This window comes from Simochromis diagramma, unplaced genomic scaffold, assembly GCF_900408965.1.
Source record: "Simochromis diagramma unplaced genomic scaffold, fSimDia1.1 OVJJ01000123.1, whole genome shotgun sequence".
Classification (NCBI taxonomy): Eukaryota; Metazoa; Chordata; class Actinopteri; order Cichliformes; family Cichlidae; genus Simochromis; species Simochromis diagramma.
In genome coordinates, this window is record NW_024386778.1 from 2,980,566 (window position 1) to 3,052,487 (window position 71,922).

General features: G+C 41.1%; 3 protein-coding genes across 6 annotated transcripts in view; 1 reads left to right on the plus strand and 2 right to left on the minus strand.

Moving 5' to 3' along the window:
* Positions 1-1,019: 1,019 nt before the first annotated feature.
* ckma (creatine kinase, muscle a) lies at positions 1,020-4,496 on the plus strand. Its single transcript, XM_040011991.1, has 8 exons — positions 1,020-1,152; positions 2,355-2,562; positions 2,686-2,840; positions 3,006-3,138; positions 3,231-3,402; positions 3,513-3,636; positions 3,730-3,919; positions 4,004-4,496. The coding sequence occupies exons 2-8, from the start codon at positions 2,370-2,372 to the stop codon at positions 4,180-4,182; spliced, it is 1,146 nt and encodes a 381-aa protein (XP_039867925.1). The 5' UTR covers positions 1,020-1,152; positions 2,355-2,369; the 3' UTR covers positions 4,183-4,496.
* Positions 4,497-8,322: 3,826 nt separating this feature from the next.
* On the minus strand, positions 8,323-38,741 carry mark4a (MAP/microtubule affinity-regulating kinase 4a). 4 transcript variants are annotated; one of them, XM_040011978.1, is made up of 18 exons: positions 38,081-38,738; positions 35,570-35,767; positions 34,130-34,183; positions 30,447-30,495; positions 30,132-30,197; positions 23,186-23,256; positions 23,036-23,092; positions 22,367-22,603; positions 18,699-18,818; positions 18,517-18,616; positions 18,304-18,413; positions 17,427-17,613; positions 16,955-17,166; positions 16,147-16,250; positions 13,222-13,506; positions 11,164-11,246; positions 10,547-10,591; positions 10,266-10,447 (listed from the first exon to the last, which is right to left on the minus strand). In XM_040011978.1, exons 1-18 carry the CDS (start codon positions 38,132-38,134, stop codon positions 10,383-10,385), a joined length of 2,097 nt encoding a protein of 698 aa, XP_039867912.1. In that variant the 5' UTR covers positions 38,135-38,738; the 3' UTR covers positions 10,266-10,382. The 4 variants fall into 4 exon arrangements, with proteins under 4 accessions (XP_039867896.1, XP_039867889.1, XP_039867912.1 ...); XM_040011970.1 differs by having other exon boundaries at positions 16,955-17,181; XM_040011962.1 differs by lacking the exon at positions 11,164-11,246 and having other exon boundaries at positions 8,323-10,447; positions 38,081-38,741.
* A 25,657-nt stretch (positions 38,742-64,398) lies between these two features.
* The window catches only part of exoc3l2a (exocyst complex component 3-like 2a), a 13,000-nt gene continuing 5,476 nt past the window's right edge, over positions 64,399-71,922 (minus strand). Inside the window, exons 4-13 of the mRNA XM_040012004.1 lie at positions 70,951-71,698; positions 70,749-70,863; positions 70,554-70,664; positions 70,374-70,474; positions 70,142-70,252; positions 69,912-70,047; positions 68,594-68,716; positions 68,335-68,490; positions 66,861-66,982; positions 64,399-65,762 (exon numbers count right to left, since the gene is read on the minus strand). Coding sequence (XP_039867938.1) covers positions 65,447-65,762; positions 66,861-66,982; positions 68,335-68,490; positions 68,594-68,716; positions 69,912-70,047; positions 70,142-70,252; positions 70,374-70,474; positions 70,554-70,664; positions 70,749-70,863; positions 70,951-71,698 — 2,039 coding nt within the window. The 3' untranslated portion in view covers positions 64,399-65,446. The remainder of the gene's footprint in view (positions 65,763-66,860; positions 66,983-68,334; positions 68,491-68,593; positions 68,717-69,911; positions 70,048-70,141; positions 70,253-70,373; positions 70,475-70,553; positions 70,665-70,748; positions 70,864-70,950; positions 71,699-71,922) is intronic.

The window sequence follows — 71,922 nt, forward strand, 5'->3', positions numbered from 1 at the left end:
ATAAAAGCAGGTGTTACTCTGTCATGGACATCAATGCATGGGCTCAGGAACAGTTCCATACATTGGAACACAGTTCATCATGCCATCCACAAATCAGGGAAAAGTTTTGTATTTTTTTCTACATGATAAAGAAATACTGTGTTGCACATAAACTGCACGAAATAAAAGTGTAGAATTACAGAAAATGTTCTGTTAGCTCATTGTGCACACAGTCCTATACTGCGAACCCACCGTATAAATCATACATTTCTACAGTAGTTATTGAAAAGGGAAAAAATGGGAACATTCTGTAATTGAATTTTTTTATCTATTACTTAATTACTTTGGTTAGTATGAATGGCCATGGAGGAGGATCTTCATCGGCAGGAAAAGATACAGGAGTTGTTAAAATACAGTGAAAAGTTTATCAATTGTGTTCTCCTTCACATTTTCCAAAGCCACACTGCGGGCCAATTACAGTCTTTGGGGGGCCTGTTCTGGCCCCCAGGCATTATGTTTGACACCCCTGGTGTAGATCAAAGAAGTGCAATGATCGAAACCTGACCAATCACTCTGTTTGATTCAGTGTGTTTATGCCTTCCATAGCATAAACCAGCTTCGGTGGGTGGTGGGACATTGCTCACCATTAAGATGCGAGGAGCATTTCTAGATAACAGCCATTTGATAAGTGAAGAAAATACCAACTCTTTCTAACCTTCACACCTACAGTAAGGAACCCTGACCTCCAAAGTGTGCTTGACAAAAGTGAAACTCAGCTTATTTCAGTGGCCTTTCCCCATTACCACCCCAGCCTCACTCATGTGACCTCCTCCTCCCCTTTCACATGCTCCCACACTCCAACTACAGCTATGTATGGGCCAAGGGTTGGTGGGGGGCTGTGCGGAGGCTGACGGGGGTGAGGTTACAGCTGCAGCACCCGTCTTGAATGACTGAGCTGTAAATGTGTCTCTTTCATAAACTGTGCAGTATCAGTGCAGAGGCTCTGGCCAATGAGGCTGCAGTAGGCACTAAAATGGCCAAGCCAATGGCTAGTGTCTGTGTGGTATATAAAGAGGGGCCAGAGACCTCCAGAGTTGGGTGACCCCTATTTTGGCTGTGGTGAACAGGATCTGATCCCAAGGACTGTTACCTCTGTACTTGTCTGGTGTGCAGGTAAAGAAATGATTAGTTTTGTGGGGTTAAAGAAGAGCAGACGTGGAGATATGGATTGGGAGAACAAGCCAAGCATTTAAAATAGCACAAACAATTAGTTCTGGCTACTTTTTCTTTTAATGAAAAGCTGTGGACATGAAGTCCATGATGAAATCAAAGGATAATTGTGCAACAAATCTGGTACGTTTGCATCCATATGATGCATTAAAAAAAGAGCTAATTTCATTGAATTGTTCTCCGTTAAGATTAAGCTTAAGCTTAAAGATCATGCTTTAACAGACAGGCTGTGGTTCCAGTGATAACTTGTGTCACTCCACTCTTTATTCTTGCTCTCTGCATATGATTTTCTTTTGGACAGTGATTTATGTGGACAGGTGCTTCGCAGTTTGATACATGTAGGAGAGACAGACTGAAGTCCCCCATGTCTCATCTGCGACTTTTGCTGTTTCAAAGTTACACTTTTGGAGCTTTTTGGCTGTAAACTAATCAGAAAATTGTCACATTGAAAGGGATTACTGATTTAAAGAACGGCTAATTTTGTAAATCAGTTTGGGACTGAGGTGCAGATCATATTTCATGTGATGTAACGAGTGCGTCATTGCATGCATCATGTACGTACTCGTGTTGAACAGCTTATCAGGTAATGAGAGTAAGAAGAGTATGTCCATATATATTGTTGGATCGCAGTAGCTGGACAAGTGTGCTGCTAATCAGGCTTCTTTCAGCATTGTGACAATTATACTGTTGCAATAATCCTGTACAGTGACACAAAGACCTTGTAGTGCTTTCAGTGAAAACATGCCTGTGCTGGAACTGACCAGTCAAGTTTTCATTTATGTTCATTTATGTGTCAATGTGCAATCAGGACAGTTGTGATTGTACGTATAAAGCTTTGCTTGTAGATACTGAGGACATAAAGGGTACACATTCAGATGCACTTGTGCTAAAAATACCCAGCCAACAGGCACTCCTCCCTGTACTCTGTTTCAAAGTGACATCTGAGCTGCTGGAAATTGAGTGACACTTGTTACCAAGATTCCTCTGCCGACACCGCTTAAAACTTGCAGCTGTCACACAGAATATCCCGTATCTCCAAATGCTGCAGAAATTTTGTGACTATTTTGATCACCTCCACAATCTCCAGATGAAACAGTTTATTATCGTTCCAAGATTTAGTCAAAGGCTTTTCCCTCATTTTGCAGTGTTAGAAAGCAATCATGCCTTTCGGAAACACCCACAACAACTTCAAGCTCAACTACAAAGTTGAGGAGGAGTTCCCAGATCTGTCCAAGCACAACAACCATATGGCCAAGGTTCTGACCAAGGAGATATATGGCAAGCTGAGGGACAAACAGACACCCAGTGGATACACTCTGGATGATGTCATCCAGACTGGTGTAGACAACCCTGGTGAGATATGTTTCATATCAGATAAAGAAATCTGTTTCATTCGTGATTAACATTAGCCATAAAAACTAATTCTTTCATTTCTGTTCCCCCTCCGAACACATACTTCTTACTTACACTCTTCAGGTCACCCCTTCATCATGACTGTTGGCTGTGTTGCTGGTGATGAGGAGTCCTATGAGGTCTTCAAGGATCTGCTTGACCCTGTCATCTCCGACCGTCATGGTGGATACAAGCCCACTGACAAGCACAAGACTGACCTCAACCATGAGAACCTGAAGGTACCGCAGATTTCATGGAGGAGAAGTACTTTAACAAAAGACTTACTGCACAAGTCTTCAGATGTCGAACTGATTTAATGGTTTAGCACATCTGTGCATTGCTCCAGGAACTCTGTTATTTATTTATCTTTTTTCACCTGGGACTCAAAGTTTATTTGTCTTTAGGGTGGTGACGACTTGGACCCCAACTACGTTCTGTCTAGCCGTGTTCGTACTGGTCGCAGCATCAAGGGATTCACCCTGCCCCCCCACAACAGCCGTGGAGAGCGCAGAATTATTGAGAGGCTGTCCATTGAGGGTAAGTATTCAAAGGAAAAGGACTGCGTCTTTGAATTTAAGCGTCCAGTGTCAGTATGGACAATATTATCCCTGCTTTGCTCCTAACTGCAGCTCTGAACAGCCTGGATGGTGAGTTCAAGGGAAAGTACTACCCCCTGAAGACCATGACTGATGCTGAGCAGGAGCAGCTGATCGCTGATCACTTCCTGTTTGACAAGCCCGTGTCTCCCCTGCTGACCTGCGCTGGTATGGCCCGTGACTGGCCTGATGGCAGAGGCATCTGGTGAGCACTGTCATTAAGTGTTAGTAGGCTGAATGTGAAACATTTTCCTTAGAAATCTTTTGTCTGCATTATCTGTGTGTTCCCCTAAATGTGAAACTATATCTGCTCAGGCACAATGAAAACAAGACCTTCTTGGTCTGGGTGAATGAGGAGGATCATCTTCGTGTCATCTCCATGCAGAAGGGTGGCAACATGAGGGAGGTGTTCAGGCGTTTCTGCGTTGGCCTGCAGAAGGTATGCAGATATAACAGGCCTCGGAAAGCCGGGATGAAATGAAAACAATTGTTCAGGATGTTTCCACGACTCTTCTTCTTTCAAACCTGCCAGATTGAGGAGATCTTCAAGAAGCACGACCGTGGCTTCATGTGGAATGAGCATCTCGGATACATCCTGACCTGCCCCTCCAACCTGGGCACTGGCCTGCGTGGTGGCGTCCATGTCAAACTGTCCAAGCTGAGCACACATCCCAAGTTTGAGGAGATCCTCACCAGGCTGCGTCTGCAGAAGCGTGGCACAGGTAAACACTCATATGTTTGTGGACCAGCTTGAACAGCCCAGTGAAATCTCCACTGCGACTCTGACTTTTGCCCTTTCTCTTTAGGTGGTGTGGACACTGCCTCTGTGGGTGGTGTGTTTGACATCTCCAACGCCGACCGTCTGGGCTCCTCTGAAGTGGAGCAGGTCCAACTGGTGGTTGACGGTGTCAAGCTGATGGTTGAGATGGAGAAGAAGCTGGAGAAGGGAGAGAGCATTGACAGCATGATCCCAGCCCAGAAGTAGAGAGGGACAATCTTCCGTTTTTCTCGTGACCGTTCATGTGTAATCGAGCCAACTGATGGACACGCAGAGGAAACAGCCGCTCAACTAGAGACTCTTGACTCTGAAAACTTCTTTCTCTTCTTTCTTGCTTTTTCTTTTCTCTGTCCTCTTTTTTTTTTTTTAAGTTCTCCCGTGTTGGTTGGTAACATCCTGGGATCAGCCTCCACTGAGCTGGGCTTGCCTGGCGAATGTGGCATCACCTACTTTTTGTTATAAAAAGTAAAGATTATTGAAGCTGCTCATACTGCTCAATAATAAAGTGCCCTGTAAAACAACTAAACGAGTCGTTTTTGTCTTGTTGCAGTATAATCGACAGACGTTTTGGAAAGTAGTAGCTTTGAAAACAAGATGGCAAAATGATGGAAAAAATTGCCAACATCAGTGAATTTTATTCATCTTCAGCTCCATGTTCTCCTTACGCATCACACCCACTCATTTCAGGTTACAGTTTGCTTCTGATGGGAGGAATTAAACAGTGGAAGAGAGTAAAATTACTCATACAGGTCAAACTGTGTGTGTTCTTAAGTCTCTTTTGCATGTAACATTAACTGTATCCAAAATCAGTTTTGAAATGACAGTGAATGTTAAATACTGAGCCCCTCGGGTTTCTAATACTGTCATCATCCACCATTTAAACCATTTAGACCAGTGATACACCTTTTCCGAGCAGGTATACAAGCATTTACCCAAACACTCATGTCACCAAAACCTCTTTTTGAGAATTCTTCACAGTAGAATCCCCCTGATTCATCCATCTTATACTATGAGTGAGTTGTTTAACCATAAGTTATTTGCTTTTCTCTTTTTTTTCAACCCATTTAGTTCAAAAGTTCCAGCTGAAATGCTCAGCAAACAACCTGAAACGTTTCTATGGCTTGAATGCAGACAGGGACTTGGAAATTCAAGTTAAAACTGCACAATTTATTCCAACTGTAGCTGTCCTCGTGCAGGATCTAAATCATTTTTCTTATGTACGAGGTGCACTCAAAGACTTCACAGACTCCTGTTGTGCAGCATGGTACGGTCATGTGTACGTAAAAGATGTCAAGTAGGACTTTAAGAGACGTGATTCCACATTTTGTCACTCTATCAACATGAAAACCTGTGATAGACAAAGTTCTGTAGATAGGATTTTGCACTTTGTACCATGGAGCTGAGGCAGTATATGGGCATCTTTGACCCAACATTCAGACCCAGGATCTAGCATGAATTTGTCCCTCAGTGTCATATTATTGTTGGGTTTTTACCTCACAACATAAAGAGGCGAATTTGTTGTGATCTGGTGCTATATAAATAAAATCAAACTGAACTGAGTATTTCCAATGTAGAGTTCTATAGTAGCAGCCTACTACAGAACAATCAGCTCAAATGCACGTGCAAGTGTTTGGACCATACCAGCACAATCGTTGCTCACCGCCTGCTCTGCTACACAGAGCTGCGTCTCTGCGACCTTGTCTTCTTCGCCGCAACAAGTCTTGTAATTCTTTGACTGCACCTCATACTCTACGCTGTGGTATGTTTTACGGCATATCCAAAGACTTCTATAAACTCAAGATGCCCTCTTGAATGAGTGCTGAAGCTATCCTGTTGCAACAAGGTGGAGTGAAGTTACTGTGTCTCACATGAGCCCTTCTGTTACTTTTTGTGAAGGGGGGTGGGGGATATTCTGGCATTTCATTTAGCAACTCATATCTGAAAAGTGACTGTGTGTGTCTGCATTTCACAAAGCTTCCAGTCCAAGGTGTGCATCACATTTCATTTTTTCCAGTATAACCCAAACTCTGAACTCATGCAAGATTGCAGCTTGGTTTTGTTCCCCATTATCACTGACAGAAACTGCTTTAATCTAGAATTACTTCCCTTGCTCTAGCTATAAATAAACCTTGAGCTCTAAGATATATACTATATTCATATATTTTATATACAGCCATCAACTGACTGATATAAATCCTGTTTTTTTTAATGATATTATTCTAAAAAATAAATAAAGTACCTGTGCAAATATCCACAAATCGAAGTGTTTCACATTTAAGACATTGGCGCCTTCCAGTGGCTAGTTCTGGGTATTACCTATACAGGTACACTGGAAGGAGCTGATTCAAGTCAAAGCAAAGTGCATTGAGGTCTATATTACCTAATGCTAATATACACCACAATGAAAAACGTCCAGGGAGAGGACAAGGACAGACTCCTGATGTCCACTCTGGTGTCTGCTTCTCACCCTGAGGGGGAGGGCAGGTCAACATCGACTTCCCCTGCTGGGCTACGTGAAACAGCAAACACCATACTGGACTGAAAATGTAGAACAATGTGAGAGAGTGGATGATGGCTGACCATTTCCCTGCAATAAAGAAAGACGAATGCTCGACCGGATAAAGTTGGCGGTACGTATGGAGGCGGCGAACAGAAGGTCAGCGATCCCTGTAAAATGTAGGGGTGGGAATGGAATGGGGTGGGGCTGGGTGGTGGGGGTAGGTCACCATGAGCAAAGCCACAACTGAGAGACAGTATTAACAGTAAATCAGCAGCCAAACAATATGATCTCTGTAGCCTACGCAAATATCACAGTACATTATTCACTAAAAACAGGGAGGGAGAATAGAAAGCTCTCGCACTTTTCTCTCTCTCTTTTTTTTGTTTTTTACTTTTTTACATTAAATGTGTATTGTATGAAGGCGCTGGGGGTAGTTCACTTTAAAGGCAACTGGACTAACAAGAAGAAAACACTGTCCACACTGCCTTCGTCGTGCCTTTCCGAATACAGAGCGCTCCCCCCTCCCCTGATCCCCACGGTCATCAGTAATGGACAGAGCAGTTAATACACGTACCACAAGAAAAAGAAAAGAAAAAAGAAAAAGGGCGGGCGTTAGAGGAGTGCACGCCGCCTCTGTGTGTGTGACGGCGAGTGTGTAATCCGCTTGGCCGATCCACTTTTTGGCGTTTCCCACCGACAGAACTGAGGCGACGACTAAAGTGAGATCACGACTGAGGTGAGATCGCACGGCACAGAATAGAAGCGGCAGAAGAGCTGCCCTGCACTGAAAATACACCAGAAATACTGAATCTCTCTAAGTCTGTGGTGGGGTGAGTGACGGCCCACCTCTGCTAATGACAACTGACTTATTACAAGGCTGCTAAAGAAAAGTGAAGGTTGGTGAAATCTAAATGACTCGGTTGGGGGTCGGTCACAAATACTGAAGGACGTTGATTTTAGCCAATTTTAGCTCCTGTATTTATTATAGAGGGTCATTAAGGACAACTTACTGCACCGAATTATCATATGTAATAATTTAAGAGCGTTATCCCAGCAAACATACTGAAATATAAATGATGGACATAGCCAGAGTGAAATCAGCAAATGGTTTTTAGCTTTGCATTCTGAAGCCTCAATGGTAGCTTTGTGGCAGCTGCCTTAATAGAATCTTTTTGCCCACACATTATTGCAGTGGACTGCATACAGGTCATACAGACTAACACATGGATGCAGCCTCTGTGGCTGACCTATTGGTTTTTGGATTATTCGGGCAATTCTATATTATTTGCCAGATTATTTCATTATAAATTATCCAAAAGGCAGCACGGTGGCATGGTGGTTAGCACTGTTGCCACACAGCAAGAAGGTCCTGAGTTCAATTCCAACATCAGGCCGGGGTCTTTCTGTGTGGAGCTTGCGTGTTCTCCCCGTGTTTGCGTGGATTCCTTCCGGGTACTCCGGCTTCCTCCCACCGTCCAAAGACATGCAGCTTGCGGGGATAGGTTAATTGGATAATCCAAATTGTGACTAGGTGTGAATGTGTGAATGAAAGTGAGTGCGAATCGTTGTCTGTGTGTTGGCCCTGCGACAGACTGGCGACCTGTCCAGGGTGTACCCCGCCTCTCGCCCTATGACAGCTGGGATAGGCTCCAGCGCCCCCCGCGACCCTGAAAAGGATAAGCGGAAGCAAATGGATGGATGGATTATCCAAAAGGTACCAATACCACAAACATAGTTCAAAGATCCAGTTCAGTAGCTCATATTAACAAAGATTGGCAGACACCAATGAGCTACAGTTGCAATCTGTTAACACATCTGTAAAGGGACTGTAAGGCCAACACTGTTTCTGTACCACAGTGCAAGCATGCTATTAAGTGCTGTGAAGAAGATGAGAGTCTATGGAGATTGATTCACATTTTGGAGCCTGCCTCAAGTGGCCACTAGAAGAACTGCAGTGTTTGGCACTTGAACTTTTTTTCATTACTGGAGGTTATAACTTGGTTACTACTGGTAATGGGAAAAGAGCACCATCTGTCTTCCCTTTTTTCAACCCATGTGATTGACAGCTTAATTTTGACAGTAACTGATAGTCTTTTGACTTAAGCATAACGTAGTTTGAGTCATAATTTAGGTGTCATAAATTGGTTTAGATTTAGTTTTGACTGGTAACAGTTGCTCCACACCATTTCCAAAGGATTTTTTTCTTTGACATCAAATGCAAAATGTGTCCACATGTCTGATCTTCTCTTCTTTCCAAGCGCTGGATATTTTGATTCTCACATAAGAAACAGGGAGCATGACAGCTAGCTGTGACGTAGTTGTACCATTTCACAGTGGCAGATCATATATGCGCATCTAACCTTTCTACACTTCTACACAACTTCATTAGTTCTGATTGGATCTCATCTCTCCAGGATGTTTTCATACCAGTTTTATCTGTGGATGAAAGTGCATTTCATCACACTTTTTGTCCTCCTGCATTAGCTTTTATTTAGTTATCACCTTGTTTATGTCTGAAAAAGCATTTTGTTGATGACTCTCTGTGATAAATGATCAGCTGATCAGGATAAGAAATGTTTCCCTCGTGGTGAGAATGTTTTGTCCGCTCTTTGTAATCAGCACATTTTTCCCTTTGGAACTATTTTTTAATGTTGGATGTTTAGAATGAGCACTGATCTAACTCACCACTGAAATGTTTGCTGGGATAATAAAAGGAGGAAATCAGCTGGACTGATTTAGCGTTAAAGAAGGCTGAAAAATGGAGCTTGACCTTACAGTTACTACTGACCGACATTAGCTAAATTTGAAGCGTCTGCTCTCGTCACTCAGAGAAACTAATGTGACTGAGAGGCCATAACTCCGTGCTGCACTCAAGCTTCTGACTGGCTGTTTCAACGGCCCGTCAACCCCATCCCCTGACCTTAATCCGGCGTGTTTGTCACTGCTGTATTTACCCGACTCAAAGCAACGTAACACTGCGGCTGCTCGTGTGATTGCTGAGTTGGACCATTTCCTTGTTTGTGCATGTTACTATTTCAGCAGGATAACTATCGGTGAGGGGGGAATATTAAAAATTAAAAAAACAAAACAGTAACACAATGTAAAGGTGACATATAAAAAAAAAGTGTTAAAAAAAGGATGGCTGAGGATGTCAGAGAGACAGGAGGTGATTTTCTGCAGTGGTGAAAGTGACAGTGAGTAAAAACAATGACCAGAACAATAAATAACAAAATAAAGAGTCATTATGGCTAGGAGTAGCAATAAAAAATATTCAACTTATTCCATCTGATCCAGGTCCAGTGGGAGCAGTAGCTCAGGGAAGGGAAAGCTGAGCTGTGTTGGGTAGGGTGGAGAGAGAAGGGGGCAGGGGGTAGGAGGGTGGATGTTTTAGTCTGTATGACTTTACGGATCAGGTGTGTGTCTATCAGTGTGTGTGTGTGTGTGTGTGTGTGTGCATGTGTGCGTGCAGGGGGGAGGTTAGTCTTGAAAGAGACAGAAGGAGACATCTTTTCTTTCGGGTCCAGCCCCTCACCTCTTCTCTGTTTTTTTGTTTTCCTTTTTTGATTTCCTTTGCGCACACACATCAACAACACTCACACGGAACCACGCACTCGTATGCAAACGCACCCTCTCGATCAAAGTTCAAGGTCCTTAGAGATTTGGGTGGCAATGTCCCGAAAAGCTAGCGGCGCCCCCCAGAGTCGCGTGTAGCGCACCCCGTTAGAAGTCTCAGAGGTGCCTGTGGAAAGATGGCACACCTCGGCCTCGAAAGCCACGCGGCCCCCTGCCACGCCATGGGTGCAGGAGAGCAGAAAGGGGCCGGCATGGTGGACCTGGCAGCCACATCCGAGAGCTGCCTCCCGCAGAGCCAATACCACCTCCGCAGGGTCCCGCCGCCCGCCGCCTCTCAGATCCCAGCCACGTCCGACGGCCCGGGGCTCGGACGCTTTTTGATACCCAGGTAGATGGCAACTGAGGAGAGGGAGGAAAGAACAGGAAGAAAAAGGTCAGACATCTGACATGCTCTCTGTTTCTAAACGCTATCGACACAGGCAGAACTTATGTACTTACCTTGTGACCGCAAATCTCCTGATTCCCTCAGATTCATTTGTGACCCTGTTGGACAAACAGGCAACGTAAGAGGTAATCCACCAGAGCACAACGAGCCTCATGATGAGACGGCATTAACAAGTGGATATTAAATGTGGAACTGAGCAAGCATCAGCAACAACAAGCATGTGATGTTGCAAAACAACTTGTCCTCACAAAGGCACTCCTCACTCACTCACGACTTCTAAAGCATGCAGATATAAACAGTTTCCTTTAGCTTCTGTGTTACAATGCTTTCATTTTACTTACTTTCATTTACTCAACTTCACATGGAGAAAACATTAAATGATTTTTACCCCACCAACCACAAACTGGAAACACTATTCCTACAGGTATACACAGGATGCTAGTGGATAGTCTTTATAGACGATGACACTGATTCTTCCTTGATTGCAACCATGCTTGAAAACAAGTGTGTGGGACCTGGACAGAATGAAGATCATTCACGAGGCATGCAGACCAGCAGTATGAAAAAACATCAGGCATTTCTGAACTTGAGCAAATTCCAGTGTGAGCAGGCAGACAGGAAATGGGCGGCACAGGCAGACAAGAAAGAAGAGCGAGACATGGAAACTTACTAACTGTTTTTGATCCTTGTGGAAGAGTACAACCCGAGACTGATTTGTTTGAGCCCTGGCGCTTGGACGGGTCAAGATTGACCCTGATGCCATGACACGGAGAAAAGAGAACGAGATAAAGATGGAGAAAAAAGAGGGAGTAAAGGGTAAGAGCAGGGGATTTGGGGGAGGAGTAAGAGAGAGTATAAGTGAATCACAGGAAAGCAAGTGGTGGAAAAAGAGTGCAGCGCTGCAGCTGATTGGCAAGGATGAAGCTGAGGTTTGATAAGATTAGACATGTGTGATTATGATGACTGGGAGGGAGAGGGGATAATCCGGGGCCGCAGCAGGGCTTGCTGAAAGGCCTGGGTGGATAAAATGTTTTGATAAGCATGGATCCATCCCAGGCTGTGCTCAAGATGAAACACAGAACTTTACATCAACTCTACATGACTTTGTTTCATGCATTTGACGTCCTTGGTTTGAGTTCATAAGAATCTTACACCAACTGGAACAGCAAAGAAAGCCATAAACAAAAATCAAAAAACAAAAACATGTGAGAGACACTTGTGTCCTTTTTTCAATAACCATATAAGAATATGGAAATTGAATAAAAGCTATGTACATGTAGCAAGGGCTACACTATGAGGTAGTGTAACAGATTCATTATTAAGACTGTTTCCTACTGTGCTCAAAATTAATAAGATCAAGTAAAATGGATGTCTCATGTCAAGCTCTGTAGTGAGCCAGCACAGAGGTTTTATCCTTTTTTATCCTTTTGACTTCAGTCACGAGTGAGAAGCAGCAGTCCAAGACAAACGGCAGCAGCCGTCTTGAGAAGTGAAATTTCCCAACAAGTACTCTCCCCCAACGTCACATTAGCACAACATAATACCAACATAGCGTTAGCTTAGCATACAAACACGTGTATATTGGGGGTGTCCAAATTCATAGGCTGCATCCTCCCGAGGGCCCGGCCTTCACGGTCTAAGTGGGCCGGGTCCTCCGAAGGCCAGGTAGGCGGAAGTGAGCAGCTGTGAAACTGGACGGTCTAGCCTTCAGTTTTGCGTCATCGCTGCCTCGGTGGAGTTTAATAAACTTGGCCGTCTGCTCCTTGCTATCTAAAATATAACAGGACTCTGGTGTAAATTCTCGATCTTCTCACACTTCTGTTTAATCAGTTTTCCCTTTGAAATTTATTCAGCTGTAATCTCAGCCAAACCGATTTACTCATGAACAAATAAAACACTGAAAGCCAAACAATAACACCCTTCAACTCTGGGGAAAAGGAGCACGCATTTGGAGGAGTCTATGAATTTGGACAGCCTTCGTCGCGTTGCTGTGACGTAATCGGCCTACAAATGCCGCCTCAGGAGGATGCAGCCTATGAATATGGACACCCCTATTATCTTCTTAATAAGTAGTAACTGCTAATGTTGTAGCAAGTGGTTTCCACAAATGTATGATGCAGGGAGAAGCTGTGAGTCTGCTTCTGTTAAAAGTAAAAAAAACCCAAAAAAAACAGCTCCAGCTTTCTTAAAAAGACTACAGCTTTTGTAGAGTATAGCTTATGTCAGTGGTTAAGGATACAGGTAACAGAACTACACTCACATACTACAAGCTACTGTGTTCAAAGCCTAACCAATGAAAATTTCAAGTCATTCAGGAAACGACCAGCTGGTTGATTTTACTTGAATTTGTAATATTTAAAAAACTTGAAGGCGTTTGGAGGTGAACTGGAGCACAGCTTTTATAACGTGCTTCTAGTCTTTATGCTAAGGTAAGCTAATGTCTCATAGCTCATTTATATTGAAGGAATACATATGCCATGCTATTAAATGTTCTCATCTCGAGCCATTACTTTAAACAATATCATTCTATTGATTATTTATTGTCCTATCACTTGTAGAAGAGGTGGCTTGTACAAAGAGCAGTTTTCCCAGGCTGTAAATACTTTCCTGGTTAAATCAAAGAAGTTTTGATTTCATCGCCTAATGAAGACCTACAAAGCTACAGAAACTGTCATGTTTCTTGTATTCAGCAGTACCACTATACAGATCACACGTAGTGCAAGTCTACCTGCGAGTGAGTTTCGAGGTCAGCTTGGTGAAGAGGTTGGAGGTGGCCCTGGTGCGGGCATGGGTCAATGGGCTGGCGTCGTGGTGCGACAGAGTGGGTGAAGTGGGCGGGGCCGAGTAGACCGGGGGACCACGATCCCTCAGCTGTCCCCCGTGAAAGGTGCTGCGGATTGTGGAGCCTCGAGTCAGGCGGCATCGGTCTGAGGAGGAAGAGGACCCTGTAGCTCCAGCTGCAGAAATGCTGAGCGTGGAGGGAGACGCTGCCGGCATGCGGTGGCCCAGGGAACTGGAGCGAGGAAGAAAAATAAACAGGATTTAGTCTTTAGTCTTATTGACTTATAATTTTTGATAATCTGGCCTTTGAGTCTGACGTCATTAGCCGTTTCCGGGTCCAAACTCCGCCTCTAGTCCCAAAATCAAACAAACACTGACAAACTGTCTAAATTCATCTTTAATAAAATGATCAGTGTAGCTTCTTCACAAGGTGTAACAATTAAGTTTAACATCCAGGCATCCATGAAAGCAGGATTTATGGAGTTTAACGGCGTTGGGAGTTAGCTCGCTAGTTCCCATCTAAAGACGACATAACATGTTCTGACTCAGGGATTTCTGAAAAAATTACACAATTAGAAAGTACAGCAGTGATGTTTGTAGGGTTACTGAGGGGGGACTAGCTGGTATATAATGATGTGCTACGTAGTGGCTAGCTACACGGCTATGGTTAGCATAACATAAACACATTAGCACAGTGAAGCTGGAGGATGAACGCTAACTTTTTTCCACTTGATAAAAGTTAACGTGAGGGTTCCTGATGGTTAGGGACAAACGCAATCGCATGGCAGGATGCTGTAAACGCACCAAACTCCAGTCAGGAGAACAACTGAGATAATCCATCCACAACATAAGGTTAGTCATTAATACAGTGGCTTGCAAAAGTATTCGGCCCCCTTGAACTTTTCCACATTTTGTCAAATTACAGCCACAAACATGAATCAATTTTATTGGAATTCCACGTGAAAGACCAACACAAAGTGGTGTACACGTAAGAAGTAAAACGAAAATCATACATGATTCCAAACATTTTTTTTTACAAATAAATAACTGAAAAGTGGGGTGTGCGTAATTATTCAGCCCCCTTTGGTCTGAGTGCAGTCAGTTGCCCATAGACATTGCTTGATGAGTGCTAATAACTAAATAGAGTGCACCTATCGCTTACGGATATTTGCCATGTTAATGCGGTTATGGCGTTAAGGTCATTTTAAAGAGATTAACGCTGACAGCACTAATTGTAAGGTTTTAAAAACTGAGCTTTAAAACATGCTGTTAATGAATAGTGGTAAAAAAAAAATCACAGTTAATTTTGCAAATTGGCCACATTATCAACAAGACAACCACGTCATTGTTAAAAGGATGTCGTATTCTTTTCAGAACGTACCAATATGTTGGCATCTTCAACTCCGTCTCCACCATCTCCAAACCATACATCACAGCAGGTCATTACCATCTTCTAAACCTTTTTACTCTTGCTGCTGTCCCACCACACACCTCACTGTCCTCATACATGTCCTGCACCACCCACATACTTTTCTGCCACTCCTGAGTTCCTCATGCTGTACCACAGTTCCTCTCTTGGCACCCTATCACATGCTTTCTCTAGATCCACAAAGACACAGTGAAGCTCATTCTGACCTTCTCTATACTATATCCCAAACCAAACATCCCATCTGTAGTGCTCACTGTTCGTCACATGTCTTCTTAACCTAGCTTCAACAACCATAGTTTCATGGTCGACCTTTTCCCTCTACAGTTATTACAGCTCTGTACATGACCCTTGTTCTAAAAAAAGCATACCAGCACACACTTCATTCCTCGAGGATCCTTTCACTCAGACTGTGTTAAACAATCTGGTCAAAAACTCGAGTGCCCTCTCTGCTAGACGTTTTCATATCTCCGCAGGTATGTTGGTTAGACTGATCCCCTTTTCATTTTTCATCCCCTTCAAGCTGCCCTCCTTGCTAACCCCCTTCATTTCTTATTTCACTAATTTTCCTCCATCTGTGCTCCTCTCTCTCCCATTTTCTACATACATCAGCTCCTCAATATACTCTTTCCATCTTCTCAACACACTCTTGTCACTTGTTAGCCCATTTCCATCTCTATCCTTAATTCCAGCTCTGTCTCACTGCATAGCCGATTGATACAAGTCTTTTTCTCCTTCCTTAGTGTCCAGCCTCGCATGCAGCTAACTATAAGCCTCATCCTTTGCCACCTCTCTCTTTGCCTCTCAGTGCTCCTGTCTACTTTCTTCTTCTTCCTGGCTACCTACTTTTTCTTTGCTAACCTCTTCTTTTAAATATTGTCCTGTACTTCATCCTGAACCATCTCAATCCTTCTTGAACTCTGCGAAACGCTCTTCCTTCATCAACTTCCACCACTTAATCCTTGCCTCTGCCTTTACGCACTTCCTCTTCTTGGCCAAAGCGATCCTATAGACCTCCATCCTGACACAGATACAGTATCAGCCAGCTCTCTCCCTTTACATTTACAGCCCTCTCACCTCCACATTCCTGCCTTCTTTTTTCCTATTGCTGCCTACCAACATGCCTTCCACCTCTCCTCTTCCTTTGTCTTTGGTCAACAACACCACATTGACTGATAGCCTACTGATTTGGTATGGTAATCTCTTGCTTTAGGATCTGCATATTTGATTCAGCTAAGATTTTATGCTGGATACCCTCCCTGACATAACCCTCACCAGGACACTGACTTGTGGTGCCCTGTGACTCAGTTCGTAAATATTATCAGAACAAAGGACTAAAAGCCCCAATCCAATCCATCTTCCTTTGAAGGTTAATGATACCAAATATCCGCTACCTGCTTAAAGTCTCTGTGAATCTGTACGACTACTGACGACACAAAGTGGTACCTGTTGTCTTTGCCGTTCTGCAGAAGAGAGTGTCTATCAGTTCCTGAACGGTCGGTGCACACATATGTATTCCGGCGTGTCATGGCGCTTCCGGGGATGTTATTCTATCCGAGGAGAAGAGTAATTTCAGAACACATACTAGCTTAGAGAGTTGTTGAGGAAATTAAACTGTGATTCATACAGTGAAGCTGTACTGTAATGCAAATCCATGATCTGTACTGAACTTTGACATTTTACAAAGATATCTGTTGGAGCTACATTGGAAGCAGACAGGACTACGGCTGAGTGAATATAAAACACCTAGAATGCATTTTTTAAATGTTACAATATTTATTACAATTTACAGACCTCCAACAAACCATTTTAACCTTTTAACAACATGAAAACAAGATCTGTATCTAAAAATCTACTTTAAAAAAAGGTAGACAAAATATATATATATATATATATATATATATATATATATATTTTTTTTTTTTTTTTTAAGGAAAAAAAAGCCATAGCTTCGCGATTATGTAAATAATTATTTTAGGCCTTTCCTTATTTTCCATTATATACACATGTATACATATATATACATATAGACATATATATGTCCTTCTGACTATGCAAGCACAAGGTTTGTGTTTTTTTTAACTTGTCTAAGAAGCTATACAACCTTAATGACTACTTATGTGAGTGCTAACAGTAGTAAAACTATACTTGCTGAGGAGTAGTGAAGACCAATTTTCCGATTCTTGCAGTAAAACCTATGCTCTTGGTTCGATGCCCAGCTTTCTGCTTCTTGAAGAGTAAATGTGTCACTTACCGTGGTGGCAGTCATGTCTTTGCGACGGTCTGGGATTTCAGACTTGTTGGGGTTGTTGGCACTGCTAACCATTGGACTAGAGGGAGGCAGGCTGCGGCTCCCCATCACACTGCAGCTAGCCTTGCGTGGAGGCATCCTTCCCTCCCGCAGTTCTCGGTCGCCCGTGCTGGTTGGGCTCCGCTTGGGGTGCATGACGGGCATGGAGGGCCCGCCTTTGTTGTGGAGGACAGCAGAGCACAGACACATAGGAATTCATATAAGGAATATTCTGTGGATGACTGGGTGAAAGCAGAGCTGTCACAACAGTGCTTACAGACCTAAATAAGACCCTCATTTGAATAACTGCCAATTAGAAAACCTTCCTTGTCATATCAGCCGAGACCCAATGACAGGTTGTGGTCACTGGACAAGGAGGAAGTTCGTGGTTCCAGATTTCATCACAGCTCAGAAAGAGTTTAGAAAAGAGACTCACAGAAGTCACTGTGTCGTCGCTGCCTGTGGTAGGTGGAGGCACTACGCTGAGTCTTGCTATGTGACGAAGAGGTGGAGGAGGAGGAGGAGCCAGTGGCTGAGGAGTGCTTGTTGGTCCCGTTGGTGATAGGGCTGGGTCGTACCCTCGCCAGGGACAGGCTACTAGCAGTGCGGGCGTCACTGCCGTCCTATAATGTCCCAGTGATATTGGACAGAATGATATTAGAAAGTGTGACAGTGCAGAGGGTTTGAAGAGATAAGGAGATGGTATGTAGTGATTTCAGACACAAAGATTGGAGTCAGAATTTGGAATAAGGGCTCTGAGAAGAGATATGAAAAAAGAGATTTTTGAAAACACACAACAAACAATTAAATAATATTAATTTTGTCCCATTGGACCCATTGATCCTTGCCAGATACGGTCTGCATCGATATGCACTGCAACATTGACTGAGCTAAGGAGAATGTGTGGCTATCTGGCTTTATGTTGTTTATCTACAAGCCTGGTAAAGGCATCATACTATTCTAAACTAGGCAAACTTAAACACTGATGCAAACGATTCCAATTCCTGCTGATCCAGCACTAACATCTGCACCACTGTACTGGCTGGAAAGGCGGTGCAGTGGTTAGCACTGTTTCCTCACAGTCCAAAGGTTCTTGGTCCAGTGTCTTGCATCCAGTGTGCATGTTCTCTGTGTGCGTTTAAACCAGAAACTTCATCCTCAAGTTCAAAGGTAAACTGTTGATTCTAAACTGGTTATGTGTGAAGATGGAAGGTAGATAAAGCACTGAAGCGCTGTGTGGAAAAGGTTAATGTACCTTATAGTCAAATATGCATAAATAAATAATACAGGTAAGATACATCTACAGAACTCACATCGCCTTTGCGGCCGAGCAGTAGGTAGGTAGCGGTGACCTCGTTATATTTTTGATTAAGCAGAGAGTCCTTGATTTCCTCTGGAGTGAAGCCCATCCCGACCATAACCTCTGAACCAAACAAATAAACAAAGATGAAGGTAAGAAAACACCGATGACCTTGTATCCTAATTACATAGAGCTCAGTGGACAGGCTGACAGTCCACTGACTCACCGATGCGAGCTGGATCACTGTAGTCCTCAACAGGTTCTATATGAGGCTTCAGTTCATCCCCCTCGTACCCTGCATTTATCCACTTGTCCTTCATGACTTGCTGTAGAAACGGAAACACAGAAGAGCTTCACATTAGCGGGAATTTCACAACACGTCTGCTCTGTTAATTGTGCAACGCTCACCTCAAGCGTGCAGCGTTTGGCGGGATTGAGCACCAGGAATCGGCGAAGGATGCCTTCACAGTCTGTGGACATATAGAAGGGCACGCGGTACTTTCCCCTCAGCACGCGCTCCCTCAGTTCCTGTTGGCCACATCAAATACATGCTTTTCCATATTTCCTTCAGCATAATACGAGAAGAACAAGACCAGGTCATTCATGTTCATTACCAATAGTGACATATGTGACAAATGAAATATACATCGGTCTCTACCATTCCTTTAGTGGAGCTCTGGGAGGAGGGAGGCATTCATTGCCAACTATTAAATTTGAGATAAAAGTTCTATTTTTCACTTTTTATTCAGCATGGCCGACTGCACGGAGTAATGATATTACAAACAGAAGACTGATGATGATGCCTTAGTGTACAAACCATCTGAATGGAGTCCTTCCATGCTGCCGAAAGTCTAGCTACATTTGCCACATCCTTTCCTCTGACAGCTGTTTACTTTGATTCTCCAGGCATTATGGTATGTCAAAAAAGATGTTGCTGAAACGGTAATGGCTGTGAACGGCTAAAATCTGCAAACATACACTAAATGAAACAGTAGATAAAATTACATAAATGAGAAGAATTTTGAAAACAGCAGTCTTGAACTCAGCAACTCTGTACTATTGTTCAAACTCTTTTTAATTTTAGCAGTATGTACATATTTTTGGACATATTAAATAACTAGCCTGCTTCCTGAGAAATGCATCACCAACAAGAAGCACTCTGAGAGCCCAAACCTCCGCCAAGGCAGCTCTCTGTCTGGGCAGTATTTTAATGAAATGGAATTGGTGAGGTCAGAGGTCAAATGTGACATCATATTTGGATGCAAACTACAAGGTGAAGGCCTGTTGAAATCATGTGAGACATCTCCAGAACATAATGTCAGCATACGCAAATATGCACATTTGTTTTAATATTTATGATTCTTTTATTTTTATCACTTAGAGAAATTAGAAAACGTCTGAAATGCAAAACGCAAGAAAGATAATCATGTGCTTGTTGTTGCTGCAATGTGGAAACTGCACAGAGAGTACAGCGCTTCACTTGCTGCATGATGGACAGACCAGATATCTACAACAGTTGTCAGCATTTTACAGCATTCAACAGTTTTTAGAGGCCTCAGTAGCTGAATGGCAACATTTATATTTGTCTATTAGCTGATTAAATATGGCCTGAATACACCACCATTTTAAATCCTATCAGTTCAGTAGTGTGATGGCTTCCTAATCAATCCTAACTCTTGTAATTAAATGCATTTTGACTGTTTTGGTGTCTGGCACTGGAATGCTACTTGGGCATCCTTTGTGGATCCTCCAAACAAGCATCTGTGGTTCAGGATTATTTGGTGCATTCAGAGGATGCTTGGCCAAATTTGAATCAGAGGATATTGCATGTTCAGTCAGCAGCTAATTGTCCTGTTTTTGAGTTATGTTTGAGTTATGGGAGGTGGTATGGGATTTGGAAGTGCAAGGAGGGCTGTTTGGTCTGCAAATAACCCACTTCCTACCCATTTACGTGGGTGGTACTAGTCCAAGTTACTTTCACATAAATGCTGTGATGCAAGGTTTCCCAGCCCAACATTGCATTGTAACTAGCAGTGTTGGGTAAGTTACTTTAAATTAGTAACTTAGTTACATTACTAGTTACTTCTATCAAAAGTAACTCAGTTACTTCAAGTTACTTGTTACTTTCAAAGTAACTAGTTACTAGGGAAAGTTACTTTGGTTTTAGTCAGAATTCTCTTGTTAATGTGTTGCTTCCATAACTGGATACCCAGCAAGATTGCCAGTCTTCTAGCTTGCTTACTTGCCACAGTGCACTGTGCCACCTACCAATAGAAAGGAAAAAATAAAATACATATTTCCAAGAGAGAAATCCCACGCCTGCACCGACGTTGACTGCTGCCATGATTCTAGCCTACATCACAGCGTCACGTGCGCTTTTTACATCCAACACGAAAACTGCAGTCGTGGTGCTTTCGATTGTACTCAGAACTCGGAAATTCTGCCTTCTGAATAGGAAGATGTAGGTAACACCAGACTGCAGATGAGCTGCATACAGGGCTGGACTGGGACAAAAATCGGCCCGGGCGTTTTGACTAGAGACCGGCCCACCATTATAGGAAAAATCATAAAGCCTTTGAATGAAAACAAACGCTGTTGTGACAGTGATGTACACTGTTTTGATGGTATATATGCATCAATCTATCAATCGTTTGTTGTAAGATTCAGATAATTATTTTTTTTAAAAGCTAGATATTTTAAATGAGAATAAGAAAGAAAAGTATTTCTTTGTGGCCCCCCTTTCCCTGTTAATGCCCTACCTGCCCCCCTGGCAAAACTTTGCTAGACCCGCCCCTGCATAGTTACCAGCTGTCAGCTACATTAAAAAAAAGGATCCTGGTGTTATTAGTCTCTCAGAAACAGTTCATAACTTCAACTCATTCATGTCACCTAAAAGGTAAACCTGTTTCTCCATCACCTGTTCAGCTCTGATGATTCAGTAAGGACATCTCCTGGTTTCATCTTCATGTTTCCCTCTCACCACATATCCAAACCGACATCATGACCAGCAGCTTTTACAGCTGTGGCTCCAGCAAACATCAGCTGATACTAGAAAGTAATATTAAATAAATTCTAACAACAGCTGATCAAGCTTAAACGTGCTGCTGTTGTTTAGCGCGACCTCCGCTGGTTTCCTCTTTCTGGCGCAAAGTGAGCGATAAACAAACAAGAGAGAAAAGCCGATCAGCTGATCATTGATCAGTTTCATGATTGAAGTAGAAACAGGAGAGGGAGGGTGAGAGGATGAGAGGAGAAGAGGCAGCTGTGCAGCGTAAACACAGAATAACTCCAGCTTTGTGCCTTTTTCATTGTAGCTGAAGTCTGGGACAAACTGTGTTCTTTTTCACCTCAATACGAAACGCATGATATTTTCTCTGGATACGAGACGATTCTGTTTTTTTACGGGATGGTTGGCAACTCTACTAACTAACCTTATGAATAAAATAAAGTTCAACATCAGTAACATCATAGCACCCACCCAGCAGTATATAAACTCTGTCAAGCTAGCTAGTACGCAGTACGAGTTATTGTAACTGACTGTAAAAAGTCAGCACAACGAAAATAAACTCCACCTAAACTTGGTTTATATCTGACCCAGACAGACTGCAGGTCATAACTTCTTACCTGAAGTTCAGTTCACCTGACACTCGGACCGGCGGCCGCCTCGGGTCTCTCCTCCTCCTGCCTCCCTTTTCCTTCATCCACCTGCTGGCCTCCACCACTTGCTAATGTTACTGAATCTGTGGAAGCTCCGCGATAGCCACCACACGAAGTAACGAGTAACGAGCCTATCTAAATCCCAGTAACGATTAACGCGTTCCTGATTTTGGCATAATAACTAGTTACCGTGCTCGTTACCACAATAATAACGTAGTTACTGTAACGTGTTATTTAATAACGCGTTAGTCCCAACACTGGTAACTAGAAGATCAAAGTTATTGAATAGATCAGTGATTTTAATGTTGTTGCGTACTAATGCATGAAAACCTATCGCTGCTACAATAAACCACCAAGGAAAACTCAAGTATCCCCAGACAGACAAACAGACGGATCGTTTCCTCCAGCCTTCCACTTGCCTTCAGATTCTGCCCATCAAAGGGCAGCGAGCCGCTGACCAGCGTGTAGAGGATGACTCCCAGACTCCAGACGTCTACCTCGGGCCCGTCATACTTCTTTCCTTGGAAAAGCTCAGGCGCAGCATAGGGCGGTGAGCCACAGAACGTGTCCAGCTTGTTGCCCAGGGTGAACTCATTGCTGAAGCCGAAGTCGGCAATCTTGATGTTGGCATCGGCATCCAGCAGGAGGTTCTCTGCCTGACTCACACATCCATTCACGCAGAGGAGGAAGCAGAGACGGACAGCAGGATGGAAAGGACAAGGAAGAACAGGAAAGATGGATGGGGGAGAAAAGAGAGTACAATGAGAATAAAGTTGTACTGAATACAAAGAGTGCAAACGAGGAGAGCGAAGTTGCACCTGTGTGTTATCCACTAATGCACAAGTTCAACTGGGCATGACTTATAGTGTATATATATGTCACTGTGCCCACTGTGCATTTGCACATTCTACCCTCCCATACACTCATCAGTGTGATTAAAAACCCTTTACAGAGACATAGATTAAGACTAGTCAGAGATTACAACTTTGAGTTCAGGGTAATCTGTCAGTGAAATAAATTTTCTAGTCCTAGACTAGCCTTAATCCCCCTCTGAAAGTTGCCCCAGACATTCCTCTGAGCTTCCTCACCTTCAAATCTCTATGGACAATGTTCTTCGTGTGGCAGTAGTGGACAGCAGAAACAATCTGTGGACATAGAAAGACAGACACCCTTGAAGTACCGACAAGAAAATGCAACAACTGGTGTAACGTTGACACCGAGAGGTAACGTATTCATACTTGTCGAAATTTGGCTCTTGCTTCAACTTCCTTCATTCTCCCATGAGACACGAGGTAGTCAAAAACTTCACCTGTGAGGAGCATATCAGCACATCAGTCAGGTAACAAAGCCAGAAGCTTTATGCTGTTAGCTAAGTAAACACTGCTGACGTACACAGTCAATTTTAATCACATCAGCAGCTTTTAATATTTAATAAGATGCAAGCACTGTAAGTTCATTTTAATATCCACAAATCATGTAATTGCATGAAAACATATAATAAACAAATAATGCATGCAGACCAAAGGAACAGTTTGATATTTTAGGAAATGAACGACTGAGGCATAACAGAAGAGGGTAGCAGCGACCGTGGCTCCGTCCAAGGTGATGAAAATCCATGTGAGAATAGTTTTAAGGTTTATCTTGTTTGATAAGACCAAACTACAACTTTGGAAAGACTAAATAATACTTCCTTCTGTATGCTGAGGCGTTGCGATGCTACAGTACTAATAGGCCTGGTATGCACATTAGCTTAAAGTGGCTAAAGTTAGCACATCCTCCTAAAAAGATGGCTGTCTGTAACAATGACTGGATATTTCTCAAAGATATTTTAAAATATAAAATGCATATACGTGTCTTGTTTCATGGTCAAACTGACACAAATTCACTGAAATGTATTTAATATTTCTGTTAGGCGTTCCCATTTGCTTATGTGACCTGTATTGACATGGCTGCCATCTATGGCAGCCTCCAACTACTAACAACACGAAGGAACATCCATAACTACTGAAGCCATACAGGTCTGGTTATGTGGGCCATAAAAACTTGATAAAAGTCTTTTCTGCGCCCTACTTCAATATCACAATTATCTCACTTCACATTTTTAGAGACAGAATACCTCCTGACGCCTTCTAACATATAATGAAATAACATAACAAACTGCTTAATCCCCAAAACAATCAAAATATTCAGTTTTAATACTTTCTCTTTTGTGTGTCACCACATCTATGAAAGCAGAAGGTTTGGCCACTTTTTACGTGATATAAAAATGCCACATCGTGATATCATTGCTATAGTTAACACCATGTGTATATCTTCAGTAGTGTGCATGGTAACAAGGTAAATCTGGGAATATCTTTTTAATACCTAAAAAAAGGAGCTACTTCAACAAATCTGAAAGAAAGCACAGTACTTGGCAAAATATCCAAGAAAACTGTCCCTGCAGTGGAAAAAAACAAACATATTTTACCACTTGAGGCAAAAACACACCATAAAGTACAACCAGGCTATGAAGGAGGAAATACTAGCAGCTGGTGATGTGTCACCCAAAGTAAACATGACTCCACTGAGCGTCCCTGGAGCACTGTCTAGGTGCGCCCCATATGACAGGAAGAGCAAACGGTGGATGGAAATTACTGATGCGGTGAGATGGAGGAAAAACAGGGCTTTATGCAAATGGTTAAAAAGCTTGACCGAGGACACAACATCAGCTTGCAGACAATACTTTTCAGTTCTATTAGGTGACAAAATTAAGCAACTCCTGAGGAGTTACAGGGTTTACTTGTTAAGTGTTAAGCAGTTATTTTATCATTTTTTACACATTTTACTAAGGAAAAATCATTTGACGGAACTGAACGTGCTTTATTGATACACAGAATTCAATGATGCTATTTGCCGATTACACTGATGAAATCCCAGCGGTGACAGGGATTAGGGCCCCGTTCCCTGGAGTCTACACGCTGGTGGTGGAAATGAAGATGGATGCTTTGATAGAGTCTGAGTAACATCGGAGATGCGGAGATGGCAAGAAAGGTGAATTGCATGAAGGCCTCTGCGAGGGAGAACGACAGTGATCGGTGAGATTTAAAGTAAGCAGAGCGGAGGCTGATTGGGCTGAAGAAGGCAGGCAGAAAGATGATTGGACTGGACCACAGCTGCTGCAATGAGCTTGAAAGCGTGGGAAAGTGGAAGTGATGTAATGCTTAGATTAGCCACCAAACACCTGGGAAGCAGACAGATGTGTGACTACAGAGCTTCCTTACTGAACGCATAAGCTTCATTTCTATTGGAAACACCACTTTTGCACTTACATTTGACTTATGCTGTGTCACAGGCAATAATACTATGTGACTACTATTATATTGCTCCTGCTGCAGTATTTCACTAGATTTACACTTAAAATGAGTAATTATGTAATCAATGTCAGCAGGGAAAGGATGGAAAATGGATTTCTAGATGCAAGCAACAAAAATGTTCACAGTTTTCTTTCAATATTGTAAAAAAAATATGATCATATATTTTTATTGACATACTGTGATATCATTTTGAATTTATATCATCTACCCCTTTTCCCAGGAGTGCATGCCCCAGCAAATTCCCCACCAGTGTTAGACAGTACAAGGCTGAGAGAAATGTGAAAAACAAGACCAACAGATTCTACAGGACTCAGTAAGCATTTTAAATGTTAAAGTTCAGTCCCAAAAAGAATGAACGTATGGCTTGTTTGGAAGGGTTGGCAAGAGAAAGCCTCTTTATTATAAAATGACCATAGGACTTCTGGAACAATGTCCTTTGTACAGATGAGACCAAAGTGAAGATGTTTGGCCTGTCGCTACATTTGGAGAAAACCAAACAGCATATCAGCAAAAACACACTGCATCAGCTGTTAAGCCTGATGGTGGAGGGTTGATGATCTGTGCTTGTTCTGCAGCCACAGGACCTGAACAACTTGCAGTCACCAAGTCAACCACGAAATCCTCCGAATGCCAAAATTTTAGAGTCAAAGGTCAGTTTGTCTGACAGTTAACGTTAAAAGTGAGTCATGCAACAGCATAATGATCTCAAACAGAAAATCTACAAAAGATTCAAAATGTTGCAATGGCTCAAAGTTCAGATCACAACCTGACTGAAATGCCCGAAAAAATCTATGAACCGAATCAACATTTTTAAGAAGCGTGCATCAAAAATCCTCCACAAACATGTAAGAGATTTATAAAAAAAGTCCTGCAGACAATGATTCATGAGAATTATTGCAGCAAAAATTGATTCTACAAGCTACTGAATCATGGGGTTTATCGTGGGTTTTTCACAGGACTCCACATCTGCTTTCCTATATCTGCTCGAAAAACTAGCTGTAAATCTGTAAATATGCATCATAAAAATACTGAAAAACATAACCCAAGTCTGACCACTAATATTTCTCTACAGTAGCTTAGCGGTTGTTTTAATACTATCGTGTTTGTGCACTATTATGTACTCTTAAACAAGCTGCAGGAAAAAGCATATTATGGCCTTCACAGGCATTTTACACCACTACGCATCCCTAATACTTGTTTTTTACCCCCCTCGACTTAAAGGCTTGTAAAAAAAAAAAAAACCCCACAATGCCTCTGACATTCGCCAAGGTCACAGTAAGAAAATGATATGGTCTCAGACACAACACAGAAAAATGGGATTGGTGACGAGAAATTGACACAAATAGAAACCAATGGACGCAAACAGGAAAGGGATAGTGTACAGATACGTGTGCTGGCGGGTATTAATGTGTCTAAAGTCTGTTTAAAAGCAACATTATTACTGCACTGAGGCTGCTCACTTATTTATGTTGAGGTCCCATATGCTATTAACTTTAAATACAGAGCAGCTATTAGCGCATAGCCCACAGCCATCTTTTTAAAGAGTCTGTCTATCACATATAGCCATAAAAAGGTTTAGGCACACTATATTCCAATATGTCATAGTGCCTGAACATGACATATGCATTTCTGGACAGCTATCACTTGAGTTCAATCGCCCATCAAAATTATTATATTTCACAATTTTAGATTAAAAGATGTGATACTGTAGTTTTGGTTATTTAGATGTTATTTAGGCTTCTTTAAATTAGCCTTGTTACAGAAGGAACGTTTCCTTTCATTTCCTTTGAATTCAAGATCGACAACACTGCCATTTGTACTATACGTATAAGGTTACAGCCTTATAGAATAGGCTGCTTTGTTCTGCTAAGGTAAGCTAACTGACAGCTGGGTCTCATATGATACTGTGGAGATGAGAGTGGAACAGACTTTCTCACCCTCAGAATAATATCTGTTTTCAATTTTTTGAGGGTGTTAATGCAATAGCATTGAGGCACATTATTTATTGCTCATCAGATGTATTATTCTTATTGGGTGTGCCAGTGCATCAGCATGAAGGTACACTATTATTAGTCAGATTTACTGTTGAGTATGCCAGCGCAAGAACACTGAAACACTGAGGCACATTAGATATTAATAAGTCAGACTTATTTTTATTATTCTCCTTCTTCAGCCTAACTTTTTTTATGCGCGTCTCTATATCAGGATGGGAATGTAATGACAAATTTTTGCAAATTTGATAATAATAATTATTATCATTATAATGGGAGAGGATACTGAAAACGCAGAAACCCAGGCCCAGTAGTTTAAGTTTATAAACAATTTTGATTTTTTTCTGGTGTTTTCCTGCCACAGTGTGATGATGCCATCCACTGTAAATAAATAACCAGAAAAAAAATGCTTTCTTTCTTTCTTTTTATTATACTTATATAAAATATTTTTTAACGTGAAGGTGTTTTTGTCCTCTTTTATCTAGTGTTTTTCTCATTATGGTTGGACTTCTCTGGTTCTCCCACCAAAGTCCAGCCTCCTGCAACTGCCTTGCTCATTAAGAGCGATTCGATTAATAGCAAATTCTAGCTGAAAAATCGGAAGTGCAGGGTGTCTTTAATCATAACCAAACATAAGCAAACATGCACTTTCATTGAATTTCTGCATGTAGCAACATTTTTCTAGTCAGGAATTTATTTTCTTTTAATATGACACCAATGCAGAGAGTGTCTACCAGGCACTGGAAATACCCCAGGAGCTATTGATTATTTTGTACATATTTTTACATATATTCTCATAAACATAAATTCTCTGAATGATGAGAGACAACGTCAAAGCGATTTTTCAAATAGTGAAGAACAAATCCGGCCGAAGTGAATGAGTGTTTGGAAGGACTTTCTATAATGGATCAATTAACTGACAGATCTCAGTCTTGCTATTGATATTTCTCAATGACCAACTTCAACTACATCCCAACAACATTTTTATCAAAAATACAACATAACATTGCCAAAACACAAGGTTATGATTTACTCTTTCTATTGTGAAAATGTATTATCGGCTTTCATGTTTGTAAAATTGGTTGCGCGCAAGCAAGAAAACAACAACTGTGTGGATGTAGTGCGCCACATAATATTAAAGAAAACCAGGAAGCTATTGTTTACAGGCTCATAAGGCATGAAAGCAGTTCTCACAAATGGAAAAAGTATAAATATTCCTCAATTAAGTAGAAGTACAAATACTTGTAAAGTTAAAGTAGTAATTGAACTTAAAAAGTGAAAAAGTAAAAGCTCTGAAATGTACTTGAAGTATAAAAGAAGGCACACTGACATTTCATACTATGAAGCATCACAATAGCTACAGATCCATGGATTGCACTAGTGTGTTGCTAAAAAAAAAACAAAAACCTAAAAAGTTCAGCAGTGCCCGCACCAAGACTGAAGCTATTGTCAATGGTGTGATACTGCTACATTCAGTGGAAGTCACTCTTGAAGCTCTTAATGAAATCCAGTACAGTGGCATTTCTCCGACTTAAGTAACCATCGAACAGGGAAAATATTCCCAATCATACTTTGACTGGAAGAATGGTGGCGTGCAAACAAAATTAACTGAGGTTAGAAACGCCAAATGAGACAGCAGAAACCATTGCACAATACCTCCCTGGTACCTCACTATAATTTTTCTTATACAGATGAGACATTATTTCTGTAACATTATTTAATTCCAGAGGTTTTTAAGTTATTTTTTTTGCATTTGTTGACTTGTAAAAGCCTATATGACATTTTCTATTTCACCATTCATTAACCGCACAAAGAAGGCATCTTTTAAATATGTTAAAATTTTCTTTAAACAGTATTATTAAAATTCTTCATGACTGGGCCAAATGTCCTCTTTTTTGGAAATCAAAATATGGTCACCCTACACTAACGACACACCTGAATCAACAAGACATAAGTTATTGATATTACATGAGCTATCAAGGATGATTACGGTCAATGAATCTAATCAACATTCTCATCTTAAATTGAATTTGATGTCTGATACCTGCGATATAACCTAACATTGACCATGAACACTAGCTGCTCCAGTCCAATATGGTACATTACTATAAACCTCACCACAGTTAGCAGCTAGCTTCAAGTTTCCAGTCTATAAAATGTCACTGAGCACTCCTTATCTTTAAAAATATTCTCGCTTCTTCCTCTCCTGCCCTGTCATTGTTACACATTTTTCTGTCTCTGCGTAAAGTTGTTTCACATTCTGTCTTTCCTGGGAAATACAGCCTCTCTACCGTTAGCTAACACACACCCTGTGTGACTAGCCAAATAGACACACAGAAAGCTAGCTTAGCTTTGTGTAAATACTAGAAAGGGGAAAGAGCCACTCTGGCTCTGTAGAACATACCAGCCATTGATTATATCTTTGAGAAAAATCCCTTTTTTGTGCATATATTAGATAAATGAAGTCAAATAAGAAGGAAAACCAGGGTATTCTTTCAATTCCATCTGCTAAATAAGGCTAACTGGCTGCTTCCACTTATGTATATATTTCCTCTATTTACATGAGAGTGAAAATCACTCTTATTAAGCTAATATTAAACTGAACCCTTTAACCTGTTCTGTGGATATGGATGAAAAAAGGAACCAGTGTTTTTAAAAAAATTATACCACTTTTATTCTGTTTTATTGCACATCCTAAAGAAAGACCGCATCTGTAAAATCAGCCACATAGTGCTCTCACAAACAGTTTTCATTTTGGAGCTTAGATGCCAAATCTGCAACCCTATACATCATTTGGGCTCCATCATAGCTTTCCTGGACATGATGGTTGATGTACCTACCTCCACTGGCATATTCCATGACTAGGTAAAGGGTCTTATCCGTCTCAATCACCTCGAAAAGCTGCACTGTAGCCCAAAACAGAACCAGATCAACATCAAAACACAAAACAAAAGCTGTTAATGTTATAAAAAATGCACAGGTATCTGTCTGGCTCTCTTAATATGGAGGAAAGTCATTAGTGCAATGGGTGGTATTGATACATGTGAGATGTCACTCTGCACTTCAGTCAGTGACTGCTTAAGAGCTCAAACCTTTTTACTACTGCCTGCGCCCACACCTTGTGACAAAGTACAGTAATGTGTACATTAACTTACCTATGTTTGGGTGATTTAAGCCTTTCATTATCCGTACCTCCCGAAAAAGCTGGAAGAAGAAACAAAATTTACATTTCATGATAAATAAAACCTCAGTGGAATTAGGTGCTCAGGAGAACTGGTTTCAACTATGGAACCAGTCTCTATACAGTGGTGGAGAAGGCATTTCTGCATTCACTTTGTAGAGATCCATGTCAGTTAAACTAGAGTTTCCCAGAAGTTTTATGATCCCAGAGAACCATGAAAATGTCAAGCAATTATAAGTAGGCTGAGCTTCTCATTTGAAGCATGTTGCTGTTAATTCCCACATGTGACACTGAATACTAAAATAGTTGAAATGTCAGTAGAAACTGAGCACAGTTAAACACTTCATGTAAACTATTTTCTCCATTTCATTTAATTCACTTTTAATTTAAAATAACAAATCTGTCATTTTCTAATTGCACAATTTAGAACTTTTTAAAGATAAATTCCAGTTAGGGGCTCACATTTGTCCATTGCATGTTGCTCTTTGTATATACATATACATATCATGCTCATTTCCAGCCATACACTTTATTCTTGGACATCTCTAAAGTAGCTCGTCATGATTCACATTAACAAACATTATTTTTTTTATCTAATACTGTATGTTATGAAGGTGAGGCTCTCCCTAAAGTGTGCAATATTAGCTGCACACACCTTAATGACCCCTACCTAAAACCATGATTTCGTTTCACATGCAGATTTAGTAAGTCTGTCGAAGGGCAGCATCCAGTGCTTGCGAGCACTTGCCTTGACAATTCGCCAGTTTAAAGGTTCCAGAAAATTTAAAGTAACATCATTTGTCGTTCTTTATCAACAAGTCGAACTGTTATATGAGAGCCCGAGACAAACCTTTCTCAACAAACGGGGAGCAAGTGAAGCAACTACAAATGAGATAGCAAGATACTGTTGAACTGTTGACCGACATATTACCTGGTAGTGAATACATTGATGGGTTATCTAGTACAGTATCTTGTACAGTACATGTACAGTCTGTGATGTAAATAACGATGTGCCCTATAATGCCCACAACGCTTTTATAACAAAGAATTTATAACATATCTTGTAATGCATCTCTTCTGACGTGAACAGAGCACACATATAGTCATTCGTCTTTATAGTACAGTAATGTGCAATTCATTTTACCACAAAAAACCCAAAGAGGAGCAGACAAATGTATAATAATCCTGATAATAAAATGATTTTCATTTTAAGAGCAAGCAAAGCCCACACAGCAGTGTGATGAATGGAGCCAAATTCAGACCAACATCTACTCTGACCCCCCTCCTGTCTGTGATACTGTGAGGCACATATTTGTACACTTCAGTCAGAGGCTTTAAAATTGATGCCAGCTCTCCCAGTTCCATGAACATACAGTAACAGTACCACTGTCATAACAAAAGGCAGTTGGTGGCAACTCTCTTCCATGATGTCAACTAAAAAAAAAAGGAAGAAGAAAAAAACGATGGTGCGATAAGCAATTCTATTCTTTTTTTTCCTCACTCCCCTTTCCCACATCTCCCTCCATCCCCTCCTCCTCCTCCTCCTTCTCCATTCAATTCCTTCAGCAGTGCCCCAATATCACTGTTGCCATAGCAACCTAGGTATTAAGACCAAGCTCCTTCCCAGCTTCTCCAGCTGTGCTAGAGGGAATCTTGGGATGCGTAGCGCTTAAGTGTCTTATCATCCAGGCCATCCCATTAATTCCTTGCTCATCACAACGAGGCTGAGAAGAGTCAGATCCATCAAAACAATAAACAAACCCCCAACACTGCAAAGAAACAGCACGTCTATGTCAGGATGCATGTGAACAGTGGTTATAAGCTTCCTGGCCGTAGCTAAGACAGAGCAGAAACGCGCTGAAATAGAAATTTCTGCTTGGATGTGATGTGTCTTTAACACACACTTCATTTCAGACAGGACTGTCGTATAAAGAGAAGACAATTACTTCAATCTGCAGCAATTTATATTTGGCGGCAAGGCTCTGTTCTGTGGCCTCTCCACCAATTCTATGCACATGTATGGAAGGCAGGGAGAGCAATAAGACCCCATAGCATTGTAAAGTAGACGATGGATGGCATTGATGAAGTCAGACATAGCCAGAACAAGAGGAACTGGAATGGTGGTGAGCTGCAAAGTGGCACGCACCTGTAGCAAGTGCGGACAGGTTGAAGCAGCTCGAATATCTAAACGAGATTGACCAGTTACATACATACAAAGGTGTCAACGATGTGGGATGTCACTGTTAGCTTTTGTATTCTGCCTGAATTAACATGCTTAAGTTCGGACTTTGTTATCTTTCAACTAATCTCTACAAAACCATCCACATTGTGTTAATATGGCCTCTTTTGTGTGTTTAAATCTAAGGACTTTCACTAGCCCACAGGTATGTGAAAAACTATAACCAGTGCCCAGGTGTTGAGTTTTCTCCCTAATTGGTGAAAATTCCTTCACCTCTCTCGTCTCCCACAATCCAATCCCAAAAAAGGTGCACCCAGGAAGATGGCATGACATGGAAGTTAGGATTACAGCTCCTGAACCGGATGCCATGAAATAAGCACCAGAAATATGATTTTAAGAATGAGGATTGCAGGAAGTCAGTGATCAAAATCTTCCAGAACATTTTTGCAATGGTGTTACCCTCCACATTAATGTAAACAAGGGGTCCTATCCTATAGAAGTAGTGTCTTGTTGACTGCATCAAGCCAGACATGCAGATGTCTTCAGTCAAATGAAATCACACACATACTACACACAGATAAAACTGGATTATTTCGCCCCTGATTTGATTTTGTCTGGTCTGTTCACGTCTTGTGCACAGGCAGAGGAGCTTGTGCATGTTGTGATGTTGAGACTTTGGCCCTTATGTGGATATTATAGGATGCAGCACATGTCACATGCATTTTCTGAGCTTCTATAGACATTTTATTTTTCTACATCACACAGCTACATGAGGCGCACATTTTGAGACACAACAGCTTTTAATTAATAAAATAATGAAATCTTCAATCCATGTCTCCAGCTCCAAGTGTCTATAAACCCAGCTCCTGCTCCATCTATACCAGACATCCATGTATAACAAGCCATACAAGTATCTACAGTTCAGACTCACATCTCAAAATTCTGCCCAGCAGGAACAAGAAACCAGACGGTGCCATGCACCCGACAGACACCAAGGACAGCTGATTTTGTACCAGTCCACCTCTGAACTGCTACAAAATCTTCTGTTTTCTTTGTTATGCATAGAAACAAGCTTTTCATGGCAATCTAAGAAGGTATAGGTTGCGTGACTGTGGTTTATGAAATAACTCAGTCCCTCTCAGGCCGGTGATTAGCCCGGAGAGAGACAAGAGTTGATCTCTGGAACAGAGGTCTCCTCTCACTCCCATCCAGTCCCTAGCACCTGTCAAACAGCATCACATCCCATGAGCCCTCTCTCTATCAGATGCTGTCTCATTGCTGTCCCTTGTGAGAGGGTGGAAGCAGCTGAGGACAAACCTGACCAGCCTCTAAACCCCCAACAGAATCCACCTCACTTGAATGCTTTGTTTCTGCTTATGAAGACAAATAACATCAAACCAGTGTGCGTTTCTATTTTGTACCTGAGCACATAACACATATATTCCCTCGTCTCATTAGTATCAAAAGGAAAAACTCACCTTTTGTAGGCTGGTTGGGTTCAACTGAGTTTTGTCAATGATTTTTATTGCAACCTGGAAGAGACATCAAGGAATTTTTGATGAGTGAAAAAAAGATAGCACCACTCTTATATGATGCTGTGAAGCCTTTCCTACTGATATAACTGACTCATATCTAAGAATTCTTTTCTCAGCACTCAAGAAATGCAGAAAAATCTCATTTTGAGGGGCATATTTAAATCGTCTTCTACAGCAAGTAAACATGGACTGAGGCCACTTGGAACATTTACTTCCACAAGCTGTTGTCACGCGAATTTGAGCGGATTTAATCCCTACTGACTAGAACTGGTGCTGCTAAACCAGGCGCTGCTAAGTAGATGATGAAAGTTCTTTCCGAGCTTTGTTAAATACATAATTAATCATAAAGTGTCATAAAGAAAACATGTACTACAAATTATAAAAACATGTATTAAAAGTTATTATTCTCTGTCTCTCTTCCACAGCATGTCTTTATCCTGTCTTCCTTCTCTCACCCTGACCGCTCGCAGCAGATGGCCCCGCCCCTCCCTGAGCCTGGTTCTGCCGGAGGTTTCTTCCTGTTAAAAGGGAGTTTTTCCTTCCCACTGTCGCCAAAGTGCTTGCTCGTAGGAGGTCATATGATTGTTGGGTTTTTCTCTGTATGTATTATTTTAGGGTCTACCTTACAATATAAAGCGCCTTGAGGCGACTGTTGTTGCTGTATAAATAAAATGGAACTGAATTGAAAAACTTGTTAACTCTTATCTTATTAGATGTAATGCAATTATTTAGTCGTGTGTTTAGATTAGGTTGTTTTTACCCACAGTTTGAAATAATTTCACTTCATAGTTTCCCAGTTTCCCTTAAAAGGACCTAGTATGTGTTTCCTTATTTCCTGTCATACATGTAGTATTGCAGTGGTGCATGCTCATGTTAAACATGGCTATAGTTTAATATAATGAGTCCACTGTATCCACAACTAACGCCTTGTGAGCACATTAGCCCCTCCTCTCTGTTTGTGAGTGGCAGCCGATGAGAAGAAAGGTGGCTTAAACTGAAGGACTTCGCTGAGGTATATGCAGTATATAAGGACTATTTTGAACTTTGAGTCACCCAAAGAAATTCTACTTGAGTCCAAGAATAAAATATGGAGCTTGAAGCTCAGCATTAAAGATACAGAAGATAAGTCAATCTATTTGTGTTAAAATAGCTGGCTCAAAGAAACGTACACAAATACATTTTAGAGAAGGACTAATTAGGAGGCAAGGAAAATGTACTTTTTAGAAAATATAATTAAAAGGAGGGCTCTCATGAAGACATACTACTGGATTCTTAAGATAATATTAAGGACACCAGCACATCAGCCAAGTGTTACCTTTCATTGTTTACAGTTATATCCATCACTCACTCCCACCTTTGATGTCTGTTTCTCTTGTAACTCACCTCCCTGCCCGTCAAAATGTGGCGGGCCAGCTTGACCTTGGCAAAGTTTCCTTTGCCAATGGTCTTGAGCAGGCGGTAGTTGCCTATGTGCGGCTGTTCGTCAGAGCAAGAGGCAATCGAGTTCCTGCACCGGGCACCCAGAGAGCGGCTGGACTGGCTGGTGGCCTTATCTGAGCGGCTGGCCCCCAGTGACACATGCTGGAGGAAAATGAAGGGGAAGAGGTTAGGTCACTGTGCCAACAGCAATATCACACAGAGCAACAGCAGCAGGCTGGAAAAGGACTTTAAGGATGATCTACAACCTCAAACGACTGATGGGCCTCCAGAAGTAAAATAGCATGCATTAGTTAGTGCCTGCAGCCTCTTCAAGCTACTCATAAACTCTGTCTCCAAACAATAAGACACCTCTCTCTTTTAGTAGCTAAAGTGTTTGTCACATTGATCGCTGCACAGTGTAACACATACTGTGTAAGTGACAAAAAACACATTGGTGACAACACTTACAATAACCAACCCAGCTTTGTATATCAAATACTGCTAAGCTCATAATGACAAGTTGGTGCCATATCCCATAATCATTCCAACAGATGTTTGACCCGTAATGACAAAGAGCAACAACCTGGAGCTGATCTGCATGTGACTACATGTCCCTCGTTCCTGGGCTAACAGCTGTATTCCAACACAACATACTGTTTCCATTTTGGGCTCAGCATCATCTTCTTCAGAGGTCTGCTACTTCACTGCTGAGAGATGTCTTCATCCATTTTGACAGGGGATACAGGTAACGCTGTTGCTAGAATATGTGGTGGCCCTGAAGCTTTCACAACCCTGTAAACAGTTGATCCTGGACCCCAACACTTTAGAGCATTGCTGTGCAGTTCTGATAGTCTCAAGCTTGAGTCACAGATCATTTTCAAGGGGAAAACGACAACATGCAATCACACAAGCAAAGCCTGATGCAGCACAGCATGAAACAGCTACTTGTCATGTGACAAACAAAGGGAAGATATTAAAGAGGGAAACATAAGAACAGGTGGTAGTGAGTGGGGCAATAAAGAGGTATCACCTTTCACTGTTTGTAAGAGGAAGAAGTAAAAAAACAACAACACAAAAACAAAAAAATAGGGAGCAGATGCCGACACAGTGGTCCCTGGCCAGCCCTGGGCCCTGAGGCATCACACTTCCATTCCCCCCCAGCATGTCATCTTGCTCTTAGTTTCACACGCAAACACAACCACTCATAGCCTTAACCCCCACCTTCCGTTATTCCTTCTCTTGCTTCCAGTCATGTTCCTATGCCCCACCTTGGTGCCAGTCGGGATCCAAACTCCACAATCAAACATCTCCAACCAATACCACGGGCAGCACACACATGCATGCGTGGCGAGCAAGCGAGTGCATTAATCCCCCTGCGCTGTTCGTTGCACATCAAGCCAAGCCTCACCTGTGACTGCCAATATGGCAAGACACCGCTTCATCCGCTCCATCCACTCATCTGTCATCATCGTATAATCGAGATGCAACAGTAACAGCTCCAGATCACTTCTAATAGATGAATCTCCATTCACAATCAATCATACACCTCGTAAAGTCACACACTCCTGCACATTCACTTCCACACACACACATCCACACATCTATTGGCTTACCCATCCTTCTGTGCTGAAAGCTCTGCTAACAAACAGATGGGGTTGGGGTGGGGGGAGGGGGTGCAAAAGTGTTGAGGGCAATGAAATGACATAATGCAACATAAATCAGTCATGCGCCCATTTAGATATTAGATGGATAGATTCCACATATGCAGAACCTGTTCGGTGTCAGCTTGCTTCTTTTCTGCAGGCCGTTTCTGTTTTCCACAGCATACAATGTATGGCGCTGTCTGACACCCACTGGCTCTGGGGTTGATCGCTTTGTAGGCTGCGCAGCAATGGACTGCACATCATTTTACGCAGTAATCCCCTGGCTTCAGCCGAACAGTCCAGATATTCTCTCTACGTTTATTTTGGCCTCTTGTGCTGCTCTCGTCCCACCCATCCAATTTCTAGGGAACACACACACATACATACACACACACAACAACAGCAGCAGCAGCAGCAGCAAGGAGTATAATGTGACATCACTATCTCTCCAAGCCTTATAATAAGAGGTGACGGCTGGTTTTCAGGCTTTCTGCGCATATCCGCTGAGCGTTATCGTATGCGGATGGACTCATTCCGGGCTGTTTGCCTGCCATCAGCTCTTTCCCTGCACAGACACCCAAGGTTAGCCTTTTTTTTCAAAGAGCCTGCTCTGTTTAAATATCCGTCCAATATCAGGACAGCAGAGCCTCAAACGGGAAAAACATCACCATCTACGACCCCCCTCCCCTCAACCATCCGCACAATGAATAAAACCACAGACTGCCCAAAGCCACACATATGCAGATATCTTTTTTTCTTCTTTTTTTAAGGGATGCACGATCTATCGTCTGCAGGCACACAAACACAGGCTGCAGACTGGAATTGCACTTACATGGTCTCCACTACTCCTGTCGTTTCCAGACGGTAATGCAGATCGAGAAGACATGTTGTTTTCTTTCTCCTTTTTTTCCCTGAGTAAGAATCACGGTGTGCGCGCGCGGATGAGATTTACAGGCTCCACAGACGGAATAACATCCGCAGATATGACCCACCGTCCCAAATCAATCTGCCTCTTCTCCAACCGGCCGAGCCACGGTCGAGAGGAGACCTCTGCCTATCATGGCAGCAATGGGTATGTGGAAGGGGGGTGTCCTCAAACAAGCTGCATGTTCCACCATGCACTGTCAAGAAAGGGAAAAAATGAGCGGTGCAGCAGATGCCGTGTAACGCAAATCCCGAGCACTGAAGAAGTGCTAAAATGCGGTGATGTTTGGACGGAACCCAGCGTCTCTGTGGCGACTCTCCACCCCCTGCCTCATCCTCATTTCGCCATACAAAACAAACACAGCTCCCTCTGGATGTGTGTCATCTCCCTCTGTCATAATACCGACCGACAGAGCCTGTCCTTAACCCCACAACGCCAATGCAAGCCGCAGCACGAAAACGCGGCTTTACGGTGCAGCGGAGGGAAAAGGCCGAAATGTTCGGAAATCGGTATTCCAGGTCGGTGAGATGCGCACCACCGTAAAGTCAGGAAGAAGACACAGGGACGAGACTTCCGGTCGGTTTGGGGACTGACAATAGGAAAGTTATGTTTGATGTTCGAGACAAAACGACTCAAATATCTATTATCTGATCTATCAGGTGATCACTTTCAGCCTTTGTGTATGAGGGTAAGAACCAGGGCCCCTCCCTCCGGGGGCTTTAATCTGAATGCACGCTAAACCTATATTGGTCAGTTGTTACGCTCCATTAAATACCTTTGTGTTGTGTCTTTATGTAAAGGAACACACAAAACAGCATCAACATAAGGAACATATGCTATAATGCAGTAATGCTCTCATATTGTGTATCGTTTCCAAACAATTATCTCCTCCTAATGTTAATGATGGTGAGATTAAAATAACAATGATGACGATAAAAGAGGCTACTTGTGTCAGGCAGAGGCCGATGATTCCCTAAAACATATTGTTACATATTTATATTTTTCTTTTTGCTTTCTTCTGGCACCTGGATGTTGTTTTTACTCAGAGTTTCAATGAGTGGCTAATTCATTTTAAACCTTTTTTTTATTTTCACGTGTGTATCTTAATCGGTCTCCATAAAGAGCATTAATGTAGCTACAAATTAACCAGTAATAAAGCAGGCCGTAGAAGTATCACCCTCTCGTTGTGCTAATTGGGGCCAAGTCAGACCGAAGCGCTCCACACATCCACCAACTTCACCATTTTATTTTGGAAACTCAATTTCCTAACTTCCTGCCTGAGCTGTCTAACCGTATTGCGTTTGATGCGACTTAGATGCGCCACATCAAAGATGCTGACAGGTCCAGCACAACACAACCCACTACCGGTTATACCAGCGTAGTTTTGTGCGTAAATGAGCATAAACTATCCAAAGATGGCCGAAGTGCAAGGCTTCTCCATCCAAAACAGTGATTCATAAAGCGGTTCTCTGCCTTTATAAGACCTGGTGTCTGGCTGGGGCCTGCACAGGGAGAGAGATAGTGTTTGCTGTGGGAGCTGAGGCTCTTCTCTCTGTTAGAGCGAATGCCTTAAAAGGCAGAGGCATCACAGAGTTAAAACGTGAATCCCTTTGTGTATAATTTAATGAAATCCCCTGAAACTTAAGATAATGGGTGGAAAACTGTTTTGAAATTGTAACCAGGCAAATGTTGTCCCCCCCCCCAATAAACCTCTACACAACACTCCTAAAATTACACATTCTAAACATTTTAGGGATCCAGAAATAAAAGTGCCAAGCTACTTCATGTCCACTCATCAACTCTGAAATAATGATACTTTTTTCTTCACACTGTCAGTGAGGTGCTTCCTGGTTCCCTCTAGGCTACTGGCTTCATATGAGCACACGTGTGTATATGTGAGTGTCTGCACACACATATACATGCTTTGCATTCTGTCTGATGGCCAGCAGGAGGTGACATTTATGGTTGCAGAACATGTCTGACTATATAGAAGTCTGTGATTAAATGGCCCTCAGCTCCCTTCATCTATCACCTCAGTCAAAGCTTTTCTGACTAGTTGTTTGGTCTCAGTTGCTGGTTTCAGTTCTTACTGAATACAGTATGATGTTTATTTTGTAAATTATTGCCTCCATTAATTTCCAGAAGGATGATAAAGAAGAATACATTTTGCCTGCTGTGTGAACAGAGTGCCTCAGTTTAACACTTGCTCACGACACACTGTTTCAAAACATATGGAATATAACGACGATGCTCCACTCAAGGCTTTAAAAAAAGAAGTTCACAAAGCAGCAATGTTTAATGTCTATTCTATGGTCCACACTGGGTTTGTGGTGGAACACACCAACACACAGTCATGACACTACGACCTGTGCAGAGGTACTGTGACTGATACCTTATCTGTCTGTCTTGTCTTGCACTTAGTAAAAGATGCACATGTGCATGTCTACAGCTCCCTAGAACTAGGAATTAAGAAGCTATGGCTAGTTAGCCTGACTGTCTCTTTTGCTGTGCTTTAATGGCATTCTGTTATTGGCTTAGCCTTTTCTGCACTCACCAAAGAACTCTAAGTAACTTTTGCATCCGTTGTCATTCAAACGATTTCCTTATCGTTACTCAAATTCCAGCTTTATTTTAGTCTGTGCGGCAAAATCAGGTTTTCTGAAACACAAGGCTTTTTCCTCTATTTCCTCCACCTCAAATGCTTTATTACACATCTGTCAAGTTGTTTTCTGTGTGGCTCATGCCTGATGGCTTATCTTATGTTTCTAAGAATGAAGGCCCCTGTTAAAGGTGCCATCCATACTTTAATTAAATTGTGCTTGCCCTACTTTTGTTAAGCATATAGCCATTCCTGAGAAACCAATTTATGTCATTTCCACTGACCCTCCTACAACTACACTGCGATCTTCCTAATAGTAGGCTACTTTCACAAGATGACTTCTTACACACTCTCCCCAGACTTCCAACAGAGACAGTAATCTGTCATCCATCATGTTTTCATAGCCCTCCTGTCTGCTGTCTTCTAGGAGGACTGTCCTCCAGTTCATACTTCCATCACAGCGCTCAGGTTTGTAAAATGTAAATGAGTACAAAGTATATATTTTCTCAGTGATAATATGTGAAGTTGCTACAACAAAACCAGATTCCAGCATCACCAGCAGTCCTTGCTGGTTCATAAGTAAATAGCTCAATAGTCTGACAATTGCTAAGAATTTAGGGATTTCATCCTCTGCTGTACACGATATCATTAACATTCTGAAAAGTAGACTGAAAGCCAGTAATGAATCAATCTTTGGGTCTTCATGCAGCATTGCATTAGGTTTAAACTTTAGGGAAAAATGTCAGTGTTGAACAAGTGCTGCTGGTTTCTCCAGGTGTAAATTCATTTAAGATGGAGCGATGCAAAGGAGAAAAATGTACTAGATAATCAGTTTTTTCTATCTGTGCAGTCAAATCGTTATAAAATATCAGACTGAAGCACTTAAATGAGCTTTGAAAATTTTGCCTGTGAATCTGCCACTTCTGGCATCAGTTTCCCTCTACTTTCTTTGCACTTGGATCACAGCGATAGGAGCTCGTTGTTAAATTAAAAGGTAAATGTTACTGTCGACTACAACTCTGATTTAAGAATGTGAACACCTAACCGCCTTGCTAGGACCTGTATGAGACTGTAAGTGGACACAAGACTGCTTGGAACTCAGTGCTAATGTCAGCATGCTAACAGTGAAAATGCTGACATGCTGCTCAGTCTAATGTCTAATGTTTGTGTGTTGTGCCATCTAAGATTAGTATGTTAGCATACTAACACTGGCCCATGTACACATGTAGATGCTACACTGGTCACTGGAATTATGTCAACGCAGCCACCATGTTGTTACAGAGCCTTGTAATGCATGCTAATCTAGAGAGGCAGAAATGTGTAATTAAAATTATTATAACTCACTCACTGAATTTTCAAACAAATTTCAAGCATTGTTTTTCTTTTTAAATATTAAAAAATGCTTATATTATGTTGATAGTAATCATAATGGTTCTTTAGTGTAATGTTTAAAATTAACATTACAGTTCTTCCCAATTTATAACTGAGCAACAGGCAGTATTAAGCCATCATTTAAATGGCTTTATGGTCCAGTCCTGTCAAAGTTTAGCTTAAACGAGAGCTCCAGACAAATCATTTAGTCTCCTTTCCTCAGTGGCTCTTTCAATCTGTGTCTTTTTGGGAACCTGCACACAAAATAAATCCAGTCTGTGCTGCACTGCATGTTTTTCTTGAAACAATCTACAGGGTGGGCCATTTATATGGATACGGCGTAATAACATGGGAATGGTTGGTGATATTAAAGTCCTGTTTGTGGCACATTAGTATCTGTGAGGGGGCAAACTCCTCAAGATGGGTGGTGACCATGGTGGCCATTTAGAAGTCGGCCATCTTGGATACAACTTTTGTTTTTTCAATAGGAAGAGGGCCATGTGACACATCAAACTTATTGGTAATGTCACAAGAAAAACAATGGTGTGCTTGGTTTCAACGTAAGTTTCAACCTAAGTTTCTGAGCAACCTAAGCACTGAGCAAAGTGCAGGCTTTCAGCTTTAATACAAGGAGTTTAACAAAACTTTACATTAACTAATATATCCATTTATACATAGTAGCCTATTTCGTTATTTTGTTCTACTGAGTTGAGATCAGGTGACTGACTTGACCATTTAAAAATATCCCATTTGTTTCCTTAAAAAACTCTTAGATTACTTTTGCAGTGTGCTTTAAGTAATTATCTGTTTGTGCTGTTAATTAGTGCCTGACCTGTTTTTACAGTAGCTGATTGAATCTGCACAGAAAGCACGTCTCACTTCAGCGTTCATACTCCTTCTATTCACAGTAACATCATCAATAAACACCAGTGACCCAACTCCACTGGCAGCCATACATGCTATAACACTGCCTCTACCATATCTGACAGATGAGGGGTTGAACATGGTCAAACATGAGCTGTTTCTCTGCTTCAATCATGACTTTTTATCATTATCAGTTCATCTGGATTTCATCGGTACAAAGAATTTGTTTTCAGAACTGTGCAGATGCTTTCTGCAAAGTTTTCTGTTGAACTCTAATCTGCTCTTCATGTTCTTGAGTGTAACCAGTGGTTTTCAGCTTGGCTTGGTTAAATATTGTGGAGTTCACCATGGAAATAATTCTGTTTTCATGTCCTTTATTTGCCTTTTGTAGGCTTCCATCCGTTTGGTATTGCTGGGCTGGCCAAAGCATTCTTTCTTTTTAAGAATGTTCACAATTTTTGATTTGACCACTCTGAAAGTTTTTGCTGTCTCTCAGATTGTATTTTTCTTAATGGTGGTCTCATGGGCTTGCACTGGCATCTCCTTGGGCTTCATAATTAAAATTAAAGTTCAAAGCTATAAAATTCAAATTCGATGCGTCAGATATTATGTTATTAGGAGGCTTAGATAAATGTCACTAGAATGAATGCTTTAGGGACTAGTTATTTTATTTGTCAAGAAATAACAAGGGAACTGGTCTTAACTGTCCATCAAAGTGCTTGTAAATCAGTTCTCCCATCACTTTTGAATCTCTCAAAATGGGGAATTATTAGGGGTGCAACGATATTCGTATCGATATTGAACCGTTCGATACAGTGCTTTCGGTTCGGTACGCATATGTATCGAACAATACAACATTTGTAATCTGCGTTCGACTACTCCGCCTAGGCTGCACTGTCGAGCGCAGATCCACTGAGCGCTCAACACAGACAGCATAGTCAGAAGGAAGAGCTCAGGGCAAGCTAGCAAGACAGAAGTTAAGCTCTCCTTGCAACATGGACCTCCCCCACCCTCATTCAGATCTGGCGTTTGGAATTATTTTGGTTTTCATGTGACGTATGACCCTGAAGGTAAGCGAGTCATGGACTAAAGTAAAACAGTATGTTGGATGTGCCATGCAATGCTCAATTACATGGGTGGGAACTAGTGTGTTAGCGCAGTTAGCTCGTTAACGTGTTGGCCGTCTAGCCCCATGCACGGGGCGATCGGCGGTAGCTCGTTAACGGAGATTTGCCGTGTTGTGGCGTTAAGGTCATTTCAACAAGGTTAACCTGAAAACACTAGTGGGAACACAACGAATATGACTGCACATTTACGCCGACATCATCCTAGTGCAAAGACAAAAACAACAAGCATGCTACTAACTTTAGCCGAGTCATTTAGACAGCTGTTAGCACATGATTCTCCTTATGCTGCTGAGAATATAGCCCAGAAGAAGCGGATAGTATAGCTTTTATTTTGGAAAGAGCCATTTCTCTGTAATAAACTCTCTTTTCCAAAGATGAGTGATTCCTCAATCAGATACAGGGCTTGCAATATTGCTAGCCCGACGTCCTGGGGCTAGCGATTTTTTTCAGTCGGGCTACCAAAATCTATCTCTTCCCTGCCCGTCGGGCTATTGTAGGAAGGAAAAATATATGTCAATGCTTTTGCATTCTTTCAGAAATGTAGCTGGGTAATTATGTCATTGGCATCGGTGAGCTACTGTCAATATGTGACATATTGAAATCGCGTTTGAATTTGCGCTTGTTTTTTTGCTTTCACTTTGCAATCGTGCGAACTGTGTATAGAGAGCGACAGCACTGATCTGTGAGTGATGATAATTTGTGCACCAATTCCTCTGACATCGTCTTATTAATCGTTAGCTCGTTAACATGACAAGTGAAATCTCCCGCAGCAAGCTTAAACATGTGAGAGGTTGATCGCGCAGAGAATCGCTGAGCTTATGTGAGTGCGTGTGTAAAAGCAGCAGGATATATATTTTAGTTCTGCTGAGCCAAATAAGACAGGTCAGGGTGAAGAAGTGACAGCCAAAGAAAAGCTTACCACAAAACGGAGAAGTTATGACAAATCAGACTATAAGGCAAAAAGAAAGTGCAGCTTTATGGTTTCATGGACAAAAGAATTTCTGTGGCTGCAATATGACGAGCTAAATAACCAGGGCTGCACATAAGTGGTCCGCAGGTGCGCATTCGCTGTCAAAATAAAAAACACGCACAAGGGTTAGGGTTAAATTTAAAAACTGTACTTTTGAGTTAAAATATATATTTATAATTTTAATAAATGACAAATTAAAAAGGCATGGACATTTTTTTTTGTATCGAAAAAATATCGAACCGTGACACCAAAGTATCGAACCGAACCGAACCGTGAATTTTGTGTATCGTTGCACCCCTAGGAATTATGTATGAAAATGTCAGTAATTAACAGTTAACACTTGTTTTTGTACCATCCTTTGAATTAAGGCTGAAAGTCTGCACTTCAATCACATATTGACTGATTGATTAAAAATACGTTTGGTGGTGCAGAGAAGCAAAAGTACTACAATTATCCAGGAAATTCTGAGCCTAAATGTGTTTGACTCAAAATCACAAAATCTCATGACACTGCAGGAAAAGTGAGGGGATTATAGACGTCTCTAGAATGAATACTCTGGGGGAACTTTGACTGTTTATACAAAATTACAAGAGAGTCAAGCCAAGTGTGGACAGATGACTGGTGGAACAAGCTTGGCATCCTCAGAGCTTTGCCACTAGCTTGGCTAAAATTCAAGATGAATTGTGTAAATCCATTAGGTATACCCAATATACTCACTCACATTGAAGGAAAGCATACATTTAGATAAACACTATAGAGTGCTTGACTCATCATGGAATGATATCCAGATCGCCCAGTCCTGGGAATGCAGATGGCACAGAATAGCACAGCTGGACTCTCACACACATCACATCACCACACGCACCACCACACATTTCCTATAATTTATAATCTTTATAATCTCTTTCTGCTATTTGCGCATTTTTTTACTGTAAGTTAATTTGTAAATTTTGTAGTAACCTGTAAATTGTAAATACTGTAAAACTTTTTTCTGTCATTTAATGGTCGGGCATTGTACAGCTACAAGCATTTCACCCCCATGTCATACTGTGTATGGTTGTGTGTGTGTGACAAATAAAATTTGAATTTGAATTAGAATTTGTAAAGACCATTAAGTTCACAGGCTCATTTGGACTGATGACAGATATTACTGTTTGATATTAGTCCATCACAGCTATATCAATAGTGATGCATACGATCCCCAATATAATCCAACATGAAAACTGTTTTTCTTACAGAGCATCATGAATAAAAATTTGTGTGAGGTACTTTAGAAATGTTTCCAGAGTTTGTCCAGCTGTCTTAAACTTGAAATGTCTCCATGTTCAAAATGTGCCATAGATTAAAAAAAAAAAAGTCACATCAGCTTTGTGAAGTCTTCTAGTTTGGTCAGGCGATGCTTTGCAATAGCCACCAGAGGGAGACAATGTGTAGCTAATGTTGTTGCCAATAGCATGATATGATACACTGTAAAAAAAAATCCTAATATAAAAGTATTTTACTGTGTATTTTACAGTTTTGTACTGTTCTTCTAGAATATCATTAAATTCACATAAATAGACTGTGATTTCACATTTTAAATGTAAATTAACGTAAAATCACTGTAATGTAATAAAACATAATTTTCTTGTTTTTTAAATGTGTCTGTCTTAGATTGTTAAAATACATTCACAAATGCATCATGATTTCACAAATATTTGTTCGTTATTTGAAAGCTTGAACTGTTAAATTCAAATGTAATGCTATGGAAAAATATATAAAATGATTCTCATAAACTTTTTTTACATCAAATAATTATTATCATTTTTGTTATTTAGGGCGATCGTGGCTCAAGAGTTGGCAGTTTGCCTTGTAATCAGAAGGTTGCCGGTTCGAGCCCCGGCTCGGACACTCTCGGTCGTTGTGTCCTTGGGCAAGACATTTCACCTACTGGTGATGGCCAGACGGGAATTATAAAGTGGAATTGTAAAGCGCTTTGAGGGTCTCAAAGAGCGCTATATGAATGCAATCTGTTATTATTTAAACCAACTGTATATTTCTGTGCATTTAAGTATTATTATTCATATTGCTGCATTCATTGACCTTGTTTATAGGTAATTTGTTTAATCACATTAAATTGTTCCTAATTTAATGTTTAAAAGCACTTGAAAAAGGCAAAATCCCATGTAAAATTAGGGCAACAAATTGTATTTTCATTACTGGAAATAACCATATTTTTATGAGTAAGTTATTTTCTGTTATTTTACGGTATTATTTTTGGCGCCCCAGCTGCCGGAATATTACTGTTTTTTTTTAAGATGTTTTTTCTAGCAGTGCATGGCTGTTAAAAGATATATAACAATATGTGGACAAATCAGTTTAAACTTAATGACAATGATGTTTCATGATTCACTGATATTTAATATATGCTTTAGAATAATCATTAGTTAGAATTTCTGAGGTTATGACATAAGATTTATAGATATGGAGTCAAGAACTGTTGAACATATTTAACTTAATATCATTCTGCTGACTGGACACAAGAAACATACAAAGTTATAATCAAACGGTGTCCACAGGGTTCACACATGGTATCTATGCTAACCTGGCATCTGTCTCGCTCCCCCTCAACTGTTTTTTTCTTTTCTTTTCCAAGATCCACAGACAGCGACCTGTTGTGCAACAATGACGTTGTTACACAACAGATTTACTGATGAGCATGAAAAAGATATGGTTCTTATGTCAGAGGTCACAAGTGCGAGTGGGAAGGGAGAAGCAGCGTCAGCAGGAGACAGGAGAGGATGTGGAATCATTAGACTCAAGTTTTACGTCTCTGTTGATGAATGATGGTGCTGAGTGAGGTCAGGAAGAGGTGACGCTGGCTGATATAGCCTCATGTGCACTCACAAGACACCCGGATTTTTTATTTTATTTTATTTTTTTAATTTAAGGTGCTTAATTTTTAAACATGTGTTTGGGATGTGTATTACTGGAGCTGAAAAGTATAAAGGATACTTACTCATATTCAGAGTAACCACATTACTGTTGACCCGTATGCTCAGAGAAGAACTTCTACAGGCCAAAAACTGCTACTGATCGAGAGTAGGACGCAGCCTTATTATGAGTCAGGCAAACAATGATGATACTTGGATAAAAAACAAACAAACAAACAAACAAACAAAACAAAACTGCAGCCCCACCAAAAAGCCCTTAAGATAGTTTAGGTAACATCATGCACACGGACTTGCCTCGCTCTTCTCATGTCATATACCACCAGCCTTCTCAGCTTGGTTGTATTGTTAAGCATCTCTGCCTGCTCTTTCAAGCCCATCATCCTACTAGAATCAGATCATCATGAAGTCAGGATATAAGGTCCTATGTATAGGGACATAAAAGCGATCTAGTCCTTACCGGGTCTTAAAATTAGGCAAAAAAGCTAAATAAGCTGAGATGAGCACAATTACAGTAGATGCAATACCTTGAAGTATTTATTTACTGTATAACTTTATCAGCGTCTCACATTATTGTTGAAGAATTTAGACTCACTCTTTTTTTAATATTATTTCAATTTGTTGAGGTTTTACAGGCATTTGTTTATGTACAACTCTCTTAAGGACTTTGGCTGGACCATTGCAGCATGTTGACTCTTTTTCAGCTATTCTGTTATTGCTGTGCTTGGAATTTTTAGTGTTTGGAAAGACGTTCCCACATTCGACTCTAGAATACTTTGGTATTCAGAGAAATTGATGGTTGAATCAGTGAGTGAAAGCTCCTATAGCTGCAAAACAAGCCCAAATCATCATCCCTTCACCACCATGCTTTATAGGCATCAAGGTGTTTGTGCTGATATGCTGTGTTTGGTTTTTAGTAAGCGTGGCTCTGTGCACTATGGCCACACATCTCTACTTTGGTGTAATCTGCCCAAAGGACACTGTTCCTGAAATCTTCTGGGTTGTTCAGATTTAAGTTACAATTGTAAGATCATTGCTGATGTCTTTCATCCTTGACACTGTGTTAACACACACCTTAATATTCCAGACCAACAAACTGCCAAAACATGTGTTTTTATAGAGGTGCTCACACATGCTCATAATCTGTTAATCAATAGGATCTGATAAGCAGTAGATCCTATTCTCTTAAGTTTCTCACACATTGCTTTTGCATTTTCACTCAGTTTTTTGCTTTGTTGCAGTCGCCTAATTTTAAACCCTGAGAATGGGCAGAGCTTCTGGGGTGGAGCCAGGAGACAGGGCACGCCCTGGACACGTCGCCAGTGGAGACAGTCAACCATTTGCATTTACATCCACAATTTAGACTTACTAACTGACCTAACCGCATGACTTTGGAATGTGGGAGAAGGCCGGAGTATCCGGAGAGAACCCACGCAGACTCAGGGAGGACATGCAAACTCCACCCAGAAAGGGTGGAACTCAGGACCTTCTTGCTGTGAGTCAACAGTGCTAATCACCGCACCACCGTGCTGCTTCTTTTGACCATGACTGCATTTATGAAATGAGCTGTTCAAATGTCACCTGCTTTATTTTCAGCATACTTCATTGTCTTTTCAATGCTCTGCAAGGGACATTGGAGGAAAAAAAATGAAGATGTTTTGTGAGATCCTGCAGAGAAAGACTTTTCCCTGCACTTACCAAACTTTCATTGGTACCTGTGAAGCTGTCCAGAGTACTGCAGTTGGTTGTTAGTGGATTCAACTAACACCTTGCACTAAGAACTCTCTTCAGATGTCTCTCATTTGCATAAAAACTGTGTCTGCAGCCAAGCACAGGTTTAATTTCATAGTTCAGGCCAAATCTATGAATCTCTCCCACGGGTGTGTGTCCTCCATTACTGTGATTGTATCCAAGGTTTCAATACTGACATGGAAGTGCATGGACTTCAATCAAAGGCTTTTGCAGGATCTTCAGGGGTTTTCTTTTCTTTTTTTTTCTCCAATTTAATTTTGTTTGTTTTTAGTTAAAGTCCACGTCTATTTTATAGCATTTTTATTGTTTTGTCACTGGAGCTGAAAAGCTTTTCATATTTCAATCATTTTAATGATTTAATTAAATCTGACATGTGTAGCCTCACCAATCAAATTAACATTTAAAATGTGCTTGAAAAAAAGTTCAGACTTTTTAAACTGTCTTTTGGAAACATTGTTTTTTTGTTTTTTTTTAAAAAGGCCGTCATTTAATTTAGTGAAAATAAACATTGTGCATGCAGAAATCTTGGTAACATTAATTTCTTCTTTAAATGTTTCTGAAATGTTCTTGTTTCATTCTTCTTTGGGTTATCACATTTTTAGCTTCTGCTTTTCAAAGTTTATTGTGCACCAAAAAAACATCTTAATGATAATCAGTATTGCTGGAATCAAACACAATGAACAGGTTGGACTATAAGTCAACATAAATAACCCCCCATGAATGTGAAAACATTACACCCAGTGAGTTCTGGTGCACAGGTCACGCTCATGTTTACCCTTTTTTTCCACCTCCCTCTGGGATCAGATAAGCTGTCTTTTGGGGTCTAATGTTGTGAGTTTGCGCTAATTCCTACCTCAGTTTTGGGTTTCCTGCAACACCTCTTCCTGATGGGGTACAGGACACAACGTGCTTACGTAAATAAGCCGGGGGAGAAGGCACAAGGAGCCAAAGGTGAGACCCTGTTGCCATATTTCACAAGAGTAACCATTGTTTAGTTCCACAGTTACTCCTCGCCATGTAAAGCAGTTTCCGTTGTTGCAAATGGCCCGAGCCAATAAATTTGTTGTTAACAGCAGGAACAGGCAACTTACTGGCAGGTACAGGACAAAACAAACTGGGAGTCTATCACCTCTGTTTGTGGGCAGAAACACCAGCAGACACAAACAAGCCTTCATCGGGAAACTGCTCCAGAATGTGTTAAAGTTTAAGTGACCGTTTCAGTTTTTTGATGTTTCCCAAATGGTGAATTTGGAGCAGAACATAACAGAAACACAAACAGTCCAAACATTTGAATTTCTTACAGTTGTGTGTTATGTTTCCAGAGACTAAAGGTGAGGCTTTCCTCATAAATACAGCCTTTAAGGATGTCCGTTTGTCCACCCTGTTTTCCATGAAAAGAGCCGGCATCACAGTCACTCACTGTCATATCTACTCTCTCTTCTATCTTTTGCCTTCCACCTATTTTTACCCTTTTGTGAGTGTCAAGTTCCAAAAACGCTGCAAATGTCAACTAGCAGATAACAAGGGAGAAGGCTAATGAGTAATTCTGCCAAGGAATAATTAACACATAAAAACAATCGTTATTTTTATGAGAGTTTTGTGTCTGAGAAAAACGAAATGTGCATGGTACCTCGGGGGAATGTTTCGGATCATCAATCTAAATGTTTCTCTAAATTAAACAGTGCATTTGAATTATTTTAAGCTTGCCCTTTAATTTTACTTCCTTACACTGACTTTTCTGCACTTTTTAATATATCCTTGCGTGTAGAGACTCCGGGTACTGTTATTGTCTAAGCTGAAATCATTAGTTCATATTGCAGGACTACAGACGTTGATTTTGCCATGGCTGTGTGATGTGGGTTTCCACCACACTGACTGAGACTCTTGTAATGTTTAATAACTTCCGGCCAGTGTTCACGACTGAGGCTGTTCTATAAATGTGAAATAAGCTGGTGCAGCTGTGAAGTGTACAGCTCTCAGCCTCCTGACAGGTAATGTTGTGTACAAGCAGAGCAGAATTTATGGAAAAATATCTAATTAATAAAAGAAATACAGCTGGAGATTGGCTGCTAACATGGAGGGTGCATGTACTTGTGCGTTTATTGGTATTTCAGTCTCCTGTGAACTTCCAGATACAGATTGGGTCTATAAGCAGTGGTTGAGCCTAACTTTTATCACAGGCGTGGTGAGCCTGAGACCATTAATTACATTTGCATGGCACAGAAGCAAAATCATTATTATATTCGTTTTATTTTCTGCATGGCATATCACTGCGTGCTGAACAGTCAGCTAATCTTGTACAGGGTTGATTGCAATGTAAAGGTACACTATGAGGACTCACAGTGAAACAGCTGTGACTGTCAGTGGACTATAAAACATGGAATGAGTGTAAATGTGTTTCATCAGCCTGTCAATATGTTATGTTATATATATTCAATTTAATTCAATTTTATTTATACAGCGCCAAATCACAACAGCAGTCGCCTCAAGGTGCTTTATATTGTTAGGTAGACCCTAAAATAATACATACAGAGAAAAACCCAACAGTCATATGACCCCCTATGAGCAAGCACTTTGGCGACAGTGGGAAGGAAAAACTCCCTTTTAACAGGAAGAAACCTCCGGCAGAACCAGGCTCAGGCAGGGGCGGGGCCATCTGCTGCGATATGTATATATATACATATACAAATTTAACAGTTTATTTTCATATGCCCTCTTTGCATCTCAGTGCAACATTTTCTTATTGATGCTAGTCACAGAACAGACTAGCAGAGGTAGCTGGAGGCTGTTTTCCAGATCTCTTCATCCACCTGCAAAGTCCTTCTGCAAGTTAGTCTTGCCATTCTGTGGCCACTTTGAATAATCATTTTTAAATACACTATCATTTCTATGGTCTCCCTCTGAGGCATAAAATCTGTATTTTTTTAGATGCACTTGTGAAATATGAAAAAAATAAAGTTTGGGAAGATAATGTTTAAGTTGAAAAAAAAAAAAGCTTTTGAAAATGCTCTTTTTTGCTGTTTGCATAATTCTCCCATAGATCACAATTTGGGATTTTTGGACTTATTACACAGCAAGCAGCTGTGCGCTCTTTGTTTTTTACACCTTACCTTTTTATTCCAATTGTTTTTGGAAGACATACCGACACATATTAGAGCAGAGGAATATCCCAACTTTGGGATAAATAAAAGTTGACACTTCCAGCCACCATTTGTCGACACGTTTTGCCTGTGCATCTGTAACTAGTCAGACAAAACAATACACATCTAGAGCCGCACTTATAGCACTGCCAAAACGCAGTCTCGTAGTTTTTGAGGCTTATAATTCACTTTCATTACTTCTGTTATTATGATCATTACCTGGAGGGCAGAGGTCTTCCTTCTGCTTATTTACTCAAGTATCACTGCTCGACTGGCGGTGATGCTGAGCATCCTGCCAGGTCTGTGAGGTTAGGGGATGTGCTTGCATAAATACAGACAATCGGGGCGAAAAAAGCATCCCCCTGTTTTTTTTTCTCACTATTATATGAACGTCAAAATGGTTTAAACAAAGGAAAACAAATAACTCTACAGGTTGGGATGTTTACAGTGTAAGTGGCTTCAGGCCAAAGCTAAATATTTATATCCATGGATCCACCCAGTGTCACTTTTAACACTGATCACATGGCTCAAGAGTAAACGGAATGAATTCTCATGCTTGTGTAAGGACTGTTGACTAATTTTAAGAAAAATACTTTAAGATATAGTCAGAGTTTATTTTAGATAACGTCCCCGCTTTGAACAAAGGTGAACTTCCTCTGAGTCCTGAGAACGATGATTTAATATGACCGCTGCGAAACAAACAGGTTGGCGTGCCGCTTCAGCGCAGCGTGGATTGAACGGGCACACACAGGCAGGGTCCTGCATCCCCCCCCATCGCTAAATAAAGATCCACTTGATGGATAAACTCTGATAACATAAATCAGGATATCCCAAGAGGAGTGACGAAGTGCACCATTGTTTTGGTTCAAGTGGGCAGCCATCCTGACAGACGGTGTACACTGGACATGGGAGAGGACAGGAGGTTCTCTCTATTGAGTTTTCCTTGATGGGTCAGGTCAGAGGCAGTTTTTCACACGTAGTTATGAAATCTTCTGACGACAGAACTGTCTTTTGTGTTCCGTTTGAAGGAACAGATGTTTTATAATCTTCATAAACAGGCATATGAATATGCAGAATGTGTAGGCGCTGGGTAAGGTAAATGTTTGCGTTTGCAGGCCGCATCTCACTGACACTTGAGCAGACTTTGTTTGCGCAAGCGGTCTGAATGCAGAGCAGTCTTTACATTTTTGTGATCATGATATTTAGATTGAAATATAGAAAGCTTGTTTAGAAGTAAAAGTGACTGAATTCACATTTTTACACCCAAATTTGAGAAATTAGTCGAGCATAACATTTGCACAATAAAACTGATTTTTCTGTTCAGGAATGCAAGTAAATATATGTATTTTTGGCAGCTTAACAAAAAATGAGCAAACCAGTAAACATATAATTATTTCTAAATAATTAAATATGATTAATAAATATGATTATTGATAATAAATATGATTATTTGTCCACACTGATGGATTAAATACTACAGAAACATTAAAAAAAGGATTTCTTTATTTTTGTTTTTGTAAAATGACACCCGGGAGTTTTTGAAAGTTTGTCTTCTCACCACAAACAAGAGAATTTCCTAAATGTTGAACTATTCCTGTTAATTGTTGACTAAATGTTGAAGAAAAGTATGATTTTTGTGTGCTGCTATACAATATCACCTACATGCATCTGCTGTTGGTTCATTCCATGTCTGGCTCATTTGGCCAGTGTTAAACATGATAACTTGACAATTTCTTAAATAGCGCTTTTCTACCCCTGCATGATTTCTCATTTTGCAAATCGAGCTCAACACTGCCCCTAGCGTCCTGGAGCACCTCTGTTGTGTTTGTATGTGCTTTGTCTCCAGGGGCCACTGCAGACAGTAAATAACTACTTGTTACAACAAAGTCATGCAGAAGAGCAACTGTGATTGACCCTTGAAGCAGACAACCACATCAGGTGCTGCTACAAACAGGAAACTGAGGCTACGATTTGCACAGGCTCGCCTAACTGCACCATCTCAATCATCATGTCAACATGGACCAGATCTCTGAGCAGTGTTTCCAGCGTGTTGAATCTATACCCCGAAGACCGAGAGAAACTACAGTGGTGCCTTGGAGTTGGTGCAAGTAGAACTTTACTGCCATCGCCTGCTTTTTTACAGCGTTCAGAAAGAATGACACCAATAAAGGAAAACAAAGTGGAGCTTTCTTCTCTTTAATCCTTTTTAGACTCTAGTTCCTGAGGGCCGAGAGCAGGAAATGTAATAAAAAGTCACCTGATGACGGATTCAAGGATGATCTGACACTCGAGAGTTGACCATTTTCTGCGGAAATTCATGAGATTCTTGAGATGTTCTGTTGAACAGTCAAATCCAGAGTACACACTATAAATTGACATGGCTATTGTAAAACGGTCTGTGTTAATTCAGTTGTTTCCTGCGTTTAAAGGATGCTGTTTGCACAAGTGCATTAGCACGTGTCAAGGAGAAAGTCTGCATCTACAACAGCAGGAAAAAAAACAACAGTACTTCACGGTTAAGGCTACCCCAAATTCTGTTCCTGAAAGTTCATTTAAAGCTTTCTGAAAGCTAAATAATATCTATGGAAGCTATTTGGTTTCGTGTTAAACATGCTGTTAAAGCTTTTGCCCTATGAGCAGAAACAAATCAAGATTTATTTCCGCGGATCAGACCAGCACTTCAGTAAGCAGTCATATCAGTCCAGACTGAGTTATGAGCACTCATTTAGAGAGGAAAAAACAAACACTGGAATGAATTGTCTAGACTAAACCAAACCCAGTGCCCGGAGCTGAGCCAAAACAAATGCCATTCTTGACAACAACACAATCTTAAGGGGTATTTTTTCTTCTTTTGCTTCTTTTTTAATAGAAAGCAAACAGAGTGCTGCTTGAGAAACAAAAAGAAAAACTTCTAACTGTCAAAAGTGCATGACAGTGTGAACAAAGACAGGGTACAGCTTGCTTCCAAAAACAAACAGCAAATACAGCCAGATGGATTTTCCATTGCAGAGCTGTGTTAATGAGAGGAAGCAGAGGAGTGCTTCCCAGGGATTGCATTGTGAACCCGTGCACCACTCCACCTTAACTGCTTGATCGAGGGAAACCTCCTAGAGTTTGGCCCTCATTCTTACCTGCCCTTCTCAGTCAGAGATGGTAATCCCCACATGGGATCACTTGAAAACAGCCGTCCAGCATCCGCTTAAAGCCTGCTATATGAGAGGATGTCTGATAATGCTCTTAGGTATATGTATGACTCAAAAGCTGAACTGCCAAACTTAACAGTTAGTTGATGCCAACTCCACTTAATGTTCTTCCTGTTCTGGCCTACAAATTCGTGGAACATATTTAAAAAAAAAATGCACAGTGCAGTCCAAGGTCAGAAATATCCGAGAGCTATTGTGGGTAAACATCTTGAAGAAATATTTAGATATGTCTGAAATCTTTTTTTAACACATGTATGAGTCTTTGTTGCATTCGCAGTCTTGGAACTGATCATACAAAGTCTTAAATCAAACACATGTCGTTAGCTTGAAGGTGGTACACCTCTCTCCGGCTGGTCATGATGGAAACCAATAAAAGTGGGGCAAAGGAGATAAACAGCCCACTGTTTATCTTCCATCTGCAATAGAGTCTGTTGTCTATCCCAACTCTTATGAACGCAGAGGCGGGGTACACCCTGGAGAAGTTTGCTAGTGTGTCAGAGGGATAATGCATAGAGACACACAACCGTTTGTGCTCACAGTTACACTGACAACAAATTTAGAATCATCATTTAAACTCACATTCATGTCTTTGAAATGCGGGAGGAAGCTAGAATGTCCGCAGGGCTCTCTCCTAAAGACCAATAACAGGAAGAAAAAAGGACCGCATCCAAAACTTGTTCGCACTTTGACTCTGTTTTGATAGAAAGGTGAAAACCCAGTGAAATCCTAACTCTAACAGGTTGTCTAAAGAAATAAAAAGGACAAAGACGTGTGTTCAGAGTTTGATTTTTGCATTTGTTAACTGATGGGGAACATTTCTCTAGACTCACCTTTAATCAGGATTTCTTTGTTTTTTTGACATAGCTGCTTTGAAATCCAGTGATGATGTTTCTTTCGTAAATTCTATGTGTAAAAGACATTCTGCATATAAAAAAAAGTATCTCTGGCTCTCTTCCACAATTTGTCTTTCTTCCCGTTTCCCTTCTCTCATCCTCAGCAGGTCGTAACCAGGGTCTGGTTATGCTGGAGGTTTCTTCCTGTTAAAAAGGAGTTTTTCCTTCCCATTGTCGCTAAATGAGTGCTCGGAGGAGGTCATGGGATTGTTGGGCTTTTCTCTGTATTATGTAGAGTCTTTACCATATAAAGCGTCCTGGGGAGACAGTTTTTGTGTTTGGAAAAGCACAAAAACAGTGCTATAGAAATTGAATTGAATTTGATTGACCTGAAAAATTTCTAGTAAAACTTAAACAATACTTTAGTTAAACCACTTGTATTAAAGCTGAAAGTCTAATCACAGTACCACAGTGGCTGCGGTACTGTAGGAAAGCTACAAAAAAACAATTTCATCAGACTACCACCCAGTAGCGTTTTTTGATACGGGCGACACGGGCGGTTGCCCAGAGCGGCATCGTGGTGGGGGGCGGCATCATGCCCATTTACTCGTACTCATGCTGCCCGACGTCATGCCAGCGCATATTTGAAAAGTCATAGGCACCGATCGGTTTTCTAGCGCCCATTTGCTGGGAGTAAAGGCGCCCTCGTTTGCGACGTGCGCCTGCTGCTTGCGGCGCAGGTAGGAGAGGGCGGGGCGGCGGGGGATTCTCTGGCTGGCTGGAGCAGCATCTAATAACCAACTCGCAAAATAAAACAAAATAAAAACAAACCAAACACGAAAACAACAGACATTATAAGCCAGACTTATAATTTGCACCGCTGTTTTTTCAAAATTCCGCGAAAAGCGAGCGTGAGAGCCCTCGGTGCGCCCGCTTCAGGGGCGATTTTGTTGACAATATTTGCTGTTTGTGTGACACACTACTAAAAATATAAAAGCATACAGTACTTGGTTGAGACGTAACACTTTAACAACAAAAGTATAGATAACCTCCCCCCCCCAAAGTGGTTTGTTCCAGCTCGCCTCTCCCCTGCTCTGGCTCTAGCGCCCTTGCTGCCAGAGCGATGGTGGCTGAGACACAGCAGAGCGGAGTTGTAAGTGCCTGGCTTAAAACAGGACATGTTGGCTGCATTTAACCTTCAGTTACTCTTTATATAGTTAGGTAGGAGTCAGACCATGTTTCTTTTTAGCTGAAAAACATTACACCAGGTAACCTGCAGTGTTGAAAACGTGTTTCCCAACTACGGTTGCCACCCTACAATCCGTCCTGCTCTGTAGTAAAATCAGCGACCGTCCTGTTGCTCCCATTGAAATGTATACAGCCTATTTAAAATCTAAAACTTATAATTGTCCGTAGCCTACTGTTGTTACCACTGTCCTGTTTGAAATCTAATGAGAGAAACTGGTTATTTTCTCATATGTGCATGTGCTGATATTGAACCCAAGGTACTAACTAGCTAACTGACTGGATGCCCATTAACCTTATAACTCCTGTTTTGTGTGTGTGTGTGTGTGTGTGTGTGTACAGAGAGACAGCGAGGTTAATAATGGATATGAGGAGGTTTTTTCAAAAAAAGGAGCCACATTCAGGTAAAAGTGTAAAATCAAATGATCCATCAATAAAGGATAATGTTGGATCAGTGTTTCAATATTTATATCTTTTATTAGGTGTACATGTGGTTTGGTTATTTGCCTTTTGGTTGAAAGTACACTGAGAGAGGACTTTTTTATTAGTGATCTTAATAGTTTTTTTTTTTTTTATCTAATTGAATACAATCTATTTGTGTATGATTGTCAGTCCAAAGAGGGAGAGAGGAGAACATGAGGAGAAAGTACAAGGTCAGGAAGAACCAGGTAAGAAAACAGGCAGGAAATACTAACAGGCAAACTGTTAGTACTGTTAAACTGGCAAAGAAAAAAAAAACTAATTTTACTCATACAATCTGGAAGTTGTGTCCTCCCTATATTAAAGCTGCTATACAGAGTCTGCTAAACAAACTGGGTTGTCAGCCCTGGCACTGCATTACTATATTGAGCTTCAGTCAGAGGAAGTCACGGTTGCCAAAAACTTTTTGAAGCTCAAGAGTGAGGCTGGTGCCATTCCAGATATGTTAACATTGTACAATCTTCTGGATAATCAGATCTTCCCCACACTGAAAACTGTTATTCAGGTTGCCCTAACAAACCCAGTTAGCAGCTGTAGCTGTGAGAGGTCTTTTAGTGTCTTGAGTCAGCTCCATACCTGGCTGAGAAGGACCATGGGTCAAAGCAGACTCCAGCAACTGGCTGTGATGTCAGTTGAGAAAGATGCTTGAGAGACTTGACCACCAAAATGTGAAAGACAGATTTGCCAACCTCAAGCTGAGGCAACATAGGTTAAAAGAAAAGAAAAAAATCTGCAGAGCAATAGTAGCATCTGCAGTAAAGATCTTTTCATACATTGTATACATTGTACCGTAGGCCAAGGTGTCTCAATTTTTCTAATTTTTTAATAATATTTTGTACATTTCAAGGACTCTATTTTTGGAGTGTATTTTTATGTATCTGTATTGTATTATACATACACTTTAAAAGTGAGTCTCTGTCCAGAAAATGCACTCAGTTTACTTCTTACTCACTGTGAGCATCATTCATTATTCTCCCGCAGTAATTAAGGTTAGGATTTTTTTTTTTTTAATTCCAATCCATTCTTCATTAGCAGCATTTAAATAACCTTTATCAGATTTGATGGTTTTGTTACAGACTTTTCAAAAAAAGTGTTTTGCTTTTCTTTCACAAATGTGGGGATTCAATTGTGTTAAAATGTACAAAACAGTGATGTCATGTTTTGTGACGAGGACCCAGGCACAGAGAGACTTGATGAATTTAAGAATGTTATGATTTAATAAAGAAATTTGCAGACTTGCACAGAGATGGTAAAATTATGATGACTGATAAAGGAGACGAAGACAACAGACGATGAGGACAGGGAGGAACAGGGGTTTAAATGCACCAAGGAGACAGTCAGAGGGAACTCAGGACAACTGGAGACATTTAAGGATGCAGGGACTGACAGAGACAGGGAAGAAGTCTCATTGTGACGAATAAAGTTTATCTTACCTGGATGGGCAGCTCTCTGGGTGCTCAGCACCCCCAAAGCTGTGATTCTAGAATCGCCCCTGGCCTGCTTGCTGCTGAAGTCGAAGTAAACTTTATTGTCATCTCCGCTACATACAGTCCAGTATATAGAGAGACGAGACGACGAGGCTCCAGTTACAACAGTGCAAGTAAACAAACAATAAATATAATTAGAGTAAGAAAATAAATATACACTTTAGGACGAGGGGTGAAGGGATCAATAACAATTTCAAATTTATATTTGATGATTTAAAGTCTCACACAAAACCCGTCGAAAGGGGAAGGGGGCCGGCTGCTTCCAAACAGAGCAAATTTCATTTATAATATTGTAAATCCAAGCCCATTATGTATTCATGATTTGAATCCTGGGTTGTGCGAAATCCCAGAAATAAACCTTAGACAAAGTGATTCTGTGAACTAAGGTGTAGGTCTGTTAGGTTATGTTGTGGTGATCCTCAGGTTGGGGGGTGATTGTTCATACTGGAGTGCAAAATTAAAACCAATGGAGGTTTGGACAAGAAAAGTTCAAAGCCATCAGGTGCTCAGTTTAGAAAAAAGAGGAAAAGAAGGGGAGAAGAAACGAGCAAAAGATGCAGGTAAGCAGATGTGTCATTGGATAATGGCAGGTCATCCTGAAACAATCAGAATCAGAATACTTAACAGTAACAGACTAAACTCCAAACATTATGTAACATTATGTTACAGATTTTACACATTTAAGAAATAGCATTAAGATATATATGCTATATATATATATATATATATATATATATTGACAAGAAAATTGACAAGAATATTCCAGAGTAGAAAAGAGCGTGTATAAAAAAGGGTGTAACTATTGCAGTGTTCACAGTGTGTTAGATGGAGGAGTTGTACAGGGAGATGGCCACAGGCAGGAATGATGGTGCTTTTTGGTAATCTCAGTCTCTCACTGAACGTGCTCCTGTGATTGGCCAGCATATCCAACAATGTAGCTGCCCTAAATTAAATATCCATTTTAGTGGAGCAGGTTGAGTTTTATAACAGCTACAGTGTGTCCCAGGATGGTGACTCGGATCTTTGTCAGTGTCATGTAGTGTGGGGTTTCTGCTGAATTTTGAGTTTTGTCCTTAATTTTGGATTCCTGTGTTTATGATGTTTTGAGATTTGTATTCTGTTCATGTACTTGTTATTTCCTCGTTAGTTTCTTAGTTTTAACTTTGCTGTTGTCTGCGGTCTTGTCTCTGTTTGGGGTTAGAGTTACAGTTTATATTCAGTTCATTGAGTTTCAGTTTATCCTGCCTCCTCTGCATCCCCATGTCTTGTTGTTTAGTCTCTGGCTCTGTGTTATATTACTTCCTGTTTTATTTTGGCAGTCTTCTGTCCCTTATATCTTGCCTTTAGAGTTTTTTTTTCCTTTATTCCCTTATCCCTTGCTGTGTGTTTACCCACCTGTTCCTCATTCCCCTAATTAGCCTTTTGTGTGTATATATAGCTTTTGCCCTCCCTTTGTCCTTCTTATGTCATACTGTTGTCTTTACTCTGTCTATTTGTAATTCCTCATTCCTAGTATTTTTCATGGAGCTCTAGTGTTTAGTTGAACATTGTTTTGCCACCATCTACTTATACTAGCCTTAATAAATGGCCCAGTATTTATTTACTAATGCTCCTTCTCTCTCCATCTCTACATTTGTGTCCTTGCTTCATTACACTCCAACATGACTGTCAGACGGGCAGTAGTAATAGTGCTGTTACTATTTTCTATATTATCATTTTAGAGTTATTTGGTTTTATAATAAAACCACTGTTTTAAAACTTTTTATTTATTTATTTTTACTATACTTACAGATCAGAAAACAGAAAAGGCAAATGTATGCAATCAGAGAGCATACCACTAACTACTGTACAGTCCAATAAAGTCACACTGCACACATTCAGCAGCCACTTTATTACTTACACCTGTCAAAACAAGCTGCTGATGTTCAAACTGAACGTCAGGAAGAAAGGTGAGTGAAAGTGGCATGGTTGTTGGTCTGAGTGCTGATCTACTTGACTCTAATGGATTTTCCCACACAATGAGGCAATGGTACAAAAATGACCAAATATCTTATGAGCCACAGTTGTCTGGTTGAAAATACCTTTTTGAAAATGCGCAACAAATCAACACAGTAAGAAATATCTTTACCACTGATCAATACATGGAAACCATAGCAGGGAGTATAAAAAACTGATTTGAGAGCTGCATTAATAGTAGTGACAAAGACTGTTCTACTGTGAGGTTAGTGGCAGAGTGGAGAGGATTCTTACTTTTTATCTGAAAACATGTCTGCAGGACTAAATGTGTTGTTTTCTGTCAATATTTCCAAATGGAATACAAGGTTATTATTGAATAATTACTAATAATTTCTAATGATCAGAAATTGAAATGAATCAATGTGAAGCAGCAAGTTTATATGTGAATGTAAATTTACCAAAAGCACTTAAAATAAACTTGCTGGATCGTGTCGTGTGACCACCCTTTACTACACTGACCTTACTGCGGTAAGGGGACATGGAGATGGCCAAACATCTGCAGTTCCATGCTTTTCAAATAAATATATCCCACCACCTGCTGTGAAATCCCACACGCTCACGGCAAACCTCCCGAGTTATTTCAAAGCACACGGCCACTCATTCAGAATTCAAATACAGATCCTCTGAGAGGTCGGCATGTAGAATGACCCCTGCTGGGGCTGGCCAACTTTGTTATGGTAAGCCCACGAGCAGCTCAGACATGAAAAAGCTCAGCGGCAGCAGCAGAAGGGAAGTTCCCTCCTAGTGCATAACGTAAACTTGGCTCCAATAAAAGCATCCGTTGGCACCTCAGTGGACAACAGGAAATCTTTGTTTAGTAAAAAACATCCCGTTGTTGGCCCCGGGTTGGATGACCCTTCTTGTTGCAAGACAGTGTAGTCGTTGTTCTTGAGCTCCATATTTAAAGCTCTGTTTACTGAACAAAGCAGCCTTACTCTTAAGATAAACAACAAAGACTTTATGTGTAGGTGGGCGTATATGCGTTGGCTACATAGATTGTGTGTCGTTCCAGTGCCTGTTTGTCAGAGTACCACTTGGTATGTATTGTTTAACATAGTGCTAGACAGCATGTCTGACCCTCCGGTGATCAGGGGTCACAGCACCTAAAGTTAGAAGCTGGCAGAGTAACTGACTAAAAGCATATCCATTCTAACAGTTACTCAATTTCTATTGGATTTCTCAGACTTTTTAAAGTCTAATTTAGTGCTCTGTTATGATAAATGATGATATTTTATTAGACCAATCCGAGAACCAGCTAACTTCAATCATTTCTTCCTAAAAACCATCATTGTGTCTTTTAGACCCCATCCCTGCTGCTTAATAAAGTTCCATCATTAATTAATCCTTCAATTGTAAATATGATTAACTTATCTTTATTATCAGGCCATGTACCACGGGTTTTTGAGGTGCCAGTAAATAACCTTCTAGGCGCTGCTTATACTGGCTCCTCTGCTTCCTTAATACCAGATCACTCTAACAGGTCCCTGAAAAGTCTTCAGTTAATCCAGAATTGGAGCTATAAAAAGAAACCACGTGTTTCCCATATTAGCTTCTTTTCATTGGCTCTCTGTTAAATTCACAGTTGAATTTGAAACCTTTCCCCACACACTCAGGCTCTGAAAGGTCACACAACACCTTATTTTCCTAACAGAGCACCTTGTTCTCAGACTGGTGGCTTACGTGCGGTTCCTAGATTTGATAAAAGTTTAGTCAGAAGCCGAGCATTATTAAGCCGTCTGTGGGACCGGCTCCCGGTTTGGATTCAGAAAATTCACCGTCACTGCTTTTGAAACTTTTGTTTGTGATCAAACCGATAGTTAGTGATGGATCAGGTGATTCTGAACCATTCCTTAGTGACACTGCAATAGGCTTAGGCTGCCGTGGGGTTTCCCATGATGCAGCGAGGGTTCCTTCTACACTATTTTTTGCACTCTCTGTACGTTTATACAGTACTGCTGCATTTAATAAATAATAATTACTAAACACTGTCTCTCCTGCTCCAACCAACTGCATCCGATTCGCTGCCCTTCGCTGAGTCTTCCTGTTAAAATTGAGTTTTTCCTTCTCGTTTTCGCCAAGTGGTTGAGGTAGGGGTTTGTGTGATTGCTATAAAATTGAAACTGAACTCAACTGAAGCACGTCAGTACGTAGAACACATTCCATTTTTTACCTGAAATGCAAAACAGAATTTGAACCCACAATGACAGAGCTGCTGAATCACTTTACTCGACCCAGTCAATGGGCTTTTATTATGTTTCCAGCAATAGATCCATTTCATTCACAGTGACACAACAGATTTCCATAAAATTAATATGCAGTACTAAGAAAACATTGTAAAAGTAAAATGCAAATGGAGGATGTTTTGAAGAAAATAAAGCAATTTTGCATTTTTCTGTATTAGTTTAATTCAAAGTGCAGTCATGAAAAAACACCAATAAAACTGCACCACTTTTGTTTGATCAAAGGATCTTGGAGACCTTGCCACAGTTATTTTATGACTTCTTTCATGTTATATATAGCAATGAATGTTTGGCCCAAATCTGACCCACCTCATTGGATTTGGTGCAAATCTGACTTCTGCAGCTCAGCCACAGGTCCACTTTATTTTATATCCACATTTGTAACACTCACAACATTTGCCAGTTATATTGGTAAGTGTCAGAATGATCCCAGATTAGGTCCAAATGTTCAGGACCCTTTGTTTTTCTTATCACTAAAGCCAGCGTCATATTGGCCTAATTGCACGCAGCAGAATGACTTTTTAACAGATCAGGTATCTGGATAAGAAGCAAACAGCTAAACAACAGCAAGTGTCTTTAACTTTTTATGCACAGTACTGTACATCCATATGCTCTATATACCAGAGAAAGGGTATATATCATTGGGTAAATATATGCTGAAGAGCAGACATTGTAAATCATATTGAAGTTTTTTGTGCAATGATAATTAAGCTGAAAAACTAATGAACATGATGTTACATTCAGAGGATATATTCTTTTTTGTTTACTTCTGTAGAGGTGTAAATAAACAGCAAAGTACTGTAAATCATGGTGAGTTATTAAAATACACAGTTTGTTTCACCGTTAAAGCAAAAGCGAACACGAGGAAATGGAGAATTGTCACTGAGGATGTACAATATGTGCAGTACCTGAGGTTTTTTAAGTGGCTGGTGACAAAATCAGTTTTGGTCAAGGTGCATGTACATCTCATCTTCGCAGTATGCCTGTGACTACTCTCCTAGCACAAACACTAGTGGCTAGTCTTCTCTGTGAAGTTTAGTCGCATCTTCCTTATTCTCTGCAGGCTGAGGTGTAGCGTTCCTGATGCTTACTCTGCCTCTCCGTCTTGGCCGGTGCTCTGAGAACCAGTTGGAGACGGTCATGGCGAGGCGGAGGAAACCCAGGCTGATGCAGTGCACCTCTGAGGTGATGGGAATATCGGAAAAGAGGGCGTGGTCCCGGCACATGAGGGCACTGCTGCATTCAAAATCTTTGACGACATTGAGGATCTCCTGTCGCTCTGCCTGCCGCATCATCCCTCGAACATTCAGCAGGGTGGAGACATGCTTCTTCCTGCAAAGAGGAAGGATACAGGGAGGACGAAGGATAAATGGGTATGAATCGGAAATTAGATCTGTGTGGTGTTGTCAAGAAGTGCCATGACGCCAAGTAACGGTCATTTTCTCTGAGTCACTGTGTTCACTTCTGGGAAGGACAGAAAATTCAGTGCCCGTCTAAAATTTTGCATGGCGATGGTTTTAAATCATATTGGGCCTACTTAAATTTACAAGCTTCATTTAAACTTAAACTAACACTGAATAAGGTAAAAACAAGAAGCACTTGTGTATGTAAACATTACAGAATAAAAAACTAAATGAGAAAATGATTTTGATAACTACCAGCAGCTGTGGCATAAACCTTACATTGGGTGGTGATCTAATAAAATTGTTAAGCACTGTATTTTATTTATCATTGGATTTTTTCATACTTTTTATCCACAATATGTAGACACAGCCGTATGTGCATGATGTGACTCTTAAGGTAGATAAATAAAAGACTCGGGAAATCCTGCATTTGATCTCCTGAAAGACTTGCGGGTCTGTCATAAGGTACAAACAAATGCAGCAAGTTAATGTGTCTCTAGGTCTGAACTGCTACTTTTTCTCTCCTCTTCCACACCTTTCTCTCTCTGACTCAAAGAGTGGCACCAGTCTGTCTCCTGCAGGATGGCAGGAACAGGAAGTATTCGGCAGCAGCTTCCTGTCTGTTCCTTGGAGGGTTATGCGTCACGTGCATTAGGTCGAAAACCGTCACTAATGTGAGTCTTAATCTGTGCACAAACAGGCTGGAACTCCCCCCCAGAGGCTTGTCTGCTTCATCCATTCTCAAAACAGACCCGCACCGCTCCAAAAATAGCAAAGTTAATGTAGATATGTTTCCGCGCTCCTTTTCCTTGTTTTGATCCATTGCAACAAAACAACATATGCAGGCTTACATTTTTCTTGTTTTAGAGCAGTGCCAAAAACAACACAGCGAATGTGTAGCTGTAAGCATAAAATAATATAGGACCTTTGGGAGGGACCAGTGCAGAGAGCATCTGTTTTATAGATGTTTCCTGGTTGTAACATTTCAAGACTGTTCATTTGTGGGGGGTGGGGGGGGGATCCTTACCGTATATCTGGAAATTCTTTCACCAGGACAGCCACCTCCATTTGGATGGAGGGCGTGTCCTCCAGGAGAATGATGTCAGCAAGGTGACAGATGATGCTGTCCAACCAGGAGGAGCTCGATTCCTGAGGCAGAGAAGAGGCGACAATTCATTCACAGGAAACTCAGGACTACAAGATAAATCAAGTACTTTGAACGTCAGTAAGACTACAAAAGTAGCATATAAATGCAAGCACGCTACATAAATAAATATAAATCTGTCAAGTTGTCCAGCTGTGCTTTTGTTTGAACTTATAATGTGGTTTGGGCACTTAGTTCTGGTGATTACACCTAAAATACCTCAAATACAGTGGATGAAATTTCAAAACACATAAAAGGCTAAAGGCTGGCATCCTTGCACATCTAATGGTAATGTATTGTTAGATATAAAAGTCTCAAAAGATTCTGCAGACATCTTTGGTCACTGTTTACAAGACACATGCACTTAAATGTGCAAAAGTTTCAAAGAAAAACAGTGAGCGAGAGACAAGACATTGGATGGACAGAATGAGAAGAGCACAAATGGACTGCAAGAAGACGCGAGTTCCACTTATTTATTATCATTGCCCATCCAAATGACCTCTTCTTAAGTCTTAATGTGTTTTTCAGGCAAGAAGTGACAAGCAGTTTAGTGAACAATGAAACCCACAGAGGAAGCACAGGTTAATGCCTCTGGAGGCCAAACACTTAGGAATTTGATTAGTGAATACCAGACCTCAACCTCTGCTTTCCCAGTTCTTGTTTTTTTCTCAGGAACACTGAGGAAAAGAGAGGTTGCTTGCCACTCACTAAAAATAACAACGTCTTTTTTTGGTGGTCGTTAAAAACTCATCCTCCCCCCAATGCTCCTAAGTTCCCAGTTTCCACAGAAACTTCATCCCGCTCCTCAGCGAAAAAGGCCATCAAGGCCATTCCAGAGCCACATCAAAGTGCGCCAGCTGACAGGAACAGGAAGTTTCCTCCGAACACAGCAGCTTCCTGTTGTCAGCTGAGGTGACGGACACTTGTTTGAACTTGTAGATAGAAAGGGGGCAAATGCCATGCCGTCAGGCCTCGTTGTTTGACTCCCTCTTCCCCACTTTGGCAAGTGCTAACGTAAGCCCGGTTCATCCATCTCCATCTCACTGACGGCAGCCATTTTTCAGAGCTCAGTCCTGTATCAACACTGTCTGAGTTATTCCTGACCTAGGAAATTCCAGGGTCAGGCTCCAGTCACAGCCGGCACACTCTTTCCCCCTCCCCATTCCAAGTTTTTGAGAATCAGCACTTTGGATCTGTTTGTGCTCCCCGGAAACATAACCACTACTTGTGTCTTGGACTCTGTAAATTTCCTTCTCCATATTTGGAGACCATTAGCACTCTAAAATATAATTTTCTTTTCCACACTAACACAGTCTAATAAAAAAAAAAATGTTTTGTGTCTGCAGACCAGACTTACCAGATCCTTAAAGAGTCCTTTGAGCTGCTTGGCCTCATCTTGCAGGCGGAAAGCCATCCTCTTCCTCATCTTGGAGGATGTACACATGAGGCGTCCCCTCATAATGGCTCTCACATACTCCACTAGGACCCGCCGGTGCACCTCACCCACCAGTGTCTGTCAGTCATAACAGCAATTGTAGATTAGCTATAGTTTTATATAGTTTCATACCTTTATACATTGAAAATGTTATGGACTACCATTTCAAACGTGTATTGACCTGATAGGGTGGAGAGTCCATCCTTCTAAATTTCTTGAAATGCTGTTTAATACTGGCTTCAATAGCCTCGAAGGCCTCTGTGTTGTTCAACCACTTTCTCTTCATCAGTTTGTCAAAGAAGGGCTAGAAAGGCAACAAAGTACAGATTAAGAACAGATTTAGGTTTGGTAAACCTAACCAAGGAAGGAAAACGGCAGATTAGCCTGATTAGCCCACGTCGTTGTGGGCTGCTGGCAAAGTTTCTGGGCTGCCTTTCCTCATAACAGCCATCCCTCAAGAGTCTCTCCATCAAAAGCAATGCATTATCAGGGGCTGTAACATCTAGTCCTTTTAACTGAATTAGTGTGGATAGTTTTACTACTTGAAATTTCAGATATAGGAATGAGGTAAAGACTGTACTTTATACTCATTGTTTATTATTATTATCATTATTATCATCATCATGTTGGACAGTTGTATTTATTAGCTGTTTTTGTCGAAACAGCTAACGAAACAGCTAATGATACAGCTAACAAAACAGCTAACGAAACAGCTAATGATACAGCTAATGATACAGCTAACGAAACAGCTAACGATACAGCTAACGATACAGCTAACGAAACAGCTAACGAAACAGCTAACGAAACAGCTAATGATACAGCTAACGAAACAGCTAATGATACACTAAACAGCTGTGTGTACACAAAACACTTCTGCCCAAATACTGACTTTTCATGTATTACATGTAAGTTCTCCATATAATTCGGTGTATTATCAAAATAATAAAAGACACAAGTATGTGACCAGAAACTTAGCTACAAAAAAATACTGTTTTGTTTTAGCTTACCTGTTATGAACACAAATCTGCCAGAAACTTGTTCAGAACTAATAATAAGTAAACTTAATGAAATGAATTTGTGCTTTGTACCAAAAACATAACCTTCAACCACTAAAACTATTTTTCTGTTCAGGAATGCAAGTAAATAACTGTAATTTTGTATCTTAACCTGATAAATAATAATGTGCTTTGTGTTTTTTTCTTTTTGTACAGTAAATTGAAAAATTCTTTGATAAGAAAAATAATTATATTTTAGCATTAAAATATAATTTTATTGAAGAGCTTGCGCATACTGGAGCAACCATTGCAGTAACACACACAATAATTTTGCCGATTACCATTACAGTACTGTTAATTTAGGGTAGCTGTGGCACAAACCTTACATTGGGTGATGCTCTCATAAATTTGTTTTAGCACAGCACATCTGGGTCATGATCGTAATTATGTTTCCGGAAAACCATCTTTAATGGCTCAGATGAATCTTGCCACTGTCCTACTCACTCTGATGTGGTCAAATAGCCTGTCAGTCAGCACCCTCACTGACTGGTTGATGATCCTGTCCAATGAGGAGTTGGCTTTCTGCGCAGATTCCTCACTGCCCTGTGGGTCACACTGCCTGCAGCGGTCCACAAAGGATCTACACATTACACAAGAAATATGACATTTCAGTTTAGTTTCTGTAGCTCTTTTAGAAAATGTTCAGATATGAAGTTTCACTGATCTTTGCCAACCTGAGAGGAGGGCAGCAGTTAACCAGAGCTATAGTCCTTGAAACATATCCATCTCCTCGGTCTCCAAATTCTGCCTGACTGTCATGAAACATCTCCACCTTCCTCTGGAAACTGAATGCATAGAGGTTTTATGAGAACACTTTCAATACAAATACTCTCTCTCTCTCTTTCTCAATAGATAGATATATAGATATGATTTAACAGCTATAACCTTAAACTACTGTCCACACACCTGTAAATGAAGTCAGCCAATCCAATGAGACTGCAGCGAGCCACTCTTGCTCCTAGAAACTGGTTCACAGATGTAGATCTGTCCAAATCCACCTTTACCCTCTGAAATTTTAAAAGACATGAGTGATAAGACAGAGGTTTCATTCAAGGAAAATGTTACTGAAATAGTATGGCTTTGTACCTGGATTACTGAGCATGCTAGGTGAGACTGATACTCCTCTATGTGCAAAGTCTGGGCCCACCGCCTCTCCTCTTCATCCAGCACATGGATCAGCTCTGTTGTCACCTTATCCTGAAAATTGAAAAAGCAGGAAATTTAAATGCATCGCTTATCCACATTTTCCCAGCAACAGACATTCAAACACTCTTTTCTCACCCTGACTACACTAATGCAGTCTTGTTCCAGCCTATCCACTGTCTCTTGAGGCAGAATACCATCCAGTGTGCTGTAGTTGATGGGTGTGGTGGTCCCGATTGTTCCTAGGACATCCCTGGTGGGAAAGAATTAATGTAAAAATTTAACTAGGAATAAAAGCCTGTTGTGTGTGTCGTTATTGGAGCAGGCAATCATTACCAACCTGTTGTAGATGTTGTAGAACCAGTCAAGTAGTGAGTATACGTCTGTGATCTGCAGTGGGCCACTGGTAATAGTGCGAAGACGTTTGGCCACAGCTCGATGGTAACTTTCCACATACACCTGGAAGGCTGCAAACTCCTCTGGGTAAATGGATATAGCGTTCCTTCTCGCTGCATCCAGATCATCCACCATTCGACACTTCAGGCGCTCCAGATATGAGGCCAACTGGCCTGCTTGGGTGTCTACCTGATGTGGCAGGCTCCAGTCTGCAGCCTCCGCTACAGCCTGCCTCCACTTCATCTTCAGTCGCCGGGGACGCTGGCTGGGCTGGATGCGGGGGACCTCTTGCTCTGGCTTAGTCTCCTCCCTCAGAGCCCAGGCAGCATCAGCATGCTCTTCCTGCTGGATTACCAGCACCACCAGACCAAGGTTGGGGCCAGCACTAGGCTGGCGGAGTGACTCCCGCACCACATCCCACATCTCCTTCTGAAGGGCTTCATACAGGAGCTCCACATCCTTAGCTTTTCTCCGGCTTGAGTCCAAAGTCGCATTAGAGCTGAGGGACTCATCAAAGGAAGAGGACAAAGACAACATGCTGGGTGGAGTACTGGGACACAGGGTAGGAGTGAGGGTAGGAGGAGTTGTGTTTGGCAGGAGAGACAGGAGCTCACACTCTCGCTCCAGTTCCTGAATATGTGTGTCAGCCAGGAGAAGGTCCCTGTGATTGACCAGCTGTAAGATCTCCAGAACTGTGGGAAACCAGAAGAGAAACACAAGTTTAGAGGTAATAGGTTTAGTGACAAATATGTTAATGCACGTATCTCATTCAGCAGCTGTGCATGTACCTGGCTGACAAACTCGCCTGTTTGTTGCAGGTTTGTCTGCACATTCCTCTGTTCCTGATAAAATTCCCTGCCGGAGTCTCCAAACAGTAGCTGGACTGAATTATCTAGAGGAAGCTGGGGAACATTTC

Excerpts from the sequence above, each read along its gene's own strand:
- ckma (XM_040011991.1), top strand. The coding sequence starts at position 2,370 with ATGCCTTTCGGAAACACCCACAACAACTTCAAGCTCAACTACAAAGTT. Across the intron at positions 3,403-3,512 it reads CCTGATGGCAGAGGCATCTG|GCACAATGAAAACAAGACCT; the intron begins GTGAGCACTGTC and ends ATATCTGCTCAG. Across the intron at positions 3,920-4,003 it reads TCTGCAGAAGCGTGGCACAG|GTGGTGTGGACACTGCCTCT; the intron begins GTAAACACTCAT and ends CTTTCTCTTTAG.
- mark4a (XM_040011955.1), bottom strand. The coding sequence starts at position 38,134 with ATGTCTTCTCGATCTGCATTACCGTCTGGAAACGACAGGAGTAGTGGA. Across the intron at positions 30,496-34,129 it reads ACCCAACCAGCCTACAAAAG|CTTTTTCGGGAGGTACGGAT; the intron begins GTGAGTTTTTCC and ends TTCTTCTTCCAG. Across the intron at positions 23,257-30,131 it reads CATGGAATATGCCAGTGGAG|GTGAAGTTTTTGACTACCTC; the intron begins GTAGGTACATCA and ends TGCTCCTCACAG.